Source organism: Magnolia sinica, chromosome 14, assembly GCF_029962835.1.
Source record: "Magnolia sinica isolate HGM2019 chromosome 14, MsV1, whole genome shotgun sequence".
Classification (NCBI taxonomy): Eukaryota; Viridiplantae; Streptophyta; class Magnoliopsida; order Magnoliales; family Magnoliaceae; genus Magnolia; species Magnolia sinica.
Window position 1 is genome coordinate 6,077,668 of NC_080586.1, and position 72,089 is coordinate 6,149,756.

The 72,089-nt window shown below is 41.2% G+C and overlaps 2 protein-coding genes across 2 annotated transcripts in view; both read right to left on the bottom strand.

Annotated features, from left to right (window-relative positions):
• Positions 1-3,843, bottom strand: part of LOC131224804 (uncharacterized) — a 15,652-nt gene extending 11,809 nt beyond the window's left edge. Inside the window, exons 1-3 of the mRNA XM_058220205.1 lie at positions 3,247-3,843; positions 1,495-1,903; positions 1-65 (exon numbers count right to left, since the gene is read on the bottom strand). The exon at positions 1-65 is cut by the window's left edge and continues 590 nt beyond it. Coding sequence (XP_058076188.1) covers positions 1-65; positions 1,495-1,903; positions 3,247-3,671 — 899 coding nt within the window. The 5' untranslated portion in view covers positions 3,672-3,843. The remainder of the gene's footprint in view (positions 66-1,494; positions 1,904-3,246) is intronic.
• A 40,956-nt stretch (positions 3,844-44,799) lies between these two features.
• LOC131224777 (phytochrome B-like) lies at positions 44,800-48,782 on the bottom strand. Its single transcript, XM_058220139.1, has 3 exons — positions 46,455-48,782; positions 45,029-45,836; positions 44,800-44,891 (listed from the first exon to the last, which is right to left on the bottom strand). The coding sequence occupies exons 1-3, from the start codon at positions 48,565-48,567 to the stop codon at positions 44,861-44,863; spliced, it is 2,952 nt and encodes a 983-aa protein (XP_058076122.1). The 5' UTR covers positions 48,568-48,782; the 3' UTR covers positions 44,800-44,860.
• Between the last annotated feature and the right edge of the window lie 23,307 nt (positions 48,783-72,089).

Genomic DNA, 72,089 nt, shown 5'->3' on the forward strand with positions numbered 1-72,089 from the left:
TCACGATCTGCACCGTGCTCGCTTGTTCGTATTCGTGAGCGAACTTTGTTTGTCACCTTAGTAGCCTGTTTAGATAATTCTAAAAAATCAAGAGCTACTAAACAAAAAATACTTTCAGAGTATAAACTTGAATCATCTTAATTCTAAGACTATAAGTCATGTTGATGCATGCTAAAAGTTCTTCATTACATTCCTTTGGGTCAGATTCACATGATCCTTTGGGTCAGATTCATATGATCCTTTGGGTTCAACAGTTTGGTTATCTAGATTATTGATCTGATAGGCACACAGTGGATTGACCATGGCCCAAAAATCTCCCTAGTGGGGCAATCATAAGCCTTCACTTTGTGGCACATAAAAAGACGGATAAGAAGAGAAATACAGTGAGTGTACAGTCCGTGCTCAACTGAATGAAGGTCAAAAGGATGGGTTGCTAGGATCTTTCAATCTAGGAAAATTTTCCAGCATGGTCCACTATGATCCCCAGATACAGATATTGATAGATACACGGATATAGGAACAAGGATCCAATTCTGTTTCTTGAAATCCAGGACATCAATGAAAATATGGTTGTGATTCAAAACAAGATATTTAATATGATTTTTACTTCAAAATTTTGAAATCATTCCTTCTTCTTTTTTTTTTTAGTTTTATGAAACAAGGTACCTTTTTTTAGCCATTCTAGCATGTTAACATGCTAAGTTTAAAGAACCTATTAATATTTGTTAGAGTTCTCAAAGTAAGAAAATAGTTAGAATTTGAACAAAATGAACCTGATACAATAGGATTCAGTGAAAACATATCCTAGAAATATCTCAAAAATATCAGTACCAGCATAAGTAACTTGCTGTGTCCGAAATGATAAGATGAGAATATCTATAAGTATATTGGCATCAAAGATTGCCCCTTCAATGTAGAGGCCTATCTGATCAACAGTAGGGATCACTGGATCAGGGCGTACAGTCATACACAATGTTTTCAAACCACTACTGGAACAGGCATCGAAACCAGTCAAAAAAAAAAAAGGGTCAGGTCACTTACAACTCCTTTTTTCTTTCAAACGAACTGTTCAGACTGTCCAGGTCAGGTGGTCTGACTGCCTAGCCCACTCATTCTCATTCAGTTGGACCAGACGATTGAACAGTCAGCCCCTTTAAAATGGATAAAATTATAGACCGTTGACAGGGAGTATCAAACCTGTGACCTCCATTTAGGAGACAAGACCCCATCCACTCCACCGCAGACGCTTTGTTACTTCAAAGGTGTCATTATATATGTCTTATGCACATGAACAAAGCGGCTCCAACCAGTTGAACCAGTGGTTGGGCTGCTGTGGACCGAACTGCCGGCAAAAATGGGTAGGGTCTGATCCGGGTTTTAACACATTGCTCATACAAACTGAAAAGCCCAAAGATAGGACACGTACTGAGACGAGACTCATATGATTCCTCTTTCTTCAGGTGAAAACTAAGAAATTGGGAAAAAGTAACTTACCAGATTAGATATTTTGGAGGCAATTGCAACTTGCAGAGGTTGTTGAGAATCAATACCCACTTTATTTACAGAACTGCTTCGATTATAGCTATCTTCAGCTTCCAAAGGTTTTGTATTGGCCAATGGGACCCTCAGTTCCTGAAAAGGCCGTGAATCGCTTGACACACAAATGACACCAACCAGACGACTATCATCATCATAAAACGGAGTGTTGGTGGCAACAGCAAAGAACCGCTCCCCTGATTTATTCTTGACTGGAAACTGCCCGGTCCAGCTCTCCCCCGTAGTTACCCGGTTTATTATATTAGTTGCCGTGTGGAAATTATCAGCATCAACAAGTAGTTCTATTGCATCCTGACCGAGAGCTTCCGATGCACAATAACCATAGAGGCGTTCAGCGGATCGATTCCTACAACATTGAATATTCTCAATGAAATGCCCTGAACACTTAGAACAACAATTTGATAAGAAAAGATCAAGCAAAAAACAAAAAATTCTACAATTGCAAAGGACCTTCTTTTTTTTTTTTCAAAAGGCAACAACAAACAAAAAGAGATGCAATCCTAGAAGGAAGGGAAAGGGATGACAATAAACTATCCCTCAAACCCACTGAAATTAATTACATCACCAAAGCCATATTTCCCACAAGGTCTTCCCTCTTACAATAAGGTACAATTTTCACTTGATAGAACCAAAGCATTCTTCATCGGCTAGAAGATTTAATTAGAAATGAAACCCTAGTGCAAAGATATAAAACTCAAAGCATCTACAAATACAAATAATAAAAGCAAATCATATCATTATCTTGATTATTAACAGTATGATGTTCAACCTGGATGAAAAGTTAGAAACAAACCACTTCATGGCTATATCATTATCACTTTTTAAAGGATAAATCCTTATAATATTGTTGACTATACATCACATTATTTTGAGTGTGAGATGTTTGGAAGTACTACAAATCAAGAAGTTAATGATATTGAATCCAAATTAAAAGATAAAAAAATAATGAATGAGGTCTGCTAGGGTGGCTCGCCAGGCTCGCTCATCTCCAAAATCTCCACCGTATGTATGGCATCCGTCTACGAAACCAGAACGATCACTCTGGTAGTGATGGGCATCATGTAAACACGCCATGGCCCAAAAATCAAGATAATTCAACAATCCTAGCCATCCAACTGGTGCAAATTTCTCCCATTCAATTGGGGCAATGCTCTTTTTCTTCCTGAAATTTTTCTTTACTGTCCATCTATACGCCATCATGTGACAGCCAGCCTGCTCATGGTTGGCAAACATTTCAACAGTTCTGATTAATCCAGAATATTGCCATCTTCAGAGAGTTTCCGAGCATCTCTATCAAACCTCTAATCGAATATCCAAAATGAAATAGCTTGCAATATAGACAATTGAAAAGGACACAGGCAAAAACAAGACCACAATAAGAAGATATATAATGTAACTACCAGAATTTAAGAGGCCAGTGTAGAAGCCTCCAAAGACGCAGCATCGATTTTCATTTTTTTTCTAATTACATACATCTATTCTGCTCAGAAAGGAGAACTGAATTCGTAAAAATCCGTCCACAGAAATTCCAATTATACCCACACACAAGACCATCCAATCTAAAGTTCTGAAATTCCAAAGGTACCAAAACAATCAAATTTACAAAGAAAAAATCCAAACATTTGTAAACATTACCAAACAGACCCAATTCACTAAAAGAATCCAAATACAATACGAACTCGAACTCACCAATAAATGATCCGCCCGTCGAGATCGAATATATGCACCGACTGACCCAAACACTGCAAGATATTCAGACACTGCTTATCCGTGAAACGAACTGCCGGTCCCGCAGCAGAGCTGCTGACGCCGCCACCCGTGGAGGTAGCAGCAGCAGCCTCACGGCTCCCGCTCTCCCTTTGCAACGGAGACGAATGGCGGAAAGACGACGAGCCTCTCTGCCATGCCGCGGCGGCTTCGAACCCGCTGTTCTTCCGCCGCGAGTGGCCAAGCCGTGGCCGCTGCGGCGAGACGGAGTGGGACCGCTGATGGCTATGTTCTGGCCTGGAATCGTTGCCGCCGAGCATCAGCTTCGACATCTCCTGCTTGAGCTGGGCGTGGCCGGCTTCGAGCTCTTGGATCTTCTTCAACAGCTCTTCTGCAGGGGTATCCATCGTAAATAAAAGGAAACCTAAGCTCAAAATGCAAATTCCAATAAAACCCAGATGGGGTTTCTAGAGATAAGGAGATTACAGAGCAGATAGATGAAGATTTATGGCTCTGCTTCTGTTTCCTTTTGCTTTTTCTTTCTCCATTTTTTTTTTCTTTTTTTTTTCTGCTGAAAGCTTAGAAGTTCAAAGCCTCTCTTTATATGCACATGGAACGCTCACGAGCCACCGGTACGACAGCTACCAGTACTGTTATCTACCTATTGTGGGGCCCACGATATATGTGTATGGAATCCAACCCGTGCAACAGTTGCAAACTCACATGATGCGTGCCTTACATAAAAATCAGTCCAATCTAAAAATCAGTGGCCCACATCAGAGAAAAAATTACAACGGCCCAAATCCACCAAAATTCAAGTTGTGGGGCCTACATGAACATCCAGCCCTCTCCATGGTTATGGACTCTTCAAAAACAAATCCATTCCAATCATCAGGTGGGCCCCAACACTCTCATTCGGTGGTAGTTGCTGTGATTTTACATTATTTTCTCTATTGTGGGGCCTACCGCCCACCTGATCCCTGGGTGGGCCCCATTTTTGGGTTCTTCCCATCATGATGTGACCCACCTCTTGGACGGGTTAGATTCTCGGAAAACAGGTGGGCCCCACAATAACTTCGCATCACCACCACTAGTGGTATCCCTTGCAGGACACTATTTAACGATGGAGTCTGCATTTTTTTAATGGATTTTGATACGAATTCCGAATCTCATCCAGACGTTATATAAAAAAGCTGTGTTTATTGATAGTGAGTTCTTGTCTGGATCTGAGAAAGGCTTTGCCTTTCCCATACAGAATATGTAAGTAGACAAAAACATTTTCATGCTCTAGTATACTATGCTCATCCATACTCAAGCGTTCAGATTCTGTATACATGGAGTGCATTTCTCTAATCCAATCTGTTTATATGGTGTGTGCCACTGAGGATGGTTTACAACCCTATAGTTTTTTCTGATTTGAGATCGATATAAAGATGTTTAGAATAAAAACAAATGGATGGTCCACATTCAACTAGTAGTATTAGTAACGGTGGGGATTGCTGGATTGGCATTTGCGATTAAGTAGCGGAGGCTAGACTATTTGGACGGTCTGGATTGAGCTAAATGGTGATGAGCATGGTCGTAATCTAAAAGCGTTCTAAAATGACTCATCGGGTTTTAACGGTGCTTGGATTGAGATTGGGATTGAGTGGAGGTTTGCTAATCCCACGCAGATGTATAAGTCTTGCCCATATACACGCCACCAAATGTGCCAACGTGAAGATATATTCAAGATCCTGGCCGTCCATCAGATGGGTCCCATCGTATAGATTTGTATTCCAAAAATATTAAGCTAGTCCACCTAGCAATTTGGCCACATGTCATGGAATAAATGGATGCTAACCATTCATTGGTTCCTAACAATTATGGCAGTATGGACCGCCTGATGAATTGGACCATCCTGATTCTCTTTCATGGAAAGGAAATTTTGGGCCACCTGATGGACGGTTTGGATCTCAGATCCTTGTGCCATGTTGGCACGTTTTTCAGGAGTGTGGATGTACTGCCTTTATACAGGCGTGTGGGATTAGTAAACCTTGGATTTGCTTGAGGCTCTTCTCTGCCTAAATTACCATTTTGCCCATATTCGTTAAACTATTTTTATTGGGTGGTATTGTACGATACACCAATGGACGTTCTTTTTAATTATTATTTTTTCGGGAGTTATATTGAATATTGATACTCAGGCAGCTTATGACGCTTGATACACAGGCACTCAGTAACCATACACGTGGTATACATTAACTCAAATTAAACTGACTGAATTGTGAAACCATCCTTCACTAAGTGACAGTCACATAATCATATTGGATGAGCAATCCTAACCTCTGATTCGTGGACACTTGTTTGTTGAAATTGGACAATAGGGTATTCTGCATTTTCAACCGTCCAATAAATGTCCTCTAATCTGGTAGTTAGGTAATTAATTAAGTTTAATTTTAGGTCTATGAGACATCTAAAATAGGAGCCAAATTTTGACAGTTTAATTTAACTTATTTGTATGCCAGGAATGAAATTTCTAAGCTCCTGAGTATTATCCATCACACTGCCGGAGCATTTTAAAAAATATATTTTTTTTAATCAATAGTCGGCGCGGTAGCGGATTAGGTGCGGCCCCGGCCGTGTCCAGGACGGTACGGTCCTTACCGTTGGACCCACCTTGATACATATCTTCTAAATCCACGCCGTCCATCAATTTTTCCAGATCATTTTAGGGAATTAGGCTAAAGATGAAGCAGATTCAAATTTCAGGTGGACCATACCATAGGAAACAATGGTGAATGACCGTTAAAACTTCTTCTGGGCCACAAAAGTTTTTTATTAAGCTGATATTTGGTTTTTTTTCCTTCATCCAGATTTATGTGTTCTTATCAACATGTTGGATGGAAATTAAACATTACAGAAACATTATGATGGGGCGTAGTAAGTTTTTAACGGTGTGTGTTCAGTCATCGCTCTTTCCTATAGTATGGTCCACCCCAGATTTGGATCTGCTTCATTTTTTAAACCATACCTAAAATGATATGGAAAAACGGATGGGCGGCGTGGATATAAAATAAATACATCAAGGTGGACCCCAGGGTAAGGGCCGCACCTAATCCGCTCCCAGTCGGCGCAGCAATGGTACGGGCGGCACACATTTGGGAACGGATTGGCTACTCCCCCTGACACCAGCCAATGGCTAGTGGTCGGTGTTATATGGGCCCCGCCATGTTTTATGTGTTTCATCCATTCCATCCATCTGTTTTTACAGATCATTTTACGATATGTATCCAAAAATGAGCTATATTCAAGTCTTAAGTGGACCACATTACAGGAAACAGTGTTGAATGAGTGTTGACCATTAAAAACATTTTGGGGGCCATAAAAGTTTTGGATCAATCTTATATATTTTTTTCTCTTCATCTGGGCCTTTATGACCTAATCAACAGATTGGATGTCAAATAAACAGTACAGTGGGCCCTTGGGAGGATTTTTATGGTTGATATCCAATCACTATTGTTTTCATGTGGTGTGGTCCAAATGAGATTTACATCCCTCTCATTTTTGGGTTCAAGAAACAAAATTATCTTTAAAAATGGATTAACGGAATGGATGAAACACAAACATCATTTTGGGGCCCATAGAGCACCAACCACCTGCCACGGAGCTGGTGCGGATTTCCTGCGAAAGCCTTTCGCAGGAAGTTCCTGCGCTGGGAACCTACGTAGGGCCCACTGTGATGTTTGTGAGAAATCCTCCCCTTCCATCCGTTTTTTGAGTTCATTTCAGGACATGATGCCAGAAATGAACCGTATCGAAAGCTCAAGTGTGCCGTGCTAAAGGAAAATGTGGTTAGGGAAATTCCTACCGTTGAAACCCACCTGTGTTCGACAGTGATGTTTACATGCCATCCATACCGTTAATAACTTCATTCCTACTGGGATGAACTGAAATCACAAATATTAGCATGATTCAAAACTTCTGTGGCCCACGAATATTTCAACTGTGGACGTTCAATTATCACATTTTCGGCCCACTTGAGCTCTGGAAAGGGTTCATTTTTGTCATCATACCCTAAAATGAACTCACAAAACGGATGGACGGGTAGGATTTCTCACAAACATCACAGTGGGCCCCACCTGGGTTCCATGCGCAGGAACTTCCTGCGAAAGTCTTTCGCAGGAAATCCGCGTCCGCTAACGTAAGCCCTATCCAATGGGGTCCAATCACGAATGGGTCTGATATGCCGCTTGTCAGACGATGCCAGCAGTTCGGTGAAAAATGCACGGTTGCATTTAGATGGTTGCGATCATCTGATGGAGCAGATTTTTTGGGGATACGGTTAGATGATTGTGGATGGTTGGGCCGGGCCCATCTGAACGAATCAGAATCACCACAATCGTAGGCCACACGCTGCAAGTGCTTGATCTAATTACGTATATTCCTCTCTTACACGTGCAATGAAACCAATGGAATACAGCTATAGCCCCACATGCGGAAGCAGATAGCGTACTGAGTAAATTCTGTGGGGTCCACCGTGAATTTTGTATTTTATCCATTCCGTCCATCCATTTCAACAGACAATTTTAGAGCTTTATACAAAAAACTAATTATATCCAAATCTAAAGTGGACCTCACCACAGGAAACAGTGTGATTTGAAAGTCTACCGTTGAAAATTTCTTTGGGGCCACAGAAGTTTTGGATCAATCTGTTATTTTTTTTTTCCTTCATCCATGTCTGTGTGATCTTATGAACAGGTTGGATGACAAATAAACATCACTGTGGGCCCTAGAAAGGTTTCAACGGTGGAAGTCATTATTCCCACTGTTTCCTGTGATGTGGTCCATTTAAGCATTGTATATACTTAATTTTTGGGATCAACCATTAAAATGATATGTAAAAACGAATGGACGGCGTGGATAAACAATATTCATTCAAAATGGGCCCAACTGAGTTTACTCAGTACGATAAAAGCATACTGAGTAACTCGGTACGCAACCCGATTTCCCCACATGCACTGCACGTGCGAATGACATCGGAATTCGGAACCATCAGGCTCAGTACGCAACCCGATTTCCCCACATGCACTGCTCGTGCGAATGACATCGGAACCATGCTTCAAGTCAGAAAGATCTAGACCGTCAGTTTCTCGCATAAATGTATTTTATCTACTACATGGCTACCTGTGACTTAGTACGGATACCCTACACATGTGCCTAGTTCGCATGTGTACCATATTTGTATATTTGTACATGTTTTCCTAAAATGACCCAAACAGATTGGATTGCAGATTTTCAATTAGTATTATATCTCCTTCCCAAAATGTCCCTAGAAGTGGTGAAATATTAACCAACAAAGCTAACCCGATTCCAACATGAGGTCATGTTAGGCCTTTATCTTTGCCATTTACACCCAAAATGCATCCATCATTTGCAAACATTCAAGCCTACGGTACACCATTGTTTTATCACTGAAATTACCAACATGCCCTTGCATACTCCAATTTTGCCACCACCTTGTTTTCTTACTTGTATTATTTATTTCTAATTCTCAGGTGGGCCTAGGTTAATGATGGATGGCCCAACCTGGGCCATTAGTTTTATACAATCATCAGGTGGGGACTGGTCCATCCATGCTTATATTTATTAAATATGGGTAAGGGTTGTTGTATTTTTGGTGATTCAAAATAAATAAATAATTAATTTTAATGATTTGAAAAAATCCCTTTAAATTTCTAACAAAGCAGCAAAGGTTTTTTTGTCCTGTAATAGTGTGGGTTTAGTCCCACATCGGATCGGCAAGAAGAAAATTTTTAGATTTATACGAAGAAGATTTTGCATAGGGTTTAGGCCCCTTTCAGGGGGCATGTGAATTTGGTTATTTATGAGGCTATGCTGTCAGCCCCAATTTATGCCATGAACCACATGTGCGCGTTAGGCTGTAGACATAGTAAGGTGTGGTGTGTGTACACGCATGCGAGTATATTGTATTTCAAACAGAGCTGGACAACGAAAAGGTTTATTCTTCAAAAAACCCAACTGCCATGTTTGTTGACAGGGGTGTGTACACACCCATTCCAAACAACCTTTTGAAGTCTGTATAAGAGACTTTTTGGTTCCGAATTTTAGATATATTAAGTTTAATCTTTTAACTATATCTTTCTTAATACGAATTTCTATAATGATTTTACCTGGTTCAGTCTTCGGGTTAAACATACAGTGATGGTCCGGGTCTTCATATATTGAGTGCATCGATATGACAAGACTACATTCGAGGGTATCCTAGAGATGATTGTCTAGTATTCATGTTGCATTACGAATATCGTCCGAATAAGGACAAATCAATTTCAAGCCGAGTGACTTTTATCACGCCTCGAATCAAATAAGTTTTCCAAATTCCTCCTTATTCAATTTTCTAATTTTATTTTAATTTTGTTTAGAATTAATTTTTAATTCCAAATTTTCATAATTATGAATTTACAGATCCAAAAATTCCTACAAGGGTTCCTAGTGCATCACAGGAGATTCATAGACCACATTGGATGAGGAATCATGAGCTAATCATATGAAGCTCAAGCTAACATTGTTGATGATCATAAGCTTGGAGTAACCACTTATGTAAATGACTATCCTCACAAGCATTTTTACTAGCAAAAGCCAGCACTTGCATTCCTTCCTTTTCCAAGATTCCATACATTTTCTGGTGCTAGTTTCCTCTTGCATCTAAGATTAGGGTTGTGAATGGGCTGGGTTAGGGCCAGGCTGAGCTCTATCCAAGCTCGGCTTGCAATTCTGAACCTAAGGCCAAATCCAACTCATGACAGGCTGAAATAGTCCAGCCCAAGTCTAGCATGGGACATTTACACAAAGCTCAACCCTAGTCCACCCGAGCTTAAATATCTCTGTGGATAAATGATATTTAATGTGCCTCGTGTGTGAGATAGTGGGAGACAATGAAAGAAAAGGAGAAAATTAGGTTTAGAAATGACCTATCGAGCCGAGCCAAGTTTATGGGCTTTTGGAGTGCTAAGCTTGAGATCAGCCCGATTTACAATCGGGCTCCTGATTTAAGCCTGAGCCCGTCGGGCTTGATACACCACCCAAACCCAGCCCAATACGGGCCAAGCCCAAAGGCCCGTTGGTACTACCCAGCCCATTAACAACCCTATTTCAGATGCTCCCGGCACATATCAAGCTTAGCTTCCCCAAGCATAAAAGATGTGAAGGAGTTTATGCATAATAAAAGTAAAACAAAATAAAATTAAATACTTTTAGGCGTGCATGTTAACACAAAGGTAAGGATTTATCTTCACTAGAGATTGGAGGAGCTGACTGGTACTTGCCCTTGTACTCATTCTTTGAACCAATCACTTTAGGTTTCTATTATGTGTTAAGAAAGCTTTTTTTATTTTTTGTTGCATGTAACTCAGCAGTGCTTTTTAAACTATACATTTATATTTATAGTCTTACGGGGGATTGGTATTTAGCTGTCTTTGCTATATATGGAGAGATTTTTTTATGGTGATCAAGTCAAACTTGTTCAGCTTTAAGTTTCCTCATGTACACCATACAAAAATGTATATAATTACCTTATACCATACCATCATGTGCATATCATTCTACATATGGGTTTAAGACCTGTTATCCTAGAGCCCATCATACATCATTCTTGTACATATGTATCCATCCAACTCATCATACATCATTCTAGCATTCCAAATCACCTCCATTTTATGCATGCATAGTAATAAAATAGCAATTGTCTAAAATAAATAATTCACTTAGCTAAAAAGACATGTATTCAAATAGAATGATCATTTTAAAGAAATATTTATCACAATTCTCATTCAATTAACATGTATACAACGGGCCTGTTTGGATACCACCAAATAAATTACTTTTTCTACTTACAACAATAGATAATAATTAACTTATTTGAGATAAGTTTGGTATATGATCTATTATAAGTTTTTTTTTTTTTTTTGAAGTAGCTTTTTTATTTAAAGTTACTTACGATGCGTTTGGATTATGAGTTCCTTAAAATAAGCTACTTATGTCTCAAGGAACTCATCTTAGTTTCTATTTATTGAGCATATAAGTATGTTTGGTAAAAAAAAAATCACATTTATCAGCTTTTCTTCTCTTTCATCTCTCATAATGCCTCTTTTCAACAATTTATGAAAAGTTAAAAAGTTAAAAAAAAATAACTGAAATAATTAAATAATTTTAAGTAAAAAAAAAGTTACTTATAACTAATTATAAACCAAACTTATCTTAAATAAATTATTATCTGCGGCTGTAGGTAGAAAAAGTAACTTATTTGCTGGTATCCAAATTGGCCTTTAATCACTTTAGTTTAATAAATAGAAATCAAGAGAAGCTACATAAGGCATGAATTACTTATCTTAAGTAACTTATAACCCAATCACCCCCTAAAAGATGGTCAATGAATCAAGGTCATGTTACAATAATCTAAGTTGCTCATAATAATCTATTTTGAATGAGGAATAACAAGAAAATTTCTTACATTAAACTATTTCAACCCTTTAATTATTAACTCATTTCAATGTAAGCCGGCCCCAACCCCACCTTGCAGGGCCGCAACCCATTTAGAGCAAAGGCGGGCCCATCCATAGTCTTCAAACTTGGTCGCAAGCACATCGCGAGATACAACTTTTGTACTGCTCTAGACTTATTTAGGTTTGTAATGCCCTAGAAATCGGGGGTCATGCATACGCTCGGCTCCCGAGTTCCAGGACATCACTTATATCCGATTTTTTATTAGTTTGCATTTAATCAGGTTTAATGCGCATCTTGAAATTTCCTGGAACATAAAGCACAACCACCCATGTCTACTGAAATGAAAGAGATCAAGTATATATATACAGGTCCAAAAATATACATGAGTCGCACCAGGCACACCCAACAAAACCACAAAAAGAATAATATGTCCAAAAAGAATAAAGCTGAGCCCATTGCTCAGCAATCTAGATCCTTCCTATCAAGTCGATGAAGACCCGCTCATCAACTGGAAGTAGGAGAACTCGTCCTCCTCCTCGAGGCTCGCGTCGTCAGACTCCTCATACTCTGCATCACCTGCATCTACGGGCGAGTCTGGTTGGTGTTTTAAAACACCGTCCCAGATGGGAGTGAGTGATCAACTCAGTGGGTGCTATTAATCTTAAGTTGTAAAAGACATCAATTACATTATGAACTTAAAGAAAAATAATAATTCATAAATACCTAACTAATCTTATTAATGCATATGCATGATAGATGATATGATGCATGCCCTCGTCACAATACTCCCTCGAGCGACTCCATCTAACGATCGCGTATGACCAACACTCCCTCAAAGCGACCTCGACTGCCGAGTCGCAACCTAGCTAGTGCGATGCGATGATAATGTTAGTCAAGTTCTTAGTTAATTCTATTCATCCAGCAGGTTAGAAAAACTGATACACCTCACGTATTAAATGCCCTTAACTGGTTGCGGTGCCAAGGCTCCTCAACGTGTGAGGTCAGGGTACCACGATTCTTGATCCCGTCGGGTTCCTTATCCCTGACTTCAAGCACATGGGGAGTACCGAGAAGAAGGGATCGCTCGCAGTCACTACGGGGAGGCGTGTCATCTCAGCGTAGGCCGACAGCTCGGACACAGTGTCCCATTCCACCATGCCCGGCTCATGAGGCGGTGGATCGGTTTCAATTTGGTTATCGATGGGCTACAACGGTTGTAGGGCGTTCCAGGTTCCATACATATGTGAGCAAATAGGGTTAATAAAATAAGGTTGGTCAGCCAGTAGACTAGACGTCATGAGTTCAGGCAAGTATGTGGCGGAATAACATCGAGTACGAGCAACCCATATAGTCTAACTAGTGTCGTCCTCACACACTCGCCCAAATCCATGGGCTTAGCCTCAAGACGGTCCTACCAATGGGGCCGCCTTCGCCCTTCTCGTATTCCTGACCAACCCAAGGGTTTGGGTGGTGATTTATAACATGCCAACTAATAGGGTTATTAACTAGCATAAATAACATCATGTTCTCATACACCTCATCATGCAATTTAGAATCTCCTAACAAGGGAGGCTAACAATATCATGAATAAAGGTGCATGTGTGTTGTGTGGATTGATGAGGAAGTTAAGCACTTCCTTCATCCCATAGAATCAAAATGCACAAGAGTTAATGAATTATACATGCTATGAAGCAACGCCATATGAGAAAAATCAAACGAGATATGAACATGTAATCATCCATTTGTACTAAATCATGTGAGAAGCAAGAAACATTATATGAGAACTAAAACATACAATTCCAACAATCATACGATTCCTAGGTTTCTCTAGATTCTCCAAATATGTCATCCAAGCAAACAAAATCATTAGACTCATACTATAATTGGTGCTAAGCCACCTAAGGTTAATAGTCCGCACCTTCGGATCATTGAAGGCTTGGAAGACAACCTATGAATGTGGATTTTTGGGGTCGAACGGCCGGAATCCCTAAGGCAACCATTTACATGTTAGAATTTTATGCAAATCCTTTTTCAACTCAAGGGTTTCAAGAAAAGGGATGAAGGCTTTTACCTAGATGATCAACGGCACGAATGGGCGGTCGTGGTGGAGGGTTTCTTTTTGGGAGAGAGGTAGGGAGTCACAAGATTTGATTTCCTTGGGCCCCGCCTCGATCTAAGGTCCACCTTTGCTCTCCTTCACACTCTCTTTCTCTCCTTACTCTCTCTTTACTCCCTTGGTGGTGGTAGTTATGGTGGGAGTTATGAGATAAGGAGCTAGGGTTTTATTTCCTAGACTTGGGCCCTTTAGCCTCAAGTTTCAACAAATGCCCACAATGGCCCTCTAGGACTCCATATTGGCTTTGGGGCGGCCCTAACACCCCCTTGGCCACCAAATTTAGTGTGTAGGTGTCTCATGGCCCGATGAGGAACCATTCAAAATTTAAGAACAAATAGATGAACAGATATGGGGTTTAATCATACAGTTTCGACCTTTAAATGGCCTTGTGGGGTCTATTTCGGTTGTTGGGGTAGTTTTGATGGCCCTCTGGCGATGAAACTTATAGGATAGGTGTCCCATGGCCCGATGAAGGGCCATGCAAAATTTGAAAATGATCGGATATGGGGTTTGATCGTACGGGTCTGATTTACGATCAACGGTCAACGTTCCACGATCGAGTCCCAGAGTTTGTGGACGGGCGTAGAAAAATATATTAGACCTTCACCATAAATGTAAATGAGATCCGACGACTGGAAAGCCTGGAATTTCAGTTTTATTTATAAGTGTTAGATTCCAATTCAGGGCTTGGGTGGGTTGCATTTGGCAAGTGCCGCTGGAACGGCACAGATGATAAAGTTCTGGGTATCCACTGAGTCCGTGGTCCGCGATGGACCTCAAACCCAATGAGATCTACGGTTCTCTAAATTTTTAGATTTTTTTTTTACCTTCCTTGGTCGCTGTATGGCCCGCACGAGTTGCTGCTAAGTGTAGACGACTATCTAGCTTGACGGCCTGCACTCGGTCCTATCATAACTAGACTGGTCTACTCTAATGGGCTAATCCTATGTTAATTTACTTGTGGTACCCCACCACGAGTAATTAAGTGAAGGGTCCTGCTGCAAATCCTACGTGGACGCCCCATGACACTGTTCTAGTTGGACGGGATGTTACAATCTATCTCCCTTATAAATAAATTTCATCCTCGAAATTTGTACCTATTTGTATTGCTGAAGCAAGCTTGGGTAATGCTTGCAGACTTCTGCTTCCGTCTCCCAAGTAACCTCTTCTTCATCATGATGGGTCCACAGTAGCATGACCAATGGGATGACCTTGTTGCGTAGGACCTGCTCCTTCCTATCCAGTATCCTAGTGGGTCTGAGAATATATGTGGCATTTTTCTTGAGCTCCACATGTTCTCACTTGATGATATGCGAAAGGTCGGGGACGTACTTCTTCAACATGGATACATGAAAGACAATGTGCACTTTGGCAAGTGGCGTAGGTAGGGCCAAGCGATAAGCGACGGCACATACGCGGTCCAAAATCTGGAAGGGCCCAATGAATCATGGCATGAGCTTTCCCTTCTTGTCGAAGCGTAAAACACCTTTCATTGGAGAGATTTTGAGAAATACGTGGTCCCTAGCTTTAAATTCTAAATCCCTCTGCCTCGTGTCGGCATAGCTTTTCTGCCTGCTTTAAGCCGTTAAGAAGCAGCGCCGGATAATTCCAATCTTTTCGGTCATAATCCGCACCAAATCCAGCCCTAGCAAGCTTTTCTCACCAATTTTTTCCCAACAATGCGGGGCTCAGCACGGACGCTCATACAATGCCTTGTATGATGCCATGCCGATGCTCGCCTAGAAGCTATTGTTATAGGCGAACTCGATGTAGGGGAGGCAGTCGTCCCAACTCTCCTGAAAGTTCAGTACACAAGCCCGCAACATGTCCTCCAATATTTGATTCACCCGTTCAGTTTTTCCATCTGTCTGCGGGTGAAAGGCGGTGCTAAATTTCAACTTCACCCCCATAGCTTCTTGAATGCGGGTCCAAAAAATCGATGTGAATCGAGTGTCCTGGTCCGACACAATTTCCAACGAAACGCCATGGAGTCGCACTATCTCCTTGATATACAACTTAGCCAAATCATTAGCGGAGCTAGAAGTCTTGATCTGCAGGAAATGGACTAATTTGGTTAACCTGTCCACAATCACCTATATCGAATCATGCCCCTTTCTAGTCTTGGGCAACCCGCAAATGAAGTCCATAGATATGAAGTCCCATTTCCATTCTATCATGGGCATTGGTTGCAAAAGGCCCGATGGTCGGTGGTGTTCGGCCTTGACTTGTTGACAGGTGAGGCATCGGAACACATACTCCACTATTTTCTTCTTCATGTTGTCCCACCAATAGTTTCACCTTAAATCTCGTTACATCTTGATACTACCAGGGTGCATTACTAACTTGGAGTTGTGAGCAGCATTTAGGACTTCTTCTCATAATCCCGAAAGGTTTGGAACATAAAGGCGGCCTCGGTACCACAATCCTCCATCATTTTCAACTCTCCACTCGGTCTTCGGATCATTTCCTGCCTTTTCTTTCACTTTCTCCAACAACTCATTGCCCTCCTGGGCTTCAATGATTTTGCTGTTAATCAATTGGCTGGGCCTGAATGTGGGATATGACCTCATACGGCTTCTCTATGGTTAGCTTCATGTCGAAGTCTCGTACAAATTCCACCATGTCCCACTCTCTCACCATTAGCGGGGCTGCAAACTCGAGCGTCTTTTTTCGGCTCAAGGCGTCCGGCACCAAATTTGCCTTGCCAGGGTGATATGAGATATCGAACTTGAAGTCCTTCAACGTCTCCATCTAGCGATGCTGTCTCATGTTCAGATTCCTCTGAGTGAAGATATATTTGAGGCTCTTCTGATCGTAGAAGAGCTCAAACTCCTCACCATAAAGGTAATGTCTCCACATCTTCAATGCGAAAACCACTGCCGTAAGCTCGAGGTCATGTGTAGGATAGTTCTCTTCATGCTTCCTTAATTGCTGAGACGCATAAGCAATTACCCTGTCCTTTTGCATGAGCACGCACCTCAAGCCCACTTGAGAGGCGTCCGTACAGACAGTGTACTTGACCCCTTGCTTAGGTAGCACAAGCACAGGTGCCTACGTCAGTTTATCTTTCAACTCTTGGAAGGCCACCTCTGCCTTCTCATTCCAGGCAAATTTGAGGTCCTTCCGTGTAAGCTGGGATAGCGGTCGGGCTATTTTCGAAAAGTCTCTAATGAATCTTCGATAATAGCTGGCGAGATCGAGAAATCTTCTCACTTCCGTAATCGACTTTAGTTGCTTCTAATCTTACACGGCCGCCACCTTGGCGAGGTCTACGGATATACCTTCTTTGGACACCATATGACCCAAGAACTTGACTTCTTCCTTCCAGAAGTCACATTTTCTAAATTGTGCAAACAACTGATTCTTCTTAAGGATTTCAAGGATCGCCCTTAGATGCTCTTCATGCTCTTCACGACTCTTTGAATTAATCAATCTTTCATCGATGAATACAATGACGAATCTGTATAAGAACGGCCTAAAGACTCTGTTCATGAGATTCATGAATATCGCTAGAGTATTGGTAAGCCCGAACAACATAACTAGGAACTCATAATGGCCAAAACAGGTTCTAAATGTCGTTTTCTGTATATCCTCGTCCCTAACTCGTAGCTGATGGTACCCTGACTGTAGATCGATCTTTGAGAAGAATTGAGTACCCCTCAGCTGGTCAAACAGGTCGTGAATCTTGGGCAACGGGTATTTATTTTGCACTGTCACTTGATTCAATCTCTTGTAATCCATGCACAAACGCAATGAGCCATCCTTCTTCTTCACAAATAGGATCGGGGCTCCCCAAGGCGAGACACTGGGTGGATGAAGCCTGACTCTAGCAATTTGTCAATTTGGGACCTTAGTTCTTCCATCTCACATGGGGGCATGCAGTAGGTAAGCAAAGAAATAGGCGTGGCACCCGGAGTTAGATCGATCGTGAAGTCTGTCTCACGCCAAGGAGGAAGTCCAGGTATGGCCTTAAACACGTCGACGAACTCTTGGACCAAGGGAGTGCAAGTTAGCGAAGGCCCCTGATAACCCTCCTCTAATGATGTATAACACAAAATTCTACGATCGTGGCTGACCTGGACTGAAAATGTGTAGGAGGCGCCTTCGCCCTCGTATATCTTCACCGATAAAGTATCACAGTCGATTTTCGCCTTCATCATCGTCAACCAATTCATGCCTAAGATGATGTCATAATGGAATATCTTGGTCACTATCAAGTCCACGAACACCACCTTGCATCCCAAGTCGATGGGGCAATCACGACATATCTTTGTTGCTTCTGAATAAGTGCCGGTAGCGGCAATGATCTTTACCCCTTCGAAGGGGGTAAGGCATAGTTCTAGATGCTTGACGGTTGTATGTGATACGAGAGAAGTAGTGGATCCAGTGTCCACCAACAGAAAGATGGGAGTACTTTGTATGTGGGTCGTCACCTCGAAGGCCTTAGGAGTGGGGGTGACTGCATCTTGGCCCTCTGCCGCTAATGCATGGACTCGTGCCTGCTGTAAAAATTTGATCATTGCATAGGCCGTTGTGGCGTTGTAACTCGAGGTAGCGGTGGACGACGGAACTGCTGGCTAGGCCCCATCGTCCATAGGGGTGGAATCTGCAATGCTTATTATTGAAGTCTATTATTGCGCTGAGGTGGCATGAAACCAAGGTCCCTCATCCTTGCAAAACAATATGGCTCGGAGTGACCCATCCTCTGCAATAGCTGCACACCTGCGTAGATCGTGTAGAAAGGGCTGGTGTGATAGCTAGCCTGGGCGGAGAGTTTGGGCACGGCCTTTTCCCGGTGAAAGAAGAGGACGGTCCTTCCATCCTGTTTCGTGGCCCGAGCTATGAGCGGGTCCACGAGACTCACTCCTCATCCTGCTCTGCTCGTATCTGCATCTCAACGAGCTCAGCATAGGTCCTGATGCTCGCACAATATATCTTCGAGCGAATGCCGCTCCTTAACCCTACAGTGAATCGCTTCATCTTAATCGCCTCGTTAGCGATCATTTCGGAAGCGTAGTGCGACAATTCTGTAAAACAGTTCTCGTATTCCGCTACGGTCATCCCCCCTTGTTGGAGGTGGAGGAATTCATTTTCCCTCTCATGCTGGTACATCTAAGGGAGGTACTTCTCATTGAAGTGGCTCTCAAATGCCTCCCACGTCCACACGTGGTTCTCAGGAATAGACCGGAGAACACTCTCCCACCATTGGTCCGCTTCTTTCTCAAAGAGGAGCTCGACATTCTCCGCTTCAGAACAGTGGAGGGGCCAAAGTAGCTTAGTGACTCGGTTGAACCAATATTCCGCTTCCTTGGGGCTGTGGGTACCGATAAAAGTAGGCGGCCTACACTGTTGGAATCGCTCAAACAGGTTGCTTATGTTGGTTGCGGGCATGGCCATGACAGGTTGCTCCGCGTGTTGCACCCCCATGTTGTGAGCCATGGCCCCCATCATAGTGGTTGTCATCTGTTGTTGTTGTTACATGAGAAGCAACATCTGGCCCATTTGATCCATGGCCTGTGGCGGGGGAGGTGCGAGTGTCGCGGCTTGCGGTGGTGGCGCATTCGGGGCTGCCTCTTGGGTAGTACTACCCGTGTTCTGGGAGCCGGTCGCCCCTTGGGGGCCTTGTTGATCGTCGGGGATTTGGTCCCTCTCGACCAAGCCACCATGAGGGAGGCAGACATAACGAGTTTCACTCCCAGGGAGCATCGTTCCTGGAAAGAAATCCTTAGAGTGTTAGTCACTAGAGCATCGCGTACAACAGGCATATGAGACCTATAGCTTTCAATTCATGACTACAACCACCACACAGGCAAGGCACACTCAAGCAAAGAGAACTTCAAGTCAATCCATATATTCACATTGATTTCAAAATGCCATTAACATGGCCAGTTACATGTTACAGCATGGATTACAAGCATTATTAAACATGCTAGACGAAAAGAAAATACGATCTAATTAAGCAAAAGTCCTAACTATCTTCAGTACATGGGATTAGACCTAATCGACTCAAAGCAAACTACTAGTCATCAGTAAGGTTATGCTGCTACTCGTCTGAGTCGGGCGAAAGTGGGGGTGCTTCTTCCCCCTTGCTGTAGCAAATCATGGTCTTTATGGCCCGATACATTTTTTTATTTTATTTTTCCTGCTTCGCTTGGTGCCTGGCTTGGTTCTCCTTGATCTCTGCTACCTCGGCCTTGAGCGCATCCAAGCGCTCATGTATATCTGGGATGGTAAGTGGCTCTCTGCCAACTTCTTCAATTTCCTCCGCTTCTCCCGCCTCTTCAGCTTCATCCTCATCCTCATTTTCTTCACTTCCATCGTTATCCTCTTCTTCTTCGACAGGGTCTCCGTATTGATCGATGTGGGCCTGTCGCTGCTTGGGGCGTATCTTCATCTTGTTCAACATATCATCACCTAATATCTGTGTCGGTATAAAATTTCCATCCAATCCACCCACATCGTATTGCTGGGCCAACCGACAGACCAAGCGACCAAATGGGAGGCATGCATTCTTCTGTGTTGCCCTTGCGGGCCTCACAATCTGGTGGAGTACTACATTGGGGAGGCACACATCTGCTCCCTATCCTTCTTGATATAAAAACTCCACCATATAGCGGGAGCACTCGGTGCGGTTCTTCACCCTCGGGTACACGTTATGGATGCAAATGCGGTGAAGCGCACGGTACTCTGGGGACAAGTTGGACGAGTTCAGGCTGACCTCTCGCCTCCACTAGGCAACCTGTCCACACAAGAAGCGAGTTTGCTCGTTGCGGGCTTGATTCGAATCCAAGTTTCCTTCCCCAATCTGCACCTCCCCTAGCGGCACCCTGAGTACGTCTGAAATGTCCGCTACCAAGAACGGAAACCTATTGCTCCCCACTACTAAATCAAAGCCTAGTGGCTTAAATTGAGGGTTCCTGATCCGCACGTAAAAAGTCCTAGCTTGTCCTTCATCTGCCTAGGAATCTCCATAGAATATTGGACCCCATTCCTTTTCTATAAGCCGACCGAGTAGGGCGATATCATCGAACAGGTGCTCTTCCACGGAGGCTTCAAAGGTGACATTGCGTACGTAAAAATTTTATACATCTTCAACGGGTGGTTGGGACGCTTGAATCGCGAGAGCCCTTTGAGAATCATTTCTTCGCTTTGATCGAACTTCCGAGCCCACGTTTCCCCTTGAATCAGCCTTCTGCTTACTACGCCTTTCTCGGCTCGGTCCCGGCTCGGCGGGAGTCGGCCTCTTCTTCCCCATGAGGGAAAGAATTGCCGTAATGGAGAAGAAAGAGATGATGGTTGTTAAGAACGTCATTTCCCTCGGTTAAGACGGATGAAGTTTGAGAAATGTAGGTGAGTGTGGGAGGGGAGACTCAAAGGATGGTTTTGGGAAGGACTTGAAAATGTGTTTAGAATTTGTTTGAGGAATGTGGGGTGGAAATGGGTTTGTTGAAGGGTTTTGTGGGTAGACTTGAGAATGGGATGGGTTTTGGAAATAAGAATGGGATGGGTTTGATGGGTTTTCGAAATGAAGCTTGCAGATGGGGAAGAGGAGAGTGAAAGGAGTGGGGTTTGAGGATGGTCTTGAGAATGTGATTGAGAGAATGGTCAAGAAATGGTTTGAGAGGATGGATTGGATATGGGGAAGAGATGATGGTTTAGAAGAATCGGGATTTGAGGATGAAGTTTAGTAAGGGTTTAGGAAATGGGTTTTGTAGATGAAAGTTGAAAAGGATTGGGGAATGTATGTTGGAAATGGGTTTGGGTTGATTATGAGAAGGAGGGATGGGAGTTTTGTTGGAGGGGAGATATTTGAAAAGGGATTTGATGTTGAGTTAATGAATGGTGTTTGAGGTTGAATGGTAGAAATGGTGTGGGATATGTGGACGGGTTTTTTTTTTTTTTTTTGGGGAAATAGTGCTTGTGAATGTGTTTCCTCTAGAGATATGGAAGAAGGAGGAGGTGGGTTTGAGAATTTGTTTGGGAATGGGAGAGGCGAGGCCTTCCTAAGGGTTTAGAAAGGATGGTGTGGAGTGGGAATGAAGTTAATGGACCCTAAGCTTCCCTAAATAGTAAGAGAGATGGGCCCCACATGTATGTATGTTGCAAAGGGGAGGGGACCAAGTGGTTTGGGTCCAGGCGGGGTCACGCGCACACTGGAGGTTCGAGCGGGGTCATGCCCGTTCACTGGAGGTCCGGGAGGGGTCACGCGCACACACTGGAGGTCCGGGCGGAGTCACACACACTCGGGGGGGCTCGGGAGGGGTTTGTGGGCAGGGTCACGCCCGCCCCTGGTATCTGACGGGGTCTACTTGTGCCGCCATTTACCAGGCACTGGTAAGGCCCCCAGGTAAAGTTTTATATATGAATTTGGAGTAGGAGGATCTGGTCTACGCAGTGAGCCTATTCGTTTCATGAAATTCTTCCCGGTTAATAGTCGAAATCCCCTTTATTCCCATTTCTACTATTTTTAGTGAATTTCCCTTCACCCTTGAGTCTTTATTCCGGAATGGTTCGAAATTATCAATCTCGGCCCGGTATTGACTTGTTCGACCTAGGACGATGATTTTGACCGTCCAATTATCCAATCCTGGCTCGTTTCTCTCAATGGGTTGAGGTTCCGTATGACTCCCGAACCCATTCCCTAGCATCGCTACCTTCTCTTGCTACCCATCACTAAATCCTTGGAAGCCCTATGCTCTGTCTACGATTGCCGGTTCAGAGCCTAGGATGGTTTCTATCATTCTAAGTCTCTGTTTCGTTTCCTCTCAAATCAGCGGACGCGTTAGTGAGTTCATGGTCCACGGCCCAATTAATTCCAAACCATTGCTTTGATACCAACTTATAACACCCTAGAAATCAGGGGTCATGCATACGCTCGGCTCCCGAGTTCCGGGACGTCACTTATATCCGATTTTTTATTAGTTTGCATTTAATCGGGTTTAATGCGTAACTTGAAATTTCTTGGAACATGAAGCACAACCACGCATGTCTACTGAAATGAAAGAGATCAAGTATATATATACAGGTCTAAAAATATACATGGGTTGCACCAGGAGCACCCAACAAAATCACAAAAGAATAGTATGTCCAAAAGAATAAAGCTGAGTCTACTACTCAGCAATTCAACGTCTCATCTACTGAGCCGATGAAGACCCGCTCATCAACTGGAAGTAGGAGAACTCGCCCTCCTCCTCGAGGCTCACGTCGCCGGGCTCCTCATACTCTGCATCACCTGAATCTATGGGTGAATCTGGTTGGTGTTTTAAAACACCGTCCCAGAGTGGGAGTGAGTGATCAACTCAGTGAGTGCTATTAATCTTAAGTTGTAACAGGCATCAATTACATTATGAACTTAATGAAAAATAATCATTTATAAATACGTAACTAATCTTATTAATGCATATGCATGATAGATGATATGATGCATGCCCTCACCACAACACTCCCTCAAGAGACTCCATCTAACGATCGCATATGACCAACACTCCCTCAGAGTGACCTCGACTGCCGAGTCGCCAACCTAGCTAGTGCGATGCGATGATAATGTTAGCCAAGTTCTTAGTTAATTCCATTCATCCAGCAGGTTGAAAAAACTGATACACCCCACGTATCAAATGCCCTGAACTGGTTGCGGTGCCAAGGCCCCTCAATGTGCGAGGTCAGGGCACCACGATCCTTGATCCCGTCGAGTTTCTCATCCCCGACTTCAAGCACATAGGGAGTGCTGAGAAGAAGGGATAGCTCGCGGTCACTACGGGGAGGCGCGTCACCCCAGCGTAGGCTAACAGCTCGGACACAGTACCCATTCCACCATGCCCGGCTCACGAGGCTGTGGATCGGTTTCAATTTAGTTATCGATGGGCTACAACAGTTGTAGGGCATTCCAGGTTCCATACATATGTGAGCAAACAGGGTTAACAAAATAAGGTTGGTCAGCCAGTAGACTAGACCACATGAGTTCAGGTAAGTACGTGGCAGAACGACATTGGGTACGAGCGACTCAGGTAGTCTAACTATTGTCGTCCTCACGCACTCGCCCAAATCCATAGGTTTAACCTCGAGACGGTCCTACCGACGGGGCCGCCTTCGCCCTTCTCGTATTCCTAACCAACCCAAGGGTTTGGGTGGTGATTCATAACATGCCAACTAACAGGGTTATCAACTAGCATAAATAACATTATCTTCTCATACACCTCAACATGCAATTCAGAATCTCCTAATAAGAGAGGCTAACAATATCATGAATAAAGGTGCATGTGTGTTGTGTGGATTGGTGAGGAAGTTAAGCACTTCTTACATCTCATAGAATCAAAATGCACAAGAGTTAATGAATTATACATGCTATAAGCAACGTCATATATGAAAAATCAAATGAGACTTGAACATGTAATCATCCATTTGTACTAAATCATGTGAGGAGCAAGAAACATCATATGGGAACTAAAACATACAATTCCAACAATCATACGATTCCTAGGTTTCTCTAGATTCTCCAAATATGTCATCCAAGCAAACAAAATCATTAGACTCATACTACAATTGGTGCTAGGCCACCTAAGGTTAATAGTCCGCACCTTCGGATCGTTGAAGGCTTGGAAGACGACCTAGGAATGTGGATTTTTGGGGTCGAACGGCCGGAATCCCTAAAGCAACCATTTGCATGTTAGAATTCCATGCAAATCCTTTCTCAACTCAAGGGTTTCAAGAAAAGGGATGAGGGTTTTTACCTAGACGATCAACGAAACGAATAGGCGGTCGTGGTGGAGGGTTTCTTCTTGGAGGAGAGGTAGGGAGTCACAAGATTTGATTTCCTTGGGCCCCACCTCGATCTAAGGTCCACCTTTGCTCTCCTTCACACTCTCTTTCTCTCCTTACTCTCTCTTTAGTCCCTTAGTGGTGGTAGTTATGGTGGGAGTTATGAAATAAGAAGCTAGGGTTTTATTTCCTAGACTTGGTCCCTTTGGCCCTAAGTTTCAACAAATGCCCACAATGGCCCTCTAGGACTCCATATTGGCTTTGGGGAGGCCCTAACACCCCCTTAGCCATCAAATTTGGTGTATAGGTGTCTCATGGCCCGATGAGGGGCCATGCAAAATTTTGGAACAAACAGATGAACGGATATGGGGTTTAATCATACGGTTCTGACTTTTAAATGGCCCTGTGGGGTCCATTCGGGTTATTGGGGCAGTTCTGGTGGCCCTCTAGCTATGAAGCTTATAAGATAGGTGTCCCATGGCTCGATGAAGGGCCATGCAAAATTTGAAAACAATCGGATATGGGGTTTGATCGTACGGGTCCAATTTGCAATCAACGGTCACCGTTCCACCATCGGGTTCTAGAGTTTGTGGACGGGCGTAGAAAAATACATTAGACCTTTACTGTAAATGTATAAGAGATCCGATGGCTGGAAAGCCTGGAATCTCAGTTTTATTTACAAGTGTCAGATTCCAATTCTGGCCTTGGGTGGGTTACATTTGGCAAGTGCCGTTGGAACGGCGCGGATGATAAAATTCTGGGTGTCCATTGAGTTTGTGGTCCACGATGGACCCCAAGCCCAGTGAGATCTACGGTTTCCTAAATTTTTAGATCTTTCTGACCTTCCTTGGTTGTTGTATGGCCCGTATGGGCTGCTGCCAAGTGTAGACGGCTATCTGGCTTGACGGCCCGCACTCGGTCCCGTCATAACTAGACTAATCTACTCTAATGGGCTAATCCTAGGTTAATTTACTTGTGGTACCCCACCAGAGTAGTTTAAGTGAAGGTTCCTGTGACAAATCCTACGTGAATGCCCCGGGACACTGTTCTGGTTGGACGGGACGTTACAAGGTTTGAGTTGAGTTGAGTTGTGACTCGCTTGAGTTCCAATGAATTAGCCTCACTTATCTGAGTTGAGTTGAGGACGAGCGAGGGTGGCTCATTGTTTTGAACCATATCTTGAGTCGACTCATCCGAGTCATCAGTCCATTGTTAACCCTACCTAGGGGTGTACAGGAACCGAGCTAGCTCGGTTAGCTCGCTCGACTCGACTCGAAAAAGCTCGATTTAACTCGGTTCGAGCTGATTTTTTGAGCTTAAAAATGAGTTCGAGCAAGCCCCAACTCGACTCGACTCGGATCGAATCTAGCTCGAATCGAACTCGGATTGAACCAGTTTCGTGACTCGATTACTTTGCCATTGATGTTGCTCACCAACTATTTGATAAAATGACTCAACGAAATGTGGCTAGTGGCGAGGAAGGTTTGGCCGGTGGCAAGCAAGGTATGCGCCTGGGTTCACATCCAATCCACGTTGTCCCATCTTTTGGAGGATAACATCCGAATATGATCTGGCGTCACAAGTTGACCCGCCACTTGATTAATAAAGTAGACCTATAACCATGTTAGCACATATCCACCGTCCGTCCTCACCTTCTACCTTTACGATCTTGTCATCTATCCACAATAGGGAATTCGAAGATCCTTATAAATAGCATTCGCTGCATTTTGAACGAGTCTTCTCTAACAAGTTCCGATCCCATTTCAACACCTCCGACCAAAAGAAAAGAGAAGTAGATAGACGAAATGGCAGAACAACTGACGGAAGAGCAGATCTCCGAATTCAAGGAAGCTTTTAGTCTCTTCGACAAAGACGGAGATGGTAGATCCCACCCAAACATTAAACAAATACCTTTTCTCTCTTTGTATTTTTTATTTTTATTTTTACTTAGAAGGTGTTTAATAAAACACCTGTAAAACCATTGCCTCTGTTTGTAAAACAGTTGGATTTTAAAGTTGCAGTTCAAGTGTTTATGGAAATGCCAAAATGGTGAACTCGACTCGATCTTAGCTCGAACTCGGCCCGAGCTGGCCCGAGCTGCTGACTGAACCAAGCTGAGCTGGCCAGTAAGGCTCGAGGACTGAGCCGAGCCGAGTTCGAGTTGAGGTCAGCCAGTGTTCGAGCCGAGTCAAGCTGAGGCCAGCTCGGCTCGGTTCGACTTGATGTACACCCCTAACCCTACATAGTGATATTGCTCATGACCATGCAAATCATAAAAAACGTTACCCATTCTATTAGGGGTGTCAATGGGCTGGGTTCGGGCCAAAGATGGCCCGAAGGCCCGCCCAAAACGGTTCAAAATCCGGGCCCAGACCTACCCCAGGCCTGGTCCGTTGTAGCCCTACATCCCATGCCTGGGGAATACTCGGATCTTTGAACGGAGGATATTCCCGTAGGTCTGCGGGGGAAACCATGCACATGGAATCTCCGGAATACGCCATTTCCCCTCGTTCCTAGAACTGCCAAGTTTTACTCTACACGTGCCCGATGGCACACGTGTAAGATATCCAAGCTGTTCATCAGCTGGCTCCGTCCTTTTATCATGCAGCTGGACCACACATGAAACGTTGAGCGATGGTCAAATTCTGTTCGACCATCCAATTCTTATACGCTCGGCCCACCTGATGGCTGAAACGTGGCCAAGTGGACATTTGTGCCACGTGGGCATGTGTGACTCACACACAAGAGACTGTGATTCTAATCCTACCCGCGCGAGTAGCCTACGATTTTCATATCCTCACACCTTCCTCCTTCGGTTGGACGGACCCTGCTGGACTGGAATCCTCCACAGCACCTCTTTTACGCGCAGTTATACCCAGAGCGTACAACACCCAAGGTTATGGGACCCACCATATTTTATATGTAAAATCTACTCCATCCATCATTTTATATACTTGATTATAGGTTCTATGGAAATAAATCAGTAAGATCCACAGCTCAGATGGGACAAAAAACCGGAACAATGGGGATGGAATTCCAACCATAGGTTTGTATGTGTGGTCGCCTTGGTTTTTTTATTTCATCAAACACGTTAGTAAGGTTTATATCATCATCTTGAAGTGAAAATAAAAAATTTAAACTGATGAAGACATCATGTGGTCCACACTGTTTGAACTTAGAGGTTTTATGATCAGTTTTATATTGTTCCCACTGGTGGCACTTATTTTAGTAAACAAAAATCAGGATTATATTTTTATGTACGGTTATAATAATGTTTCTCATCTGATAGAAGGATTAGATTTACGTATAAAAATATGGTGGACCCCACAGAGATTGAGTTGTTTTACTCATTTGTGTAAAAAAAAGTATTGCAGACGATTCCGCTCCCTTTCTGCCCGTTTTCTGACCTCATGCTCGGTATGTTAGCCACAAAAAGAAGAGTTATCTCGTACTCATGAAGCGTAAGAAACTTGATACGCATGCACTGAGAAATCGTACATGTGGCGTACATCAACTCAAATCAAACCGTTTAGGTTGTGGAACCCATAGTTTCTAAGTCACGGTCCGAAAATCAGATTGATCGAACAACTGTAACTTCTGATTCGATGATAATTGTTAATTGCAATAGGATCCACTGGATATTTTTCATTTTAAACCGTCCAATGAATGTCTGCTAATCCAATATCCGGATAATTAAATGGGCATAATTTTTCATCCATTATACATCTAAAATTGGGAAAATAATTTGGAAAGTTTAATTTGACTTACTTGTATGCCACGTATGCAATTAATCATTAATTTTATAAATGCCTGCTTATCATCCATCGAGCTCTATCAGAGTATCAATGTCTCCCCCAGAAAAAAGGAACAATTACAGAAGCTTACAAAACATGTATGGTTTGATACTTTGTCAGTGTGTGATGGATGATACTCAGCATTTATAAATTGCATGTGTTGGATGCAGGTAATTCAAATTAAACTGTCCAAATAATGAGTCAATATTTATATGCATCATCAACCAAAAATTATGATTATCTGAAGGCATGAATATCAGAAAGATGGACATGAATTGGACGGTTAGAAATAGGGCTGTACATTCAGCCGAGACGAGTCGAGGTGGGCCAAGCTTGGCTTGACTCATCCTTGCTCTCCTCCAGTTGGAGCTTGGCTTGTTTGTCAAACCTTTCGAGATGAATTAGTAAATCGATTCGAGGTGAGTTGGGCTTGCTTCCAACCTTTTATTCTTTTTGTTTTTTGTTTTTTTTTTTGGTTAGCTTGTTAGTACACGCACTGTAAGTTCATACTTCACTGTTAGCCACCCCCTCTAGGGAATCGATACCAAGACCTCCGTGTTAAAATGAGGTTTCTTTCACTCAGTCTACCACTTGAGCTATGGATCTGGGTGTACAGCCCTACCCAACCAAGACCCAACCTAGTACTCGGGAACATCCAGACAGTCACGATTGACCTTGGAGAATTGAGCGGTAGGTCCATGGTCAACCGTGAAAATGCATGGTCAATCCTAAAACGTTTAGAGATCATGGTCGACCGTGAAAATCCTTGGTCAATATTCACGTAGGTAAATTTACAACAGCTGAAAACCGTCTCAACATTTGTACTTGGTGAATCTACGACGGTTGAAAACCATGTCCAACACCAGCATTCGGTGAGAAGTACTCACGAGCTTCACTCGGTAAATTTACGACGGTTGAAAACCGTCTCAACACCTCCGAATTTTCATATTTTCCTACTCGGTGAATTTACGACGGTTGAAAACCGTTGCAACACCTGTACACGGTGAATTTTAGAGTACTAGGTGAATTTTCACCAGTCAATTTTACTACAAAAAAAAAAAAAAAAACACAGTCATTCTTCATTCTTATCTCCCACAACTACTGTTCTAGTGAAATACGAGTTCAAAAAGAAGAGTGGTAAAGTGAAACACAATTTCAAAATAAAACTCTAAGAAAGATTGCAAAAAATCTTTAAAGACAAAACCCAGAAGATTACAAGTTTATCAATGCAACCAATTTGAAGCAATGAAAAGAACCCTGAAAAAGATTCCAGATGTAAAATGACAATAACTGGAGATTCAACTGAAAATTTCAGGAAAAAAAAATGAAGAAAAGAATATGGGTTTTTGAGTATAGCCAAAAGAAAGAAATATAACCAAAAAAATAAGGATATTTTCATTTAAAAAAAGTCAATCCGTACAGCAAAGGTTTAGAGATGGAAAAAAAAATTGAAAGTCTAATTAAGCTAGTCAGTCAAAAGTGAAATTTACAGAGATAAATTTCTTTCTTTGAGGATAGACACGGATTAGGTAGTGTTGCCCACACCACCCCCGGTGGGTGATGGGGTGATATGTTGGGCGTTGTGGGGCACATCGTGATGTATATGTTTCACATCCACATCGTCCATCCATTTTGCCAGCAAATCTTTAGATAGGAACCCAAAAAATGAAGCAGATCAAAAGCTCAAGTGAACCACACCATAGGAAACAGTGGGGATAACGTTTATTTGTCATTCAAACTATTGATAAAGCCACGAAGACATAGATAAGCTTCATTTTTGTGGCCCCAAGAAGTTTTTAATGGTCGGCGTTCAATCTCTACCGTGTGATCTACTTGAGATTTGGATATGCTTCATTTTTGTGACCATAATCTAAAATGAGCTAGAAAAACTGATGGACGATGTAGATATAGAACATAGATATAAAGGTGGGCCACATAGTGTGCAACACATCTGGGGTGGTGTGGGCAACACCACCTGGTCCACATCCTTGAGAGCGCTGGTGCTATTTTCATAAGACTACAACCTTGTCACTAGGGGTGCACACGGGTCGGTTCGACCGATCCGTTCCTAACGGTTCTACAAATTATGGAACTGGAATCGGACCATTAGCACCATAGAACCAAACCGGAACCGGACCGTGAAAAACAATTTGGTTCCACAATTATGAGAGAGAGAGAGAGTTACTTGGGGGTGAGCTTTCCAATCCACGATTCGAGAGTTCTCTCAATATCACCTTCTCTCTCTAAATCACGGAAAAACAAAGGCAAAGAACCTCCATACCGCTTCTTTCTGTTACTGCCTGATGCTTTTACTGGTAGTGCGACGGTATTTGCACTTGGAAGGGAATGGGACTGGAACCCTGAAGAAACATTAGATTTTTGGGTTTTTCCAGCATCAGCTTGGATTTTAAAAGCACATGAAACCGAAGGCGGAGATCCTTCATTTCTCTTTCTCAAGCTGTTACTTCTGGATGATTGTTGGGTGGAAATGAAGGGATTTGCATGGGAGTTGAGCTTAAACGCTAGAAAAACCCTCGATTGTTGGGAGAGGGAGGGTGGGAAGAGAGGGGAACGAAGCTTACCTGGAGAAAAGATGGGGTTTTGGAAATTCTCATGCCCTAATTCTCTCATACTGTAATGGTGGAGCATCGTCTTAGAGAGAGAGAGAGAGAGAGAGAGAGAGAGAGAGAGAGAGAGGGCAGGGGCAGGGGCCCAGTCAGCGAGAGAGAGGGCAGGCAGGGGTTTTTTTTAATTTTTTATTTTTAGAGTAAAGGTTCGGATCTACAGTTCGGATCAACGGTTCGGTTCACGGTTTGGTTCGGTTCTACAGGGCCTTAAACCGGAACCAATCCGTATCCAACGGTTCTCGAATTTTTGGAACCAGAACTAGAACCAGTGCTCTCTGGAGCTGGACCAAACCGGACCGATCCAACGGTTCCAGTCCGGTTCCACGGTTCCGACGGTTCGATGTGCACCCCTACTTGCCACTATCTGTTTTCTGTGGGTCCACAGGATTAGCGGTTTGGATCATCAAAATGGTGAGTCAAACCTACATGATTACATGAATTGGAGCATCTCAGCACTCTTCACGTTTGATCATCAGGACCTGCAATCTTTCAATTCTAGTTTTATTCCTTATTCAATTCTTCTTCTTCAGATATCCAGCTATCACATGCAACATTTGATATTAAAGAATAAAAATCAATTAGGACTAAAATGCAGGATTTTGTTAACCAACTTGTAATTCAAAGGATGATTATGACAAAACAAATTGAAAATTACCAGAATAGCAGCAAAGAACCTCTCAAGACATACTCAAGTTAAGGAACGATTAGCTACTTTAGTTGGGTTTTAGAAAAGGAGTGACTATAATTTTGCAGAGTTAAAGGGCACCTTGTATATACTTCTACCACTTAACACTAGCAAAACAACCATGTAACCCCCAATACATCATCCACTCCTATTGCTGCTGACACTTCCATCGATCCACAATCCCATAATAATAAACTCTTTTTCCATGTTGCGAACTAAATATACGCTAGTGAATTTTTTCCCGCTTCAATGGGGATGATCCCCTCTGCTAGATTATTGAGCTCAACTTTTCTTTACTTATCACCAAATTCCTACGAATGAGAAGATTGGATTGGCGATTTTTCACTGTGAAAGCAAAGCCATTCAATAGTATCATTGGATGGAAGATTATAGCGATATGGACATAAGACGAGTTCCGATCCACTATTTGTGTTTGCTTTGGTGTCATAAAATATATGTGGGATTAGTGCAAGAATATAAAAAAGAATTTGAATGTCTTGCAAACCCCACGATTAAACTATCCAAATCTTTTATGATTGGTTGCTTCGTAGGAGGGTTGCACAATGATGTCTGGGGCGAGGTTAAACTTTTTCATCCAACGTCCCTGATTAAAGCGATCGCATTGGCACGATCGATGGAAAAAAAAAGATCGCCCTAGCCCACAAATCCAACCATTCCTACATGGAGTGTTTTCTTCCATCAATTGTCACTACACAATTCACACCCAAGCCATCCGCGACCCCTGAAACCATTCCCATCAAACACCTTACACCATCCGAAATAGAGGAACGACACTGTCAGAGTTTATGTTATAACTGCGATGAGCAGTTCCATCAAGGCCACCACTGCAAAATGAAACAAGTCTTTCTTATTTAGGGAGAGTGGCAAGAAGACAATCGCATGCCCTATGACCCCAGAAGACACTGTGTGGGAGACTGGTGAGTCTTTTTTCCAGTTTCCTAACTTCAAACCTTAAGGACAAGGTTCTTTTGATAGATGGTGGGATGATGCGATCCCTATCTCTTAAATTCAATTTCAAATCTCATTTGATGGACATGTTAAATCTTTTTAAAATTCAAATTCCATTTGAATTTGAAATTTTCATTTTTTAATTCAAATATCTGCTTTTAATAATTTCTTTAAATTGAAGTTATCTCTATCATTATTGTTATTTGATTATATGTTATCCCTAGCTTTATTGTGATGCTTATATAATAGAAATAATAATTATCTTTCCTTCTTATCTCTCTCAATTATTTCTTCCTTATTCTTTTTCTAATCTTTCTTCCTTATCTTCTCTCCTCCCTCAATTCTCATTTTCTTCCTTATTCAATCATTCTTCTTCACACATTCGGTTAAGGCACACAACACTATCTATTTGACCGCTGACCTTTTAACATTTTCATGAAAAATGACGCTTTAAATCTAACGTGGAATTAGTGTTGGATTCTACAATTTTCTATTTCCCAAGGATTCTCATTTGATAGACATAAAAATGTGTTCATCTCATTTTAGTAACTATAATCTTGATAACCAATCTCTAATACATAGTTATGGTCAACTACAATGAGACGAATTCTACGAGAAGGGTCTAATAGCCCCACAATTAGCACCAACATTCATAACTATGATCCCCAAAAAGGAGGGAGAGGAATGCTTGAAAGATTTCCGGCCCATCAGTTTGCTAAGAGGCCTATACAAAATTTTAGCAAAAGTTTGGCTTCCAAATTTCAAAAGGTTTTGGGTGATATGATCGAATTCTCAAGGGGCTTTTGTGGATGAAAGGCATATTGTATATTGCTCGCTATCGGCTAATGAATGCATAGACTTCTGCTATAGAAATGGATAGAATGGAATAGTTTGCAAGCTCGATATTGAAAAGGCATGCGACCATGTCGATTAGGAGTTTCTAGATTACATGCTAAGAAGGTTGGGGTGGGGTCCTAAATGGTGCTTTTGGATTCATAAATGCCTGAGATCAACAAAATTTCCAGTCTTGGTGAACAGTTCGCTGAAAGATTTCTTTGCAGCTTCTCGAGGGTTATGGCAGGGCGATCCTTTGTTTCCTTTTCTATTTTGTCACAATTATGGAGGCCCTTAGTAAGATGATCGATAGAGGTGTGCATCTTGGTTTGGTTAAAGGTTTTGGGGTGTATACATCCAATTTTCAGCTTTCTCACATTCAGTATGCTAATGATACGCTATTACTATGTCAGGCGGAGGATTTCTTTGTGCAAAATCTTCGCTTTATCATTGTTAGTTTTGAGATTGTCTCCGGTTTAAAGGTCAACTTCTGGGATTTCCAAAGAAGAGGCCATGGCTTTCTCATTAATGTTTAGATGTCGGGAAGCATCTTTTCCAACAAACTACCTTGGTTTACCACTATGCATTAGGAAACCTGCGAAACATGTGGGACAAAATGCTCGAACATTGTGACAGAACATGTCAATATGTACAGCAAAGTATTTATCTATGGGCATGGGCAGGAGAATGACTCTCATCAAAGCATCTATGTCAAATCTTCCGATTTACTTCATGCCAATGTTTAAATGCCTAAAGTTTATTCTTAGCAAATTGGAAAAGAGAATGATGAATTTCTTATGGAAAGGGTAGGAGAGAAACAGAAGTTTCATCTTTTGAAGTGGGAGGAGGTTTGTAAACCGATGGATCAAGGGGAAGCAGGGAGTGGGAAGTTAGAGGAGATGAATCTAGCGTTGTTAGGGAAATGGGTTTGGAGATTTGGGGAAGAAAGGGATGCCAAATGGAGAGAGGTTTTATCTAGGAAATGTGGGGTAGACGAAGGAGGGTGGTGGACTAAAACGTCTTCTTTGTATCGATCTTCATATCTTTGGAAATCAGCAGCGGCTTTGAAAGACAGTGTGGGAAGGTATAGCTTTTAGTTTGTGGGATGGGGAAAATATAAGTTCTTGGAAGGATAGGTGGGTAGGAGATGTGGAATTGTGTGAGAGGTTTCCCTTATTAGCAGGGATAGCTAGGGAAGAGGGGATGAATGTCAGTAGCTGCTTCTCGATGAGGGAGGAAGTAGTCACTTGGAATCTCTATTGTAGAAGGAATCTAGATGACGAAGAGTTTCAAAAACTTTTACAGCTTCTTCAAATGCTAGAGAAGGTTTTTCCAAGGCTCTCAAAGTCGGATTCCATAAAACGGCTAAGAGAGAAGTCAAGATCGTTCTCAGTTAGATCTCTTTATCGGTTTTTGTGTGATAGAGATGGTTTCGATGGAATAGCTCCAACTTTTTAGATATTGCGATATGACACTCCTTCGAAGGTGGCGGTTTTGGGATGGCTTGTAGGGAGGAATAGTGTTGACAATGGATAACCTGCATAAGAGGAATATGATTCATCCAAATGTTTGCCTTTTGTGCTACAAAGAAACAGAATCAGTATATCACCTCTTTATTCATTGCCTATTGGCAAGGGAGGTGTGGACTCAGCTTTTTCGACAATTCGGGGTTGATTGGGTGTTTCGAGTTCAATAGAGGAAATTTTTCTTTCTTGGCATAGTGGGGAAATAGGGAAATAGAGGAAAAGGGTATGAAGGGTAGGTTTGTTGGCGGTTCTTTGGGCTTTATGGTGAGAAAGAAATGACAGGTGTTTTAGAAATAAAAAGGGTAAAGTTATAGATGTTCCTAGGAAGATGATCCTCAATGTAAAGGAGTGGGCAGAAGTGTTGAATTCATATATATATATATATATATATACAGTACCACTGTCCACCTATATATATATATGAGTCATGCTCCCCTGCGCACCTACGCACGTGCGCACCTTTGCACACGTGCCATGGGTGTCTAATCTGAACGGTCCATGTGATGAGGAATCCCATAAAACCTCACGTGACAAATTTTCACCCTGATCTAATATTCTAGTGGCCCATAGCAAAGAGAAATGCAAATCAAGGGAGGAAACTGTTTTCATTTTTCATGGCCCATCAAAGTTTTAGATCAAAGTAAAACTTGGGCCTGGGGGGTTTAAGGAGGTGCTGCTTCACATGAACGGTTCAGATTTTGGATCCACATCACGTATGATGGGTTCTCAAAAAAGTTCGTACGTAGTACCTACGAACTGGTTCGCAGGTGAGCGTTTCCGTGTGTGTGTGGTGTGTTTGTTTATGAAATTCCACCATCGTTTCTAAAAAAAAAACCTACAATGAGACGAATGCATTTTAGGCATCAACCAAAGAGGCCTTTCGAGGTTTTTCCATGTCCACATTTTGAATTCACTCTATATAGAAACACCAACAGAAAGTATATGTTGTTAACCTCCACCATAGTTTAAAAACCTTCACCAAAACGCATTATGAAAGTGATCCTTGATCCATACCTTCCATTAGAGAACACCCAAAATCCAGATCCACTGATGATGCTAGGCATCCAAATACAAAGTCCACCGTTCAGACAATCAAAAAATAAAACGAAACGAAAAAAGCATTGTTGCCCATCATTGCATTGACCATCCAAATAGCAGGCATTTCAGGTGACTTTTGTTCACAGTTTGGATGTCTAATGCATCTGGTGTTTGGGCAGTGGCCCATCCAAGAGGCGATCATCCCAACGGGCAGTCTGGATCAACAAGCACATTCTGCAATGGTTTTGGTGAAGTTTAACAAATCCCAAACAGAGATAGTAAGACAATAGTAATACAGAACAGATCCCAGAAGACTTCAGCCAGCATTATGTTACACATACACATGAACAAAAGCACGATAACATTCTATTGTGAGCCATGCACTACGTACTAAGGCCTAGACATAGGAATCCCAAAAGTTTTAGGATTTCCAGTGACATATCAAGACATATCAGCATCTCCAATCACTAATCATACAAATCACTATTAGATACACATGATTATAGTACAGATAGATGCTGCCATCTTCACCCACACCAACTTCACATCTGCGACGTCTTCAGTGTGGAAACCTTCCACACAATATCGAGAAGACATCATTGCATCTTGTGTGGCCCCAACACCAAAATGACAGGTGGCAGAATCTCGTTGTAGCAAAAGTTGGTCACCCCACCAATTCAATACCACGCATCAGCTTCAAATGGGCACATAAAACTCAGGTGCACAAAGTATCAGGACATTACACCCATGAGCTGATTAAGAGGGCTTACATTGTCTTCTAATGTCTCAGAAGCTGGCACTAAGTGCCCGTTGGAGAAAATGGTGGGGGTGGGAGAGTGTAGTTGGGTGCAAGAAAGGGTTAGGTGAGGGGGACAAAGAACAGATACCTAGCTCGTGCTATTTGAGCCTATTGGAGGAGCGGGAAGCTCAATGATGATGATAAAATAACATCTTTCGGACTCCCTGATATACTGAACTTCACCATTCATCAGCTTTAGAATTTTCCTGCACATGCTCAGTCCTAGGCCTTCTTGGGTCACCCATTGGCTGCTGTGAAACATATCTTGGATAAGCGCCGGAGGAAGGCCCTCCCCAGGGCAAACCATCCTACAGCCAACAGAAACTAATCGATTATGGCGATTAAAATAAGTTGTTTCTTAGCAAGGACCTGTACTGGAATCCAAAAAGTAGATTTGGAAAGAAAAAAAAAAACATCGCATCTGATGCAAACCATGGATAAGGGAATCCGTGGAAAAGAATCCTAAAAAGGTTGTTTGTATTAGTTTCTTGAGGAACTTATCTCTCAGAAAGTGTGGAAATGAGGATTATCAAGTTTTTTGCAGGAAAGAAACACTCTTTTTGTTGAGAAAAAAACAAAAAAGTTTTACATAGGTTACTTTATTGTAGCAGTCGGTGGAAAACGTCACCTCTGCGAAAAACAATTTCTTTTCCATGGTTACTGAATCCCACCAATCCAAACAGGCCCTAAGAGGAATTACAGAATCCATGAGCTGAGGATATGCACAGTATGAATTCAGGTTTTCAGTTTGTGAAATAGGGTCTGTGGTTCAGTGGTCTAGAACATTGGTCTATCACGTCCCACTATAGATAGACCATGCACCCAAAAATTCCTCGATATGATAATCCTAACCTTTCAATATGTGACCTCCAAATTGATGGTCACGACTCACAGAAATAGACCAACAGTCCAGTCTAAAAGAAGGCCTGAGATTGGTTAGGCTTTGCCCCATCAATGATATTTCTTGGCATGGGGCATTCATGGTGGGGCCCAACAGACCAATTATCTGGATCAGTAAACCATGCGTCCCCACTTTGTACAAACTGAAAAAAAAAAAACCGAAGCAATGTTGTTCGTATCCTCAGGTCAATGATCCTGTAAGTCTTCTCTTAGTAAATACAAGCACATGGAAAACAAATAAAAATATCTAAAACAAAAAAGATTCAAAGTTGAATGAGTTGTCTAATAAACCAAGCTTAGGAATCGAGCTTTCATACCCGGTCTAGAAATTATCAGCAGCAATGACTTTCACAGAGAAGATGCTATGATAAACATCCACACTACTTGATATGTTGTGCAGATATTCTAAACTACTATACATAATATAATGTGTATGATAATAATAATCACCAATATTAATTGGGAAATCGAGGAAAAGAAATTACTCAGCCAATTCACAACAACTGACTCAACAAGGAAAGGTTTGACTTGTCCAAGGCTTGTTTGCTTGTTTTCAAGCAAGTCAACCCTAGTAATATACAAATCCCAAATCTGCTTGGCAAAATCCAGACCTTTTTAGAAATAAAGTGCAAAATGCCAACAGTTCTAGTTCTCAGATATCTATTTCATTACCAAACTCCATCGCAACTGTCAGTTATGTGAAAGAAGAGGAAACCTAGAATGCTTTTCATTTTCTTCTGATTAACTTACAAGTGACTTGCTTTTACTACATGTGGAAAATGTGTAAAACCCGAATCAGTCATCAGGCCAGAACTTGGCTGTGCCAAATCCCAAAACTCATCCCCATTGGACAACCATAAACCCTTGGATTGCATTTTTATGAAAATAGTGGAGGTTAAGGTAACCTTGCTTTACTTTTTTTAGGTTTGTCAGACTGGCTTTGTGAGTTTTCGTTGATGGTCCATCCAGGGTATGGCCCACCTGAAATAATAACTACACTAGGCCATGGTCAAGTATCGTGGAGATACAACACTTGAAACTTGGAAGTAAGTATATGGCTGGACGCGAAGATAATCCCTTGTGAGAATGAATAGACAACAATGAGAAGTTGTATAAAGGTATGAGGACAGAGTCAGACCAAGGACTTCTTTTTTTGGCAACAACTTGATATCTTAATATCATGAAAAGCAAAGCTACCATTCTATGGCATGCCCAAAGAAAACATGGTTTGCCTATTTTTCATGGCAATGTTTAAAGTTAGGCGTTAACCTGAATTTGCATATCGCACGATGTTAAGCAAGAAATCAGCCAAAACTTGTTGAATTCTAGCTTGATCGCCATAAACAGCCATTGTTTTGATGTCCTCTGGAATATCACGGATGAGTTGTAGATCTCTTTCCCTCAGAAGGATCATTACTTGGCTAACAACAGCATTGATTATGCTTCCAAGTAGAAATTCAGCGTTGTTGAGCTCCAAAGAACTGGTAACATAAAAAGAATCAGTATGACTGTTACACGGTAGCAGTTGTAAAACTTCTATTATATAATAAATAAAGTGAGAAAACAGCATGGACAAGTGTACCGAGTTTATATGGGACAATACAACAATCCATATAAGTAGTACAAACCCATCAGAACTAGAAATGCATATAACAGACATGATACATGCATCAAACTATCACTTTTCAGATCTCTTACAACTGTTAATCGAGATGCAAGGTTCAGTGGCATTATTAGTTATTAAAAGTCACAGGCAACAGATGCATGGGTATTATTGATTGCAGAGCTCTCAGTAACATTGTCCAACTCAAACCAATGGAATCTTTGGAGCATGTCCATTTACCAAGACTATTAGGGTGATGTGGTATGTATTACTCTCAGTCAGCTCCTGCATGCAACAATAAGAGAGGCTATGCATCCAGATTACACATCATACATGTGAAACATGGGATGGCCAAAGGGGACCCCACTTGACATGTGTGATTTTTCAGCCCATATAGGACATCCGCTTGGACTGTGGGATCCATTAATCCAATCAAGTGCCTCTATATGTCAACCTTGGATTGTAAGTCCCACAAGTCCTGCCGGAAGTTGATTGTGTATTGTATTGTTCGTTGGACTCTAAATACCAATCATTATGCCCTATATTCACCGTATAGCTGAAATTAAAGGATATATTGTTGCTATATAAAGCGGCATATTTTGATTAGAAGTCTCTACTTCTACTTTTTAAGTCCCCTTTATTTAATTACACTCTTTATTAGCAGTTTGAGAAGGCAGGCTTTGATTGTGTTGACCAGAAGCTTGCCTTATTGGACATATAAAAACTCCCATATACACCATGTATGGAACAAATTCTCTTGTGGATTTATGGAATAAAGTTTCTTTTGAGGTTTTCTTCCATATTATGAATAGACACCACATGTGATTACCTATTCTAGCCTAGTAGACTGTTTGGTAACAACCATAGTTAGCAAAACACCTTCACACACACATAATTAAAAAAAAAATTTTAAAAAACCAACGTTATGGGAAAACATTTGTATTTAATTCAGTCATGAACATTAAAAGACGGTAAAAATTTTGGTTAGAGAAAAGAGGCCAAAATTTTGGAGAATGAAAATTTGGGTTTAAACAGCTTTCAGCTTTGACTTAAAAAAATAAAAAATAATAAAAAGGTAGTGAAGAGACAGCAATACATGCACATGTGTGTGTATTATATGTAAATAAGCTTAAAATGGAAAACTTCAATTAGAACGATTAGAATTTTCATATGCATGAGCAATAACATCTATGTACATGCATAGTGGGTTAGTATCATTCTTTGCTTCTCTCAAATCCTTCCTTTTCAAGTAATCCCCATAAAAATCAATCTGGCTCTACTAAAATATTTTCCACCTACATAATTCATCGATGAATGTGATGCAGGATGGATGGTCTAACCTAGAATGATGTGTTGAAACTAAATAACGAATTAATTAAAGCAATCAAAACACAAAATAAAACTACTCTATCACAAAGTTAAGGAATCCAAGTAACAAAGCATGTTCCAATTCAAAGCCATAAACAATTCCGCAAGGGATTCACTTGGTTTTAGGGTTTTGGCTAAACTAGGTTTAGGGTTTTAGATTTTGGGAATTGGGGATTTAGGTTTAGGAATTGGGGGATCTAGGATTGTGAGAATTAGGGTTTTGAGAACTAGGGTTTTGAAGTAAATGACAATGAATAGAGGAATGAGGGGGATGAAACAAGAGGGCCACGAAGAAGGGGGCGTCCATACAGACAGTCGTACACGTGTGTCCAGTCGTATGGACATGGGCTTGTGTCGGGGAAGGTTGGGTTAGGGCTTGATTGGGTTGAGGTTTGGATGAATTAGGGTTTGATTGGGGTGTAGTTTTGAGGAAGACAAAAGGAAAATAAAAGAAGAGAGAGGTAGATAGAGAGAGAGAGAGAGAGAGAGAGAGAGAGAGAGAGAGAAGTGTAGATATTAACTTGAAGAAGAAGAGAATTAAGAGAGAAAGATAGTGGAATCATTCCATGGCTTCACACCATCTCTATTCACAGGAGGTTTTCTTGTTACTCAAAAGCAAAAGAGAGAAATTTCATTCAATGCATAATAATGCTCCAAGGTTCACACACCCACCCCTTTATAGACTAATTGAGGTGTTTTACAAAAACACCCTTATGATTCTAAAATATCCAAAATACCCCCTGAATCAACTAAAATAGAAAACAACGCATAAAATAAATAAAATAACTAAGAAAATCATCAAAATAATGTCTCGTGATGTCTAAACTAATGTCCCATGATGGCCAAGATGGCAAAATGATCAACGATCCGATGAAAGCGTCCACTTAATCCAATAGTCTAGATGCGCCCAATAAGCTCCTATATGCAACCCACACGTATCTTACCAGTATGGGGTCTTCGAAGATGCATGAACATGCATGTGAGGTCTTCCAACACGGCTACATATACGATTTGAGCCCCATATAATGATCATCCAACTATAGAGATGTTGGAATTGGGGTCAACGCTCTCCTCCTCCTCCTGTATACTTTGACTGGTGCTCGGATGTCCTCATCAGGATGGTAGCCACCACTCTATTTTTCACCCCCAAAAAGAATTTTTTTTAATAAAATGCGATTTATTAAAAATGACATGTTTAGTTTTGTTTGGCCAGAAAATAAGTCTCTTTTGCCTACCTTCTAAAATATATGAAATTTTAAATGTTGAATCAATCATATGAGTTTTAGCTCTTCTGGGAAAATAGTTATGGAGATTCAATGAAGAGGAGGAAAGCTTATGAAAATGAGTAGATTCTTATTAAATATAGCGCAAAGGAAGGTGGGTGGTTCACTCAGTCATCAATTCAATGCAGGGCTTCGGAACTTTGGAAAGTTGTGTTAAGTGGTGAACTCTTTCCAGAGGGAGATTTCCTTTAAATTAGGGGAGGGTTCCAAGATCTGATACTGGATGGATAGATGGTGTGGAGATAGCTCTCTTCATTTGATTTTCACTAGATTTTCAGGATGGCGGTTGAAGGAGATGGTCCCATCTCACTATGTGTCATTTCTAGGTGAGAATGTAATTTGGTGATAGAAGTCTTTTTTAAGAAGAGATCGAGGATTTCTCCTGCCTCATGGAGCTCATTCAGCAATATGGGGTTGTGCTCCCCACCCAGATAGTTGGACTTAGAATGTTGATAGGTCAAGCTGTTTCTTGGTCAAATCCTTCTACTTGGTTGTTGTTGGTCATCCTTCCCCAATTGCATTGGATTCATTCATCTTATGTGGAAATATTTTGTAGGGTGGATTGGAAAAAATAAGGTGTTGACGAGAAGATCGCTAATGAACAAATGCATAGTGTGCATAAAAGATGAGGAATCGACGAATAATTTGTTCATTTCATCGCTCCTTCGTGCAAGAAATTTGGTGGAAAATTCTTTATCTTCTCAAAGGAGTGGGTGATGCCACATTCTATGGGGTGGCTACTAATGGCTTTGCATGGCAGTTGGGAAGGGCTGCAAGGGAAGAATGACTTTATGGTGTCTTTCCTTGCTCATGGTGCTTTGGGCAGTTTGGTATAAGCGCAACAACTGGACCTTCTGCACAACTCAGGCCATTCCCAATGTGGTCTTCCTTAAAGCCATCAAACGTTTCTAGGGATAATCATGGGGCTGTAGTATGGGGATCTTAGGGAGGGTCGGTCCCCTCATATATTGGTGATGCCTCGTCATTCTTTTGTATAGTTTTTAATAAAATTTCGAAATACTTTAAAAACAAAAAATCAATTATATGTTTTTTCAAAGGCATTTTGCTAGCTATGGTTACACCAACAATCCTTTAATTGATCTTTTATCTCAATCTTGTGCCACTTTGGAGAAGGATTTGTGCTACAAGATTGGTATGTTTGCATCATCTCTTTTCAAGTTGAGTATCTGATATGTATCTACAGTTGCACATCCTATAGATGAGCTTATGATGGATATGGATAGATACACGTGTATATCTGTTAAGATTTCCCATTCTTCGTATATATTTTGGTCATTCTCAATGGAATAAGATATACAACATTTCCTACAATGTAGTCCCTAATGTAACATGATACCAATGCAAGTGTCATTGGCAAGTTGGGCATGCGCGATATACATGCTCCAGCTTGAGGGGGAGTGTTAGCATACACAATATTAGGGTATGAGCGTTACGGTATATTGATTGTGAGGCACAGGATATGCATCTATAGCTGTACAAATACAGCTGTACATACTATAAAACGAATCGATAAGTATCTATAGTATGTATAGCTGTACATACTATAGATAAGTATATGATGGATATGGATTGATATGTGTATATCTGTTAAGATTTCTCATCTCTTTCTATATATTCTTGTCATTCTCAATTTATAATATATACAACATTTTCCACAATGGAGTCCCTAATATAATCTAACATTCTGATAATTTTCTATCTTGTTGCATCATCAGGAGTGAAATGGACCGGGAACTTTCAATGGTTTGAAGTTTTGAATGATTCTGAAGGTAAAGTGAAGTACTAATGATCTCGAGGGCTCCTAGGCAATCCGGCAAAAAGAAATTACCCCAAAAGAGCACTCAAAATTTTGTTCATACCATTTACTGCTACTAACTCCTCGAAACAGTGAGTCTTTTATTAGTCACCTTGGGAATTGAAGGCTGCATATTTCGAGTCTTTGAATGGTCATCTTCATGTCTATAAATTAGCAATGTAAGTGAAATCTAATAAAACATTTGAACATAAAAAACATCACCATTTGCAAGTTCTGCACACAGCCATATGTATGTATGTGTGTTACGTATGTATATATAGGGGTGTACACGAACTGATCTAGCTCGGTTAGCTCGCTTGACTCGACTCGAAAAAGCTCGATTCGACTCAGTTCGAAGCTAAGTTCGAGCCGAGTCGAGCAGATTTTTTTAGCTCGAAAATGAGTTCGAGCTGGCCCCAGCTCGACTTGACTCGGATCGAACCAGTTCAGTGACTCGGTTACTTTGATATTAATGATGCTCGCCAAGTGTTTGATGAAATGACTCAAAGAAGTGTGGCTAGTGGCAAAGAAGGTATGTATATGAAACCAACACCCTTTTTTTCTTGATTTTTATGTTGCTTAGAAGGTGTTCGATAAAATACCTGTAAAACCATTGTTGCTATCTCAAATACAGTGAGATTTTGAAGGTGCAGTCCAGGTGTTTGTGAAAATGCCTCAATGACGAACTTGGCTCGAACTCGGCCCGAGTTGGCCTGAGCTGCTGACCAAACCGAGCCAAACCGAGTTCGAGTTGAGGTCAGCTAGTGGCCGAGCTGAGTCGAGCTGACGCCAGCTTGACCCGGTTCGACTCAATGTACACCCCTATGTATATATGTATAGATAGAGTCAGTCTCAAATTTTATCTCTTGATGTCATCTTCATTTTATCAGTCTTCTCCTAGTAATACAAACAGACCACACTACAAAACCAATGTATTTATTCATGTGTAAACTCAGGGATATCTGTTGCTTCTTTGGCATTTCACCTCCTTTGAAGTCCCACTATCTCACAACTACAACATGCAGAATTTCATCAGCCAAAAATGCAGAAACACTGCAACAGCAAAATTGTAAGATGAATTCCACACAACACTACCTATTCTACGCTACTAGTTACAAAATGAGAATAACAATTTAATTAGGAACTCACCCATCTTCAATACTCTCAGAATTGACATCTTTTATTATCTTCATCATCTGCTTCTCACAAGCAGCACTAGTCTCAAGAAACTGCCTCTGATCGTCGGATAGATCTGTAGCCTCCAAGAGTGAGTTAGTAAAGCGTATTCCACTCAATGGATTTTTTACCTCTTGGCAAATGTAGGCTAGCTCTTTCATTCTGGAAAAACATTTCTTTTCTTGCTGCCGCTGAACTTCTAGAGCTTGCTGCAGTTCAGGGCTTGCAGTCTGCAGGAAACAAAAGGCCCCAGTAATCTGGCCGTCCATGTTAACCCTCTTGTTTGCGGTCAAGAGAGCTTGCACATATTTGCCGTTCTTGTCAAAAAATGCAAATGGGTGCTTGTCAGTTTCCTGACCTCCAATTGCATTGTGAAGGACAATCATGAATTTTGTCAGCACATCTGGGCCCCGAAGCCTACAACAACTGCCGAAAACATCTCCAACCAACAGCTTTCCAATGATGTCCCCTCTTGCCCAACCAGTAAGCTTTTCCATTGCCGTGTTCCACTCCGAGCAACAGGTATTTTCATCTGAAGCAAATATAGGAGGAATAAGCGGATTAGGACTGTGCACGATGCCCTTATAATCACCTTGTATGTTAATGAACTTATCCATGACCAGTTTCTGTCCAGTAACATCTTGACCGACGAAGCACACCCCGACAATATTGTTTGTGTAGTCCTTGCTACAGCAGGCGTTGACTACCACAAAGACGGCCTTTTTGGGTTCTTGCGGGCCAAACGTCCTTAGCTTTATCTCCACATTCTTATCTTCTTCACCTGCGTAAGTCTGAAATTGATGAATGGCTTTCTTTCACCCCCAAAAAATCCAGTGTTGCTAAAGGGTGCATTTGGATGCTCGGTTTGTTAAAGTCCCTCAATATACATTGATACGCCATCCTCTAACAGCTCAAGCTTTTAGAGAAAGTGGTTGTTTGACATGGTATCAAAGCAGAAGGTCCTGTATTTGAATCCCGAGAGCAGGCTCGAGCTTTTAGAGAAAGTGGTTGTTTGACAGTTGAACTACAGCAATTCATTGTAGAATGACCAAAAACAGGGTCAAATCATGACAACAGCCAAACCCCAATTGCAATTCCATGCATTAGGGTGGGGCTAGCCCCACTTTGGTCATTAACTCAATCAATTATTGCAACTCAATATGGTTGACAATCATCACATATTCAATTGCATAACGCCCCCGATTGATCAACGAATTTTAGTGAACAAGTACAAAAGGCCCACTACAATTCAAGAACAAATTAACTGACATGAAAGAAGTATTCGTCGAAGATGTAAATCAAAATTGTAGATGTGTGTTTTTTTTAAAAAATAAAAATAAAAAATTTTAAGTTTATAGTGGGAATAGCTAATCATAATAAATAAATAAAAAAGACTTGCCTTTTAAAGCACGATATAAAAGCTTGTCGACGCTGTCCGCAGACTCCATATAAACAAGGTCGTGAACTAATGACTTTCCCATAGCTTCCTCGACGGAGAGTCCCGTCAATTCTGCAACTTTTGCATTCCACCCATTAATCCGACCATCCGAATCAACGGCAAAAATCGGTGCAGTTGCCGTCTCTATCAGCCTAACCATCTCTCTAGCAACAGAACTAAGCTCATCTATTCCCTGCAACTCCAAATCACTGAACTGGGCATTGATCATAGCCTTCGAATTGCCACCCTCAGCTGCATCCCGAAACGAATCCCGCAAGATAAGCTGCAATGAATGGATGGCATCCATCTCCGCATTCTCCCACGGCGAGCTCCTGCTCTTGACCACTTCCAAGAAGGCCTTGAATGATGACCGTGGATGCATCCGCTGTCCGTCATCTTTATCCTCGGGATGATGCTTTGCCCCGCCCCATTTGATCTCTTTTGCTGTGTGGGACCGAAACCAGAACAAGAAATCCCTCGGCGTGATATAAGCCACAGCCATTCCGCAAACAGCATCCCCAAGAGAGGCTGCGCCAGGGTACCCGGCATCAGCCAAACTGTCTGTGCTCAAACCGGTCGAGTCCCCATGAGAGGCTAACAACCATTCAACGATATCCTTAATCTGGGCTTCTGTTGGGGTGATGCCAAGTGGGTAGTACTTACCCCGGTAATAGACCGCAGCCCCATCGCATTTCACAAGGTCCATGATACTGGGACTCTGAGTGACTATTCCGGTCGGGGAATCACGCAGGAGCATGTCGCAGAGAAGAGTCTGAGTCCGCAGAACGTGCTTCTCTGAGAGCTGCAACGCCAGCTGCAGCTCCATGTTCAGCTGCAGCCCGAACGCCTGCATGAGGAACTCACAGGCATAGCGGAGCGGGAACGGGATGCAGCGGGGTGATGTGTGGTGGCACACAACAAGGCCCCACAGCTTCATCAAGCTGCGGCTGCCCACAGCCTCCTCGTCACTCCCGTTTATGATCACCGCCATTGCCAGCGAGGCGATCGAGCCCATGTTGGCCATATACTGGGCATGGCAACCATGTGGAGCCCGCAGCGTTGATCCTACCAAGCACAGTGGCTGCAGCAGCTGTTCGTCCTGGATAACTGTAACAGGCGTGGCGTGGCAATCGCTGATCATTCTCACCCGGTTCTGCTTGAATAGGAATCTGGATGCCTGTGGGATGTCTGTGGCTGGGTAATGCAGCCCGATGTATGGTTCCAGATCAGCCCGTTTGCTCTCGGCGACAACCTCCCCGTGCTCATCTTCGTGGAATTTATACACCATGACCCGGTCGTAGCCGGTTAGCTCCCTGACGTGCTGAACGACAGTATCACAGAGCAGCTTGATGTCACCACCGGGCAGTGCCTGCAGCCGCGAGATTGCGCGGACAGCAAGCTTCTGAGATTGGACCGCGCCGGCAATCGACAATGCAGGGTCCTCCGTCCGCGCGGGCTCCAAGTCAATCACAATTCCCACGTCAATCCTATGCAGGATGGCATAGAAGGGCTTGCCTGAGTTCCTGGAATGGATCCAGACGGGGTTGAGGAGCGTGATTTCGCGGGCCCCGGCAGCCTTCTCGAGCAGGCAGGCACTAGAGGGGGTGAAGAGGGAGCGGACGTCGACGCCAATGGCGACAGCACGTGGGCCGTCGAGAGAAGGGACGGACTGCGGGGTGAGGCAGAGCATGTCGGTGGCGTTCTCGCTGTAGGAGATTATGTGGAAGGTGGATTCATCGATGGCAATCATGCAGCCAAAGGGCTGTATGTGGCCACCACGCTGGATCTTGGAGAGGTAGGCGGTGATCTGTTGCTCAGGGATGGACTGGTTGGTGGTCTTGATGGATTGGGAGTAGTCGAAGGACTTGCCCGACTCACCTGACTGCTCGAAGAAGGCATGGAGACGGGCATCAGCGGTGTATTGGGCGATGGCCTTGGAGGTAGTTTCTTGGGTGTGGCGGTTCTGTTGGGCGGTGACTCTGAGGATGCTGGCGCCTGAAGAGGAGTTGGTGTGGTTTGTTTGATGAGTGTATGCTGCTCTGCTACCAGAAGCCATTGATGGATTTTCTTGCATTTCTGGGGGGAATTTTGGGTGGTGGGGATTTTTGGGTTTTGGGTGTGATTGAATGAGAGGTTGGGATGGGAAAAAAAAAGTTTTTTTTTTTTTTGTTTGTTTTTGTTTTTTCGGGTTTGATTGGATTAAATTGGGGGGATGGAATGAGGATGAGTTGGGTTTTGGGTGTGATGCAAAGGAGAGGTTGGGATGGGAGGATAAATGGTTTTCTTTTTTTTTCTTTTTTTTTTGGGGGGGTTGGATTGAATTGGGTTGATGGAGTGATTTTTTTTTTTTCCTTGGCTTTTCTGATTTTGAATGAATGATTCGGAAGGGATGATTGATAGGAGGGGAAATGCGTTTGGTTTGAATTGGGGTGGAGATTGGAGAGAATGAGAGTCAGGATTTTGGAGGGAGAAGGATTTTTTTTTTTCTTATTTATTTTATTTCATTTCATTTCATGGGAAGGGGAGATGGAGCGAGAGCCGAGAGCTGCATTGGACAGAGAGGGTTTGGTTCGAATCGGAGGACTGAGAGTGGGGCTGAGGATTATAAGGAATATTCCATACTCTGTCATGCTGTTATGGATGATACGCAGTCACTTAATTTGTCCACGTGGCAAACCTTCCCTCCCAAATCAGTGACTAGCCAATAGGGAAGCGGACTGCGTACGGAGTAACTGAGTACGGTATACCGTACTGAGTAAACTCCGTGGGGCCCACCTTGGATGTATGTGTCTTATCCACGCCCTCCATCCCTTTTTACATATCGTTTTAACGGAATAGGCCCAAAATTGAAGAATATCCAAAGCTCAAGTAGACCACACCACAGTAAACAGTGGGAATAACGATATTCACGGTTAAAACCTTCCTAGGCGTAGTCATGTTTATTTGTCATCACGGAATTGGATGAAGGGAAAACACAAATATCAGCTTGATCCAAAACATACGTGGCTCCCAAAAAGTTTTCAACGATCAGAGCTTAATTCATCGTGTTTCTTGTGTTGTGATCCACTTGAGCTTTGTATATATTTAAATTTCGGTCTCATATCATAAAATGAGCTTCTAAAATAAATAGACGGTAAGGATAACATATATATATATATATATATATATATATATATATATCACAGTGAGCCCATATGATTTACTTAGTACGCAATCCGCTTCCAGCCAATGGTATAAAGCTAAAATAAAATTAATTGCAGGAGATACATAATTAAATAAATAAAGCAGTTTATCATCTGTATGGTTTTGGCTTACAAACATGCCACGTGTACACAGTCGTGTGTTTCAATTTTTTATTTCTTTTATTATATATTTTTTCCTGGAACCCCTGTGCATCATTGATCACACTGCCAGAGTATCAAAGTAATATATTTACTAATACCTGAGAACTAGCCGTTGGATTTCTTATCTGATAGGTTTTCCAGGGGACCCATTGATGTTTAACATTTAGCATGATAAAAGTTGCGATTTATCGTACGAACAACGGTTTGAATCAGTTTAAGATGACCCATATTCAAAGTTACAACCCATGCATGTGGTGGGGAACAGGACTCACCCAGTGGGGCCCACCCTGATCTCCACTATCTCTTATGGTATGGTCCACCTGATAATTAGATCTGCTTATTTTTTGGATAATGTCTTAAAATGATATAGAAAAACAGATAAGCAGCAAGGATACAAAATACATACATTAAGGTGGGCCCACACCCAGATCCATATAACTGAACTGGCAGATTGAGTGGAGATACCTCGTTTCAACGCTCCTAGTAGGGGTGGCTAACATGGAGTGTGGGTACTGAAATCGGCGTGTACTAACAAGCTAAACCCAATATAAAAAAAAACTAAGGTGGCCCCAAGGTAAGGGCCTGTCTCACCTAATTCCCTCTCTACACCCGCACACTTGTGCACGCACACCCACTCACATCACTTGATCCTTAGTGTAAATGGTGAACACTTTCTCATTGTGTGTGAATGTATGGTTTATCCATACTATTCATCTGTTTTTTTAGGGCATTTTAAGGGTTGATTTCAAAATTGAAGCATGTCCAAAGCTCAAGTGGACCATATCATATAAAATAGTTCGAATAATGATTTCCACCATTGAAACCTTCTAAGGGCCCAAACTAATGTTTACTTGTCATACAATATGTTTATAAAATCACACGGACATGTACAAAAAGAAACCACAGATATCAGCTGCGTCCAAAACTTCTTTAGCCCCTAAGAATTTTTCAATGGTAGATATTTAATTCAGACTCTTTCTTGTGTCATGGTCTACTTAATTTTTAGATATGCTTTATTTTTAAGACTAAGTCCTAAAATTATCTGAAAAAATGAATAGACAAGGAACTGAATAAAATATATAAATCATGGCAACTTGACCATGGACGTGGCCAAGAAACCTTTTAAAGGCCCAGGTCTAGTTTTTTACACTTTACAATAGGCAGCACCATAAGTTAATTGTTCAAGTCTAAATGTGGTGAGATTTAATTGTTGGGCCTGAATATATATTGGACATGAATTAGATTAGGGGCTAACTTTTTAAAAATGCTCCCCTCATGGCACCATGAGTAATAGTGCTCCTAGTTGCATCGTAATACTATAACAATCCATCTCTTGATCTAAAATGTTGGTTCATCACAGATTTCATACCATGCAGGCATGACACTGATTTGACCAACATTAACCATTTGATCAATGGCCTTGGACGGCCTGGATAGTTTAGACAAAAAAATTTGTATCCACTCAGCAATTTGATCCATTTGTTTTTTAGAGCCCATCATGGATTACTTATAATTCTAAGGAATTATTTTTGGTAGGAAGTCATAACCATGCCATCCTCCCTCGGAAAATGGATGGCTATAAAAAAGTGGCCAAACCAAGGATGGATTGAATCATCAAATATTATTTTATTTTTTTTGGTATGAGAGCGCATGAAATGTGTTTTGGACTTAATGGATAGTTAAGATCCATCATTGGACCATCCAAGTAAGCTGATGCAACTACAAGCACTGTAGCTTTAAAGATCAATGGATCATTTTAGCTTTTTCTCTGTGTTGGGATTGGTGGGCTGGATTCCAATCTCATATTTGCACCATTTAAGAAATAATGGCGGTGACTCATCTCTTCCACGACTATTTACACATGGTGTGTGATAGTCCACGTTGTCCCATGAGAAACTATCACATATAGGCACATACGTACAAATAGCGAGTAAATCATATTTACGACGAGAGACATCAAAATCAGGTAACCTAATAAAAGCAAGCTTACTCAGAGTTGCATGCACATTTACTAGAAAATGAAGAACATCATTTGTAAGATGTGAGACCGATATATGAGCAACACATGTGACCTTAGTGTACACAGTAACTCTCTAAAGTCATTGTGATGCCAGATTCTTCATAATCCAATATATGCACAATATAATCATCTAGAGCAAATTGGATCAACACCAAAATTGAAGTTTTACTAGTGATGATCGGTACTTTTTCAGAGGCGGCAAGAAATTTAGAAGAAGTGACAGAAAGTCCGTGCAAAATTAGAAGCAGATTATAAAAAATGGCACTATACAACATGGATTCCAAATTCTACTATGATACGACAGCTATGCAATCAAATAATGATATAAAAACCACAACACTTTCACCACCTCTCCAAACCTATAAAAACAACACTCGACGAAGAACTCTAGACTTTTGCCAAAATCAATCAATCTTTCTATAGCGTAACACTACTTATTCTTTTAGTTTAGTTACTTAGATTTAGTCACTCCACTTTTATTCAATAATACTTTAGAAAGTCTAGAGTCATTAGAACAACTTAGATTTGTTACTGTCCAATGTCATCACTGTAGTACGCCCTATAAATAGGTTAAATATCCACAACCATTATTGTCGAATCCATCGATTATCGATTACATACTTGATGAGTTCATATCATGAGCATATGGTATTTTTCACGACCGTTTTGCCAATGCAAGTCACCGTATGATTTATTTCTTCTTTACTTTGTTTGCTTTTTTTTTTCGTTAGTATTATTCTTACTTTTAAAATAATAAAATTGACTATCGGTAGCATTATTTATTTTGACCTCCTATTATTGATTCACCGAGAAACTAGATATGCTATGTCATTATTGAAAGAAATTTTTTAGCTCAACGCAAAACGGTCTTATTATGGACTAACCCTCCTCTCATCGCTATAACAATTAATAGTTGAATAATTAAGCCAACTTTCACATGTCTTGTCCTATTCTAGCTAATTTGGCACTCGAGGTCACAAGCACTCAGAGACTTTAACATGCTTGGCACTATTTCTAATCACATGTTTGAATGAATTCGGACATTTATTACACATGAGGCCATGTATTTGAATTGAACAACAACATCTACCAACACTCAAGAATCCAAATTGTCCCATTATGAATAGAGTATGTTTCTAAAACCACACTGATAAGCAATTCTAACCATCCAACCGTTGGCTATCAAATGGAAGGTTGAAAGTAAATTGCTAAATGGTCCTAATTAGAAGGGAAAAATAGGATTATTTATATTATATTTGTTGGGAAGCGTGGAAGGTGAGCCCTCAAGATCTGACGGTCTACACGATGTTTGGAACTTTTATAAAGTAGAAGATTGACGCTCCAACGGCCCGCATATCTACTACTGGAGCAGATGGAACTATTCACACCTCTGATCCTACGGTATATAGTGGCCCCGGATTGCGATCTATGGATCAGATCGTCCCAAGGACAAGCTAAGATGGACAGACTACCGTGCACACTATATCTCTCTGTATACTCTCGGTATTTCGTATATTTGTTGAATGCGAGAGAGAGAACGGATCCCTTTTTATAGGAAAGGATGAAGAGATCGGATGAGATAAGATGAAACCATATTATCCGGTCAAATCCCTATCTCTTATCATATTTCAAATTCAAAGTTGAATTTGAAATCTCAACCGAATGCAAAAGAAGGCCGGAGAAAGCTAAACATGTGGGACCCACCCACTAGTGATTGCTCACCAGTGGGCCCCACTGGCCTACGTCCAACATCTTCCACTCAATCACATTGTGGGATAGGCACAAAAGATTTGTCCATCTAACTTGCCTAATAACAATCAAAAACCAAACATCGCGATCAAAAGAATCAGAGGCGTGGGACCAGCTGGATCACCATAATCTTCTCACAGGTGCTTAAGTACTAAGTGACCACCTGACTAGTACTCAATAACCCAAGTTTTGCAATGTCTGTCCTAGTCCGCATGACCACACCGGATGGAGTTAACTCCCGACCTTGAGTACTCGGCCAACATACGCACTTATCCAACTTATCGAGTTATTATGAAAACTTGATTTTTCACAAACTTTGAATAAAACCAATTCAAAGCAATACTTATATATATCTATATATATTATATATGGATATATATAATATATATCTATATATATTATATATATCCATATATAATATATATAGATATACTTTTTAAGAAAAATACTGTTTGCAAAAGTATAATAAAAACAACTCGATACTGCCGGCGGATAAGTCTTCAAGTGCGTATTTATAGTTCTAGAAACTTGGTGTAGCTGTCACGGGATCTTCCCCACGCAAATGTGTAATTTGGAATTAATCAAGCTGTTTTCCTAGCGTAACTGAGTCTGGCCAATCAAGGACCTTTCTTCATAGTACACTAAAGTAGCAACACTCAATCTCATCCTCATATACACAAGAGGAGGGTAGTTAAGGACACAAAGAGTCACCTACGGGACTGGCTACTCGCACGTTGCAATGATTAAATCGAATCAAAGCAATCTGTAAGTAATAGGTCCCAGCACGTGACTACAATCCACGTCGTAAAGTAGACAATACTAGGTGAATGTCGGGTCTACAATACTCAGGTCATTCTACATAAGGTACGACTCATCTCATAACCTCATAACCTAGCTTTAATTTCAGGCCATAACATTGATCGCATGTAACGGAATGGTGCGATTATATTATTCGAATTTATCAGTCTCATCTTCAATCTTTATAAGATTGTAGGCGGATACGACTCACTCATATCCTCATCCTTTATTATTCACAATAAAGGAAAGTTCATACCTCAATGTATAAACATAGCCCCAAATATACCTCTCTTGTACATTCAAGGTTGGTCAACCCGTGCGAGTGGGTGACTGGCCTGCCGACAAAAAATAGAAATCCTACATGATTTCAAGGTAAATGTTGATGATCTTCATACCTAGTTATATTAGTGTTCAATACTGAATAAAAAAGGAATATAATATTCATTAATGAAAGATCAAAGGTACTACAAAACAAGTACATCAGTCAAGCTTTCCTCAATCCCATCTGCTTGACGTGAACTTGAAATAGATCTCTAGCTATAAGATTCGTCATGGGATCAGCCATCATTTCAATAGTAGGAATGTAGCTGAGGGCAACCTTCTTATCTCTCACTTGATCATGGACGTAATGATACTTGATCTCAATGTGCTTAGATTTCTGGTGGTGTTTAGGGTCCTTAGCCAAGTCAATGGCAGAAGTATTGTCTATCTTCAGCGATATAGGCTGGCGAACACTCGGTATAATACCCAGACTCATTAGAAATCTGCGAACCCATACACACTCCTGAACTGCAGCACAACATGCAATGTACTCGGCCTCCATAGATGAAAGAGCTGTGGATGTCTGTTTCTTACTCGACCATGAGATAGCTCCTCCTCCGAGTAAGAATACATATCCTGAAGTAGACTTTCCCTCGTCGGCGTCATTACCCCAAGCAACATCTGAATATCCTTTGAGCTCGAGGCTTGTGCCTTCATAACACAACATTAGGTCTTTTGTTCCTCTAAGATAGCGGAATATACGTTTGACGGCTTGCCAATGAGACTGTCCCGGGTTACTCTGATAACGGCTGACTATGCCAACTGCATAGCTAATATCCGGTCTGGTGCAAAGCATAGCATACATTAAGCTCCCTACTGCACTTGCATAAGGTACTGAGGACATAGCCAATTTCTCGGCTTCAGTCTGGGGACACGATTTCCTGTCTAGCTTGGTAGCTTTATCCATAGGGGTTTCAACAGCTTTTGAATTTTTCATCCTAAACCGCTCTAAGATCTTTTGTATATAGGTTGCTTGAGACAAGCCTAAAAATTTCTTAGGGCGATCCCTGATGATTTTTACCCCAAAAATAAAGTTGGCTTCACCGAGGTCTTTCATCTCAAAGTTCGATAATAGCAATCTTTAGTCAATATTAACAATTGCATGTCATTACCAGCTAACAGGATATCGTCTACATATAGAGATAGTATCAGAAAAGATCTTCCAGACCGTTTTATGTATACACAATGATCTTCTTCACTCATCGTGAATCCAAAAGTGGTGATGGCCAAGTGGAACCTCATGTACCACTGTCTTGAAGATTGCTTCAGCCCATAGATAAATTTTAACAACTTGCAGACTTTCTTTGGATGTTTTTTGTCCACATAACCCATGGGCTATTGCATGTATATCTCTTCATCCAAGTCACCATTTAAGAATGCGGTCTTTACATCCATCTAATATAACTCTAAGTTTAAACTTGCGACAATGGACAAGATCATGCGGATTGAGGAGAACTTTGCAACAGGTGAAAAGGTCTCCTCGTAATCAATGTCTTCTTGCTGTGTAAAACCTTTAACAACTAATCGTGCTTTATACTTGTCCACTGTACCATTTGCCTTTCTTTTGATCTTAAGTACGCATTTATTACCTATCGCTTTACGATTGGAAGGTAGATCAACAAGTTCCCAGACTTTATTCTTCTCCATGGAGGCGATCTCTTCGTCCATAGCATTTACCCAATCGGCCGAGTTAGAAGATAATAATGCATCTTGATATGAATCAGGTTCATCATCATCAACTGCAACGCAAGAGAATGTTTGCCCCTCAATATCGAAGTATCTTCGGGGAATCAATCCTCTTTCGCTTTGACGTAACTCAGGAGCCTGCTGAGATGTCCTCCCACTGTCCTGGTGAACTATAGGAGCATCTTCATCTTGAGGAGCAGAACTCCCACTCTCCTGAGATACATCGGGTATTTCAAAAAGTTCTATTGGAATCTTTTGCTTCATTCGGCTTGGGTATCTATCGTCAACGAAGGTCACGTCTCCGAATTCTATCTCAATCCATCGTCCATGGTCCTCATAAACTAGAACGTATCCCTTTGAATGCATAGGGTACCTAATGAACACGCATTCAATAGTTTTACTATCAAGTTTACCTCTATGTTGAGTAGGTAGCAAAACATATGCCAATGATCCCCAAGGGCATAGGCGGGCTAAAGAAGGAGACCTCCTAGACCACATCTCATATGGAGTCTTAGGAATGAATTTGGATGGGACTCTATTAAGGACGTAGATGGCTGTTAACAGTGCGTCTCCCCAGAATATGGTAGAGAGATTGTCTTGTGCCATCATCGATCTAACCATGTCCAATAGTGTTCTATTCCTTCTCTCTGCAACACCGTTTTGTTGTGGAGTGTAAGCCATTGTGTACCGCCGAACAATTCTAACGTTTTCACAATATAATTTAAACGTTTCAGATGTATACTCGTCACCTCTATCAGATCGAAGGATTTTAATCTTTTTCTCAAGCTGATTTTTCACCTCAGCTTTATATTTAAGAAAACAATCAAAAACCTCAGATTTGTGTGAGATGAGATACACATATCCATAGCGCGAGTAATCGTCAATGAAAGTGACAAAGTATTGACATCCGTTTCTGGCATGTACATTAAAGAGTCCACAGATATCTGAATGGATTATCTCTAGTATGCTCTTAGACCTAGCCGCTTTGGGAAATGGTTTCTTCGATGTCTTCCCGGACACACAATGTTCACAAAATGGCAAATCAACTTTGGATAAAGAGTCTAACAGACCAGAACGTACTAGTCTTGTCATACGATCCTTTCTGATATGACCTAACCTCGCGTGCCATTTTTGAGATTCAGATACTATATTTTTATTCGACATAACAGATAAAGCAAGATGGGCATTATCACAATCTATGTCTAGAATAAATAAATCTGAAATTAAATTTTTCCATGCAAAGATGAGGTTATTCTGTCTCAAAGAAACTCTAGTCCTAGAAAATCGAATATCAAAACCATCAAATAATAACCTAGAAACAGAAATTAAATTCCGACGCATCCCCGGTGCAAAAAGAGTATCACGAAGGATTATTGTTTGCCCTATGCGCGTACGGAGATGTAGAATGCCAATCCCTAGTATGTCTTCAACAGCGTTATTGCCCATGTACAGCTTGTAACTTCCTTTGGCTACAGGCTGAAATTCCTCGAGTCTTCGACGACTCTATGTCACGTGCTTTGTTGCGCCTGAATCCAAAATCCACTTGTTAGATATAGAATCAACGGAAAGAATTTCTGAACAAACGCCTACATACAAAGTATCTTGTGACTGAGAAATTACCGTCTTTTTGTGGGCACACTGCTTAGCATAATGGCCGAAATTTTCACAGAGAGCAGATTATTTTTATCTTTTTCTGCTTCTTCTTTCCATTCCCCTTCTTGAGATTTGGAGCAGGTGTTGTGGTATTCTGTTCTTGATTATTCTTCTTCGCCTTCTTGCGAGCTTTGAACATTTATTATTAGCTTTTCGCTTATGGGTCTTTGTTACAAAGGCCTTGGCCGAACCTGACTAAATTGCATTCATTTCAACCTCACGTACCAAGTGGCCACAAAAGTCTCTGAACGTAGTGATTGAATCAGTATGGTTCAGAATTCTTTTGATTTGGGCCCAAGATTCAGGCAAGGAACGGTGCATGGCTATAATCTTCTGATTTTCAGTCAATTTGCACCCAACATTCCTAAGGGCACCTATCATTTGCTTCATCTTACGAATATGATCTTTGATGGGACAGCCGACAGGCATCCTATACTCCTGGAATTTCAATTCCATTGCCCTAACTCTCGCATCTGACTTCTGCGCATAGACATCTGTCAGTGCTTCCCAGATTCCCTTGACGGTTTCATGCACTTCATACGTAGGTATGAGTTCTTTGTGCATAGTGCTAAGAAGGACATTACGGGCTGAACGATTTTGTTTTCGCCACTTATTATAGCGAGTCATCGCAACCCTATGTTCTTGTAAATTTTCGTTTTCAGCCAGGATGGGTTCCTCTTGAACTACATCGAGTGTGTGAGATATGTCGTCCTCGTCTAGAAGGCATCGCACTGCGCGGGACCAGTCTTCATAGTTGTTGCTGTCGAAATATTGTCCTTTTAGTTGTTCAGCGATTAATGCTTTGGTGGCCATATCTACATTGCATGAGTATCACTACTTAGCTATGATCTAAGGTATTGACACTAATCATCAGCATTTCTACGTGTTATATAAAATTTCAAAGTATAAAAGCAGTTAACACATCTTAATGAGATCTGAAAGTCCACATACCCGAATGGGCGGTGTAGAACAATCAAGTTCTCTAATTAAGATGAGATTTAATGCTTTTATAAGAATAAATTTATATAACGCGCAACCTTCCATTACATGGTTGCATGTATCATTTGGTGTAGGAGAATAAACTCCCACTCAGGTTATGCACAACCTTTATTTGTGTATAGGGAGTATCTAAGTACTAAGTTTATATATATATATATATATATATATATATATATATATATATATATATATATATATATATATATATTTACCAATGAAAAATAAGGGGGCTTAGATCTAAACACATCAAGCCGAATATTTTCATGCATATTAACATCATCATCAGAAAGGAAAAATTAAGTGCTTAGATATAAAGAGAGTACAATCTTCACCTGTGATCATGACTATTAGTGATGGATCCGATCATTACCGATAATGATCATTGTTGATGATGGATCCTTTCATCAACATTGATCATCATGGTTGATGATCGTTTCGTCCACTAATGAGCAATAGATCAATACGTGCTAACATGTGTACATAAGCCAACACGTGTACAACACGTGTACATCAGTCAACACGTGTACAACACGTGTACACATGTGTATAGCAGAAGCTATTACACATGTATGCCCACATTAGCTGGTGTATAGTATGTGTACAATAGCTAACTTGTACAGTGTAAGCCAACACGTGTACAACACGTGTACATCAGTTAACACGTGTACAACACGTGTACACATGTGTATAGCAGATACTATTAAACATGTATGCAGTAGCTAACTTGTACGTGGAAGCCAACACGTAAGCCAACACGTGTACATCAATCAACAAATCTTTGTGACAGTAGCTAAATAACACGTGTACAACACGTGTACAACATGTATACAGTAGCTAACTTGTACGTGTAAGCCAACACGTGTTAATGCAGATTAGAACGATGCTCATGTACAGCACGTACAGCAGCTAATGCAGATTACAACACGTGTATACATGTATACAATAGCTAATGCAGATTACAACTTGTATAGTTAACTTGTACGTGTATACTGTATACATTAGCTAATGTACGTGTATACAATAGCTAATGCAGATTACAACACATGTACAATAGCTAACACATGTATGGTAGCCAACACGTGTACACATGTACAGCAGCTAATGCACGTACAACAGCTAACACATGTACAGTAGCTAACACATGTATGGTAGCCAACACGTGTACACATGTACAACAGCTAATGCACGTACAGCAGCTAACACATGTACAGTAGCTAACACATGTATGGTAGCCAACACGTGTACACATGTACAGCAGCTAATGCAAATTACAATGATGTGTACTTGCGTGTACAGATTAGATATTGCAGATTAGCTATCGCAGATTAGCTATTTTTTTTTTTTTTTTTTTAAGAACTCATCACATCTGATGAGTCTTATAAATCTGAACGGTCCACATGAAGCAGAACCTCATGAAATCCCCTGGTACCAATTTTTACTTTGAACCAAAACTTTGGTGGGCCATTACAAATTCAAACATTTTCTTCCCTCAATTTGAATTTCTCTTTGCCATGGCCCATTAGAATCTTAGATCGGTGTGAAAATTCACCTCCTGAGGTTTCATGGGATTCCGCATCTTATTGACCATTCAGATTCGACACCAATGACACGTGTGTAAAGATGCGTAGGTGAGCATGCCTTTAAGTGGTGTAGTTCAATACAACATCTATTAGTGGATGTATTTCTATTAAACAACTATTGGTGGATATGATGTACACGTATGGGGTACATTATGTGGACCATTCCATAAACCAATAACATGGTATACATTAAGGTGTATGGAATCATAAAGATCTACATGATCATTTTGGTCTATCATAATCGGGCTTACATGCACATGGCATACGTGTATACAAAAAAAAAAAAAAAAACTAATCCACCCTACACATGCTGATTTGATACCATTCGTAAAACATGGATTCCAATCCAAAAAAAAAAAGGATGGGTTACTTACCTTTTTAGATGAATATAATCGGAGATCTGCCGTTAAATATGCCCTGATACCACTGTTGGGAAGCGCGGAAGGTGAGCCCTCAAGATCTGATGGTCTACACGATGTTTGGAACCTTTACAAAGCAGAAGATTGACGCTCCAACGGCCCGCCTATCTACTACTGGAGCAGATGGAACTATTCACACCTCTGATCCTACGGTATATAGTGGCCCCGGATTGCGATCTATGGATCAGATCGTCCCAAGGACAAGCTAAGATGGACAGACTGCCGTGCACACTATATCTCTCTGTATACTCTCGGTATTTCGTATATTTGTTGAATGCGAGAGAGAGAACGCATCCCTTTTTATAGGAAAGGATGGAGAGATCGGATGAGATAGGATGAAACCATATTATCCAGTCAAATCCCTATCTCTTATCATATTTCAAATTCAAAGTTGAATTTGAAATCTCAACCGAATGGAAAAGAAGGCCGGAGAAAGCCTAAACATGTGGGACCCACCCACTAGTGATTGCTCACCAGTGGGCCCCACTGGCCTACGTCCAACAATGTTCTCGTGGCAATTTAACAATCATGCTTCATTCGCAGTTGGATCGGAAATCCAGACAGTCCCGATTGACACAAAACAATGCCACGTGTACACTTGAAGAGTCACCACCATTTTTTGTGTCGTGCAAAACTAACAGAGAATGTAGAATTGGATTTTTCTGAGAGCAAGTAGCCTGTGTTGTACCAAAAGAGAGGTCTGAAAAAGTGGGTTTAAACCGCGCTCGTGTAGGTTTTCTTTCCAGGTCCGTCGGGTCTCACCAAGGGGCCCGTGGGCTAAGTTGCAGCTGATTAGGTGCTCCGGCCCTTACCGTGGAGCCCACCTTGATGTATGTATTTTATATCCATGCCGTCCAACCGTTTTACTATATCATTTTATAGTATGAGACAAAAATAAAGAAGATCCAAATCTAAGGTGGAACATGCTATAAGAAACAATCATGTAACACTGTTTCCTATAGTATGGTCCACCCAAGAGATTTGGATCTGCTTCATTTTCAGGCCCATACCTTGCAATGATCCATAAAAATAGATGGATGGTGTGGATATAGAATACACGCATCGAGTTGGGCCCTACAATAAAGGACACACCATCTGGGCGCACCTAATCTGTTCCAGGCTAAGTATAGGCCTGATTTTTATTTTTGAAGCCCACTTAACGAATAGGACCCAGATTCTGCAACATTTTCAATTGAACCCTACATTGTAGGGTAGCAATGGGATGGGTTTGGGATGGCCAAGCTACGCTTGAAGGGTCCGGCTTATACTCAAGGCCCAAGGCTCTAACCTGGCCTGATCTGACACTTGAAGTTGAAGCCAAAGGCCCGTGCCAACCCAGCCTGAGGCCGGAAAATAATAATTAGGTCTGGTTAGAAAATTGAAAAAACAAAAACTATATTTTCTTAGTTGAATGTTTCTAACCTATTTGTTGATAGAGTGGGCCAACACATGCACAAGGAAATAAACATTTAGTGGAACAAAACATTAGTCTATATTTAAAATGCTTCAGAGAAATAACATATTTGTTAGATTTATCCAAGGTTTAAAGATCATCCCAAATAGGTATATATTGCCTAATATGTATTGGTATTGACAATAGACCGGTACACAAGTCGAGCCGAGTCGAGCTTGGCATAACTCGGCTCGGGCAGCAGCTCCGGGTAGCTCAAGCCAAATTCGAGTGTGTGCGGCATTCTCTCAAACACACACACACAAATATATATATATATATATATATATATATATATATATATATATAGAGAGAGAGAGAGAGAGAGAGAGAGAGAGAGAGAGAGAGAGAGAGTGTGTGTGTGTGTGTGTGTCGGTCTCCTACGAACTGTAACGCACGGAATTTATGTGCAAGCCTTCATGTATACCGTATGATGAGGAGAGCGGCTGGGATTCCACTGCGTTGTGAAAGAGAGAGTTTTCGGAAAAAAAGACTCTCTCCTATGCTCATGCCGAGGGAGGCGGATTAGCTACTGCCAAGTTGAGCAGTGAGACTTAAGTGATGTCAACAAGTTTTGTGGGCCCACCTTGATGTATTTGTTGTATCCACACCGTCTATCCAGTTTTAGAAATCATTTTAGGACATGAGAAAAAGAATGAGCATATCGAAAGTTGGAGTGGACCCCACCACAGAAAACAAGGGGAGAGAGACACCCACCGTTAAAACCTTCCTAAGGTCCACTCTGATGTTTATTTAACATCTAACATGTTCATAAGTTAACTTAGACATTAAAAAAGAGAAAACACTAATATCAACTTGATCGAAAAACTTTTGTGGCCGTTAAAAGTTTTTAATGGTGAGCGTCACTATCTCCACTGTTTTCTGTGGTGGGGTCCACTCAAGCTTTTGATATGATTCATTCTTTGGCTCATGCCATAAAATGATCTCTACAAATGGATGGACGGTGTGGATACAACACATACATCATAGTGAGGCCCACATAATTAGGTGACATCACTTCAATAGCAAGTCTTCTCAACCAGTCAGTTTTGGACGGGAATTGCATCCTACCCCCGCCCGGATGGGCAGGGCTTTGCAAGGTGGACAGTAATGTTTACATGCCATACGCAGCCCTACGAGGTTGATAGTAATGTTTACATGACATCCTCACTGTTCATAACATCATTTCTACTGAGATAACTAAAAATAAAAATATTATCTTGATTTAAAACTTATGTGGCCCCATGAATATTTAAACCGTGGACATTCAATCCTCATGTTTTTAGTACACTTGAGTATTGGATCTAGCTCATTTTTTACCCCATGTCCTAACATGATCTCAAAAAATGAATGAATGGGATGGATTTCTCAAAAACATCACAGTGCACCCCACCTACGTTCTAGTGTAGGAACTTGATGCGAAAGGCTTTGACAGGAAATCGGGAAATGGATTGGCCGGTAACCGAGTAGCCAATGGCTAGTGGTCAATGCTCCATGAGCCCCACCATGAAATGTGTGTTTCATCCATTCAGTCCACCCATTCTTTTATATCATTTTATGGTATGAGCCTTAAAATGAGGTTGATCCAAATCTCAAGTGGACCGCAAAGTGTTGATTAAATGCTCACCATTAAAAACTTCTTGGGGCCACAAAAGTTTTGGATTAAGCTGGTATATATTTTTTCACTTCTTCCAAATTTGTATGACCTAATCAATATATTAGATGTCAAATAACCATTACAGAGCCCTAGGAGGTTTTTAATAGTGGACTTTCAATCAAATTTCTTTTCCATGGCGTGGTCCACCTGAGATTTAGATCCACAACATTTTTTGTATCAAGATATAAAATTATCTTTAAAAATGGATGGACAGTGTAGATAAAACTTATGCATCATTGTGGGGTCCACATCAAAACGACTACTAGCCACCTGACTAGTGGTAGCGTACTAGCCAAACCACGTCCAGAAGTCTGGATTGGAACCGGATTGCATACTAAGTAACTCCGTACCCTAAGTGTACTAAGGAAAATTTGTGGGGCCCACCGTGATTTATTTATTTTATCCACTCCGTCCATCCATTTTATCATATAATTTTATTGCATGAGTTCAAAACTTAAGCCTATAAAATTCTTAAGTGGATCACATCATAGGAAACAATATGAATTGAACATCTACCATTGAAAAATTCTGGGAGGCCACAAAAGTTTTGGATCAAGTTGATATTTTAGTTTTCCCTTCATCCATGTATTTGTGATCTTATGAACGGGTTGAATGACAAATAAACATCACTGTGGGCCATAAGAAAATTTCAACGGTGGAAATCATTATTCCCACTGTTTCCTATGGTATGGTCCACTTAAGCCTTGGATATGCTTCAATTTTGGGCTCAACCACTGTAATGATCTGGAAAAACGGATCGACAGTGTGGATAAACCAAATACATTCACTGTGGGCCTAATGATAAGACTGTACTGAGTGGAAACGGATTGGCTACCCTCTGCCACTAGCCATGTGGGCCCCACTATGAAGTATGTCTTTTATCCATGCCTTTCATCCGTTTTTAAAGATCATTTTAGAGCTTAATATAAAAAATGAGATGGATATAAATCTAAGGTGGACCACACCACAAGAAAACAATAATGATTGTATATCCACCATTAAAATCCTACTAAGGCCCACTGTACTGTTTATTTGACATCCAATCTGTTGATTAGGTCATACAAACCTGGATGAAGGGAAAAAAACAAAGATCAACTTGATCCAAAACTTTTATGGCCCCCAAAAAGTTTTTAATAGTCGACGTTCAATCAACACTGTTTCAATCTCTCCTTATTGTTTTCTGTGGTGGGGTCCACTCCAGCTTTCGATATGCTCATTCTTTTTCTCATGTCCTAAAATGATCTCTAAAACTGGATGGACGGTGTGGATACAACAAATACATCAAGGTGGACCCACAAAACTTGGTGACGTCACTTTAAGTCTAGCTACTCAACTTGGCAGTAGCTAATCCGCCTCCCTCAGCATGAATGTAGAATGAATGTAGGAGAGATTTGAAGACTCTCTCTTTCTCAACACAGTGGAATCACAGCCGTTCTCCTCATCCTACGGCGTACATGAAGGCTCACACATAAATACCGTGCGGTACAGTTCGTAGGAGACCGGTATATATATATATATATTCAATCTCCTGCACTTCAAATGCAAATCAGTAAGAACGCTTTATAGGCATTTCATCAAAAAAAAAATGCGGGGATTTATTTATTCAATTTTCTCTCAAATACCTATTTAGAGAATACATTGATATGATGGTAGTCCAAGAAATAACACTTGGTTGAGGTATTTCATCGAACATTCGGCGAGAACATCAAGATCAAAATGATCGAGTCACCAAGCCAATTCAAGTCGGTGTTCAAGCTGAGTTGAGTTGAGCTTGGGCAAGCTCGAACTCAACTCAGTTTTTTTTAAATTTTTTTAAAGCTCCAAAAACCAACTCAACTCGGTCTAAATCCAGTTTCAAGCCAAGGCTGCTCAAGCTTTTTTAAGTCAAGTCGAGCGAGTTGATCGAGCTAACTCGACTCGTGTATAACTCTAATCGCTGATTAATGACATGGGCGTATCAGCTTCGTATCGGCCATAATACACCCATTTCAACTTTGGACATGACATGTATACATATGAAGTCAACTCAACATGAGCCTTAGAACAATCCTCTCTACCATAATGGGTGGGCTCAACAAAAGCTCAAATGTTAAGGGCATGTTTGGATACTACCAATGAATAACTTTTTTTTACTTAAATTAGCTCAGTAAGCCCTAATAAGTAACTTATGGGATGAAAGTTACTTATTGGAATGAGTTTTTAATCATTACCATTCAACTTTTAACTTTTCTACCCTTCTCTCTCTCAGTCCACTTCAAAGCCCCATACAATGGATGGTCCACACCAATAGTAGGCCCCACATTATGGATGACCCATATCAAGTTGAACCCACATAATAGATCATCCACATCAAAGGTAGGCCCCTAATGATGAATGACCCAAATCTAAAGTAGGCTCTGCATGATGGAAGATCCACATTGAAGGTGGAGTCCACACAATGGACAACTCACATCAAAGGTAGGCTCCACATAAGCGGTAGTGGATATTGAAGGTGACCCTACATGAGGGACAATAACATTGAAGGTAGGCCCCACATGATGGATGGCTCACATCAAAGTGGGCTCCACATAACGAACGGTTCACATAAAAGGTCGGTCCCTAATAATTAATGACCCACATGTAAGGCGGGCCTCACATGATGGGCAGCCCACATAGAAGGTGGGGCCCACACAATGGACGAATCACATCAAATGTGGGCTCCACATGATGGGTGGTGTACACTGAAGGTGGGCCCCACATGATGGACAATTTATTTTAATAATGAGCCCCACATGATGAATGACCCCACAGTAGATGATCCATATCAAAGGTGTCAATGATGAACAACCCATATCCAAGGTAGGCCCCACATGATAGGCGACCCGCATCAAGGTGGACTCCACATGATGGGCAGTGGAATTAAAGGTGGGCCCACATGATAGATGACCCATATTAAGGTGGGCCTTAGATGAGGACAATTCACATCGAAGATCAGCCCCTAGTAATGAATGACCCACATTTGGGCCCTGCTTGATGGACTGCCCACTTTGAAGTTGGACCCTGCAAGATGGACAATATACATTAAAGGTGGACCTGCATGATTAACGACCCATATCCAAGGTAGGCCTTGCATGATGGATAGCTCATATTGAAGGTGTTCTACGTAAGGTGGATGGTCTACATTGAAGGTAGGTCCCACATGATGGATGATTCATATTAAAGACAATGCCAAGGTGGGCCCCAACATAATGAACGGTCCACATCAAAGGTTTAGTAAATCCACATGATGGACAATGGATGTTAAGGGTGGACTGAACAAACTTAAGGGATAAGTACTTCTATGATATTAAAAACCAAACATAATTTTCTACTTCTTAGCTGATAAGTATATTATTTAATCAACATATTTATTTGTTGAATGAGTAGAAACCAAGAGAAGCTACTCGAGGTATGAATAATTTACATAGAGTAATTTACCATCCAAATGCCCTTTAAGTGGTTGAGCCTAGACCTTAGGACTAATTACGGTTAGATTAGGCACTATTGACTTGAATCGAATCGAGCTATTTTTATTGAGAAAATTTGATCATTTAACTTTTCTATAGTGCATTTGGTTACATCAAAGATTATGAAATTTCATTATCAATTAGTCTAATTTATGCAAAATCTTGCTAAAATTAAAATACCTAAAATAATATTACAAATTCTTAGACATTTTTATAAATTGAAACTTTTTTTTTGGAAGTTTTGTAAATACTCAGCCAAAGATGTACAACCTTTCAAGCGGGAACCGACAAAAAAGGATCGGGCCTCGCCTATCATATACCCGAAACAGCTAAGGCTATAGACAAAAGAATTAATGGCCTATCCACAGGGAAGCGGCTATTAAGAAAATCTGAGGATACCAATCCTCACATTGTCAAGGACTAGGGATCCACTGATGGAATTTGGAAGGTCTGCCCTAGACGTATAGAGACGGTTGGCTCGCCCTTCACTAATCGTTCTAGCTAATGTGTTTGCTACTGAATTTCCTTCACGAAAGATGTGACAAAAGGAAAGGTTGAAAGGGCGAGTCAGGTGATGGATGACTCCCACCGGGTACCAAATGTTCCATGGGCAAGGGGCCGAGGGGTCACTAGCTGCATCAACAATGATCTTGGAATCAGAAAATTGAAACTAAAAAAAACTGAATTCTTCAACACTTTACAAACTCATTAAATTCTCAATAATTCATGAAAAAATTGTGAAAAATTAAAAATATCAAGAGTTTAAAAACCCTGAAATATTATTGCACTCCCATCATCTAGTCACCATACTAAGGGTGGGTTAACGGTCAACCCAAGCCCAACATGGCCACGAGAGAATTCAAACAAAAGCCTGACCCAGCTTAAGATCCAACCCAATATCGAATGCTTAACTCGAATCTATGCCTATCGGAACGCCCAACTCCATTCAAGATTAGTTTTGATGTTAATGTTTCTGGTACATGACATCTTATCCACTCATGACTATGTTTGGGAGCAAAATGCTCTGACGCATAGTATCTTATCTTGTCTTATGCATGTATGATTGTGTTTAAGGTATTAGCCAAAGCTCAACCTAACATGGGTCAAGTTGGCTAAATCCAACTTGAGGCTAACCCAAACACAACATAACCCCACCCAGTTCGCCCAGCTATGCAGCTTGGGTTGTGGTTGAGTTGGTCGAGCCAGACCCAAGTTGCCTAGCTGGCGGAATGGGGTTGGTTTAGGTTTGGATTGAAAAGAGTCAACTTGACCTGGGTTTGGTTGAGCTTTGACTGATACATACACGTGCCAACCCAAGCTGCGGACCGTCCCATGCAAAAAATGAATGGATAAGATCATTCATAGTCATGTAAGATAGGTATAGTCATGAATGGTCAGGATCATCTTTAAGAAGCGTAACTGGTAGAAGATGAGTGGACAGGACTTGATCAACGGTCTGGATAACTGCTTTTTTTTTTTCGTTCTATTATCGTAGAAAACGGATAATTCATCCAACTAGGAATTCCGTACAATTGGTCAGTAGATCATTCCTCCAATTGAGGCTCCGTTGTTCCGTAGTTTACATTTGGGCCCACCGTTTGATGATCCAAACCGTTGATATGATGGAGGGTCGACAACAGGTTTAATTGCCAAAAGATCTTCATTATAGACCATCCTAACCTTCCATTGCCCCTAAATAAACAGTCAAGAAAGGAAATGTAACAACAGTCCACATTTTCCAGCCCAAAGATCAGACGGCTAGGATCTTCGGATCTTCTGATGCGATGCCCATCAAATCAATGGCCCAGATCAAGGAAGCTGGGCCCCACACAAACTAAGGACCGAGGATAGTACACATATTCTCCGGTCAAGGAGAGTACAAACGGTTCAGACTTTTTGATGGAGGGAATCTGATAGAGAGAGATGAGACGTGCAAAGGATATTCGTTCACCATTTTTTTGAGTGCTTTTCCACCGTGGATGGCACATGCACAAAAGATCCCAACCATGGAATCTTTTGTCGTTTTTTTCTTGCTTGAGTGCGGACAAAAGAAATTATGAAAGAATTCCATTCGAAGTACACGTGTGTAAGATCTGGCCATGTACTAGGTGGGGCTCTGTTTGAACATGGCCTGTCATAAAAGTCAGGCTAGATTGCTCATCAAGTGGACCACATATCACGTGATGAGTACGATTAGCATGATTTTAGGTACAATGTCATGTTCTCGGTCGTACTGGTAGGATCCTGCACATTAGCACGTGTCTGGCATTGCATGCACGATTCCTGTTTGATTTTTGGTCCATGGGCTATTCACGATGGGATACAAAAATCAACGCCACCTTTTTTTTTTTTTTAATGGACACACCTTTTCTTAATGACTTTCATTGGATGATCTTAACCATTTGATTGGTAGTTTGAAAAATGAACTGTTCATATTGAATTGAGTATATTATAAAGGTCTAAACATTAATGTGAACCATCCATTTTATAACATTTGATTGATCATTCCTCTCTAATCACTTTGATTAGATTATTTTAATCATGTGATTAGCAGTTTGCAAATTAATGGTTCATATTGAGTATATTAGATATGTCTAAGCATTGGTGTGGATCTTCCGTCGCATGGGTAGGCCCACCTTTGATTGTTCATTCCTTTCAAATCACTATAATGAGATGATCCTATTGCTATTCAATCTGGACACGCGGTTACATGTATAACTGACGATCCAATTATGGTCAATGTATGCAAATGGATTAGGCATTGGGCATGGCAAGGTTGTGTTCAACCCGTGTTAACATGAATGCTTGTAATTCTCGATGTCGAATTAGCAAGATTAAAATTAGATTTATGGAGGTCAGTCACTATTTAACCATCAATTAATTCATGAAGGAGACAGTTAGTCCTTCTAAATGAATTCTTTTTTACATTAAAGATAAATATTTTTCTTTTAATGGTGATAACTTAAATTGTTGTTTTCAGTAAAAATAATAAAAAATAGATAAATTAAAAATAAAGACTTTATCACTATATATATATATATATATATATACTATATATATATATATATATATATATATATATATATATATATATATATATATATGGAAAAGGTACTATGCGCTCGACCTCACGAGTTCGTCCCATGAGGTCGAGCTGTGTGGGCCCCACCGTGATGCGTTTCGAACATCTACCCCATCAGTTAGATGCACCATTCCATCGTGGGCCTAGGTCTCAAAAATCAAGTCAATCCGTGACTTGTGTGGGCCACACCATATACAGAAGTGGAGAGGGGTCGTGCACCATTAAAATATTCATAACCATTTTTTGGGCCCACCGAGATGTAGTTTGCAAATCCAGCCCATCCATTATGTGTGTCCCACTTGGATGAGGGTTCAGACCAAGTTTCAGACGTATGCAAATTTCAAGTGGCCCCCACCAAGTGCTTTTATATGTTTTAACGGTGTCTTCACATGATTTTAGATGGTATGGCCCACCTAAGTTCTGTATACGGCTGATTTTTGGGATATCCCATAATTTAAAGGGAACCCATCAAATGCATGGTGTTGATGGTCGACACGCATCACAGTGGGGCCCACACAGCTCAACCTCACGGGAGCTTATCGTGAGGTCGAGCGCATAGTACCTTTTCCCATATATATATATATATATATATATATATATATATATATATATATATATATATATATATATATATATATAAGACGTACAACTGTGACGCAGGGATGAATGTGATGAGGATAACTACTCCGAATCCACGAGCTTCTCTGGACTCTTCACGGAGGCTTCTCGGATTCACAAGAAAAGAAAGCAGAAAATAGAAATAAACTCTAATAAATTCAAAATTGATTAATTAATGAATAAAAATGAGTTTACAACCCTTTAAATAGGGGTACCAAGCAATGGAAAAGAAATCAAAATCAAACTATAACTAAAACTCCTAGAATACGCGGCTTACTATAAATAGTAAACTTACTATTTATCGACGGTCGTGATGTCTACTAGTGCGCAAGGTTTTTGGCCAAAAATAGTAAGTGTCCTATTTAGCTTCACCAAACCATTCTCCTGATTATTCTAAGCTCTCTTCACGTTGGGCACGACTCCTAAAGCCCGATGGATGAAGGGCTATAATCAAACTAAAACTTATTATTTATAGTAAAAATGAAATTAAAATAAGGAAACGACTGTTGATCCAGGAGTATTTCGCAATTCCGGCTTGTGCAACCTGGCATAGCCGGGTTGGTTAGCTAAAGTAGCTTGTTCTACCCCAAAATCATATATTTTACGCCTGATAACTCATTCCGGATTGTGAGATACACCCGTTCTAAGGTCTGACGGTCCGTATCACTTCTGTCGTTGACCGGCCCTTTTCTGGTCCATCTTGGCCATGAAGCTGTCCGCGACCCGCTCTACATC

Bases quoted from the DNA above. Each gene is read 5' to 3' on its own strand.
- LOC131224777 (XM_058220139.1), bottom strand. From the start codon at position 48,567: ATGCAAGAAAATCCATCAATGGCTTCTGGTAGCAGAGCAGCATACACT. The intron at 45,837-46,454 runs GCAAGTCTTTTT...AGACTTACGCAG, and splicing joins TTTATATCGTGCTTTAAAAG to GTGAAGAAGATAAGAATGTG. The intron at 44,892-45,028 runs GTGAGTTCCTAA...TGCATGTTGTAG, and splicing joins TCTGAGAGTATTGAAGATGG to TTGTGAGATAGTGGGACTTC.